This window comes from Pteropus medius, unplaced genomic scaffold (genome assembly GCF_902729225.1).
Source record: "Pteropus medius unplaced genomic scaffold, Ma_sr-lr_union100, whole genome shotgun sequence".
Classification (NCBI taxonomy): Eukaryota; Metazoa; Chordata; class Mammalia; order Chiroptera; family Pteropodidae; genus Pteropus; species Pteropus medius.
Genome location: NW_024340692.1, coordinates 25835886 through 25907974, shown reverse-complemented (window position 1 = coordinate 25907974; position 72089 = coordinate 25835886). Strand labels below are relative to the sequence as shown.

Below are 72089 nucleotides of genomic sequence, written 5' to 3'. Positions count from 1 at the left end.
AAGGCTACCTCTGACTAACACTAATGCCCTCCAATTTAAAAGCCTTTGGTTTCAGTGATTTGGAAGATATTTTGGCAGACAACCTGGTTTTCGTGGAAATTCTGCTATGTTCTTAGACTGGAGGAACAGCATGGAAGTGTTCTCTAATGTTGTATCTATGGCCTCAGATGTAACTCTTGGTGAAGACAACTGTAAGTGAGAGATAACAACCAGGGTTGTTGGAGAGACTTGAGACTTACATGGCCTAATGATGACAGAGACTGATTGAATTAATGTGTATTGAGTATCCACTCTAAACAAATGCATTAGAGAAACATAGCACTCATTACATTGTTTGCACTATGAATAACAAAAAATAACAATCCTAAATATCTTGTTGTGGTTAATGAGAAGATACGACTTAAAATCATTTGAAAAGCAATTGGACTTGACTTTACTCTTTGAAAATGCAATAGACTTGCAAGTTTTTAAAAAATGTAAATACATTGCCATATTAAAATATATTACTATAGTAAATCATTTGTTATTTGAAATATGATATATACTTTTTTTGTCTTGCTAGTTGACTATTATTATTTCTCAGGAAAAAAATGTGTTCTCATCTTCTATTCTATCATACATACTTGTGTTTCCATATGTTTAAGAGGAAGAACGCAGATCACAAAAGGAAAACTATTAGAATCCACCTTTGAGAGGTTTACAGGTGCCCCATTACAATGATCTGTGAATAGTGGAAGTGTTTTCAGCAGATATAATGATTGGGGTAACATCTGGACTTCTGAGTGTTTGAATTAGATGGCTCTTTTTAAAATCTGAATGTTGCCTTCATATTGATGTCTTACTTTTGCCACTATTCCCCAAGATTTTTTGTATTTATTGGTTGTGTTATAGAGTGTCTGTATATTAAGATTTAGGTGCTACACAGGAAGTGGTTATTTAATATAATGAAACACAGAACTTATCAAACAAAAAGACAGAGAAGAGAAATAGAAAGGGCAGCAGTGGGAGAAAGAAGTGCTAGGTAGTTGGAAAGGGAAGAAAACAAGCAGCGAAGTGGTTAAGTACAAGTCCCTGTTACCTCCAAGAGAGACCAGATGGATTCTGAAGGTGCTTAGGACATGCCAACGATCCTTTCAGTTCTTCCAAAAGCTGTGTTCCCTCTTCAACTTTATCATCTCTTAATAGTTATTGAGAAGTGGTGTGTGTGTGTGTGTGTGTGTGTGTGTGTGTGTGTGTGTGTAACTGTTTAATTCTTTAAAGTTTAGTTAAGCACAGAGAGTACTTGAAGTCATAACTAAATTAGTAGGAGTTTTTTCATCCTTTCACAGTTACATATAAATGTGTAAATGAAAAGAGATGCTTTTTCTTTCCCCAATTAACAATCCTTAACCATGGGATTAACACTTGCCAAAGAAGACTCTTACTGAGAATTTGGGAAATATGGTTCAGCCATTTCTTTCTAAAAATCTTCTACATAAGGTGACACATTCTCTTTGTTACAAAACATCATCATCTTTGCGGTGCCTGTGATGCCATTTAACACTGTATTAAATGTGGCACATAATATTCAATAAATATTTTTTGAATAAAAAAATAAATTCTAAAGTAGCCTTGTAGAATTAAAGCAGGCATCTCCCAATATTTTAAGGCCTCATGAAAATAATTCTTAGTTGTATACTCACATATTTGAGAATTTAGCTATGCATATATATGCACATTTATGCATATGTATTCCTATAATTATATGCATGCACACACATATTCTGGACTTCTTTTGAAAGGTTTATGTGTGATGATACACTGTATATAAAGTGTGTCTTTATGTTGCTATCCATTCAAGGCATGTATAGCAACTGTACATATGTTGCACCATATGGCAGAACTTCAATGCCCATCTCTCAGCTTTATTCTTAGAGTCACTAAAAAGATGCTTTTTGTGATAAGACAGCCTTAAAAATAGGTCAGAGACCTCATGAGTTGATTTTTTTTTCAATGGTAAATCACATCATGAGGAAAAAGCTGAAAGCGGGAAATACCCTTGCTAAATAAGCTAACATTCATAAGCAAAATTCAAGCTACTGAGACTTCTCTTTCCTGACATACTACTTACTGCTTTTGCAAATACTTTTTCTAGCTTTCTTTGGTTGATATGACCCAAGGATTGATCAATTTAAATCTACTAGAATCATACAAGATGTAAATTTGATGAGTCCACAGAGCCCTAGTTTCAGTAGCCACATGTTAGGCAAATAGATTCATGATCTTCAGTACAAGCATATTTAAAGAAAAGTATGTTTATGGATATTTTAATATTATTATAGTTCATATTCCAAGAACACCAAGCTTTAAAAAAATTTTATGCTAAGTGGACACTTTATTTCTTAAACTAATCATTTAGCATGATATTTACCACTGATAATTTGCTACAAGTTTTGGGTTTCATTCCATTTCACAACCACCTTACTATGTAGATATTATTATTTTGATTTTATAGGTGAGTAAACTAAAGCCGAGGGACATTAGTAATTTACCTAAGTTTGCTCAGCTTGTAAGAAGTGAAGATGGTATTCCATAAATATTTTTTACTGAATAAATGAGTGAAATAATAAAGTTGCTTGGAAAGCATCTTTCAGTTTATCTGATTCTTAAGCTTAATGTCTGTCTGGCACATTGTACTTATAATAAATGATATAACAGGAGAAGGAATTGCCAATATTAAGGTCCCATTACAAATTTTAAGGACCTGGCTATTGTTAGACCTTCAGCATATGTGATCTCACCAGATATTCAGAACTACCATGCAAGAGAAACTTAATATCCCCAGTTTATAGATGAGAAAAGTTTAGCTCACCAAAGTTTACATTTTTATCGAGGATTTCACAGCTGGGAAATGAATTGTATAAATAATATTAAGACTAATGTCTGTCTTATTCCAGTCAGCTTTTTAGTGCATCATTCAAAAACATTTAAGGAAAGGGTATAAAATGGAAGCAATACTAAAACAAATGAATAAAACAAAGGAACTCAGAAGAAAGAAATTTTAATTAAGAAAAAATTTTTATAGCCATTTCATCTATAAATATCAGGGATGCTTTTCGCTGACATCCTTTTTTGTGCAGTAGGTGCCATCCAAGGCTGTACTCCCCTGTGGAGAGGCCGTGGGAAAAATTCAGGAAGCATACCTCTCTGCATACCCATATTATGTTATTGTCTGCTTTGTGCAAAATGGTTCTGTAAGTTTGTCATCAAAGAACCTTTACATCCTCAACCTGAGATTCTTTGTATATTTTCATCTATTACTTCATCATCTGTTGTAATATCATTTTATTACATGCTGGTTAGAAAACAAAGTTGAAAAACTGTCCTCAAAAATAGAACCAAAATGCTCAGAAAAAGGGAATGAAAAGATAAGATGAATTATGAAGGTCTTGACTGGCAAGAATTTCAAAAAGGAAAACCATATTGGAGATAATCATCAAAAAAATTATTCAAAAAATTCCCTACAAGTTATAAACATATATCTTTATATTGAAAGGACTCATTAACCCTACTACACTGATGAAAACAAAAACAAAAATGACAAGATGCATCATCATAGAATTTTGAACATTGAAAAAAAAGAAAAATCTGAAAGGTTGTCAGCAACAATAAAATAAATTACACAGAAAAGACTAGGATTCAGAATAAGGTCATATGATGACCTTATTCATAATTAGAAACTTAAAGAAAATGAAGATATGGTTCAAAATTCTAAGGGGAAAATAATTTCTAATATAGAATTCTATACCCAGGAAAAGTATAAAAGATGTGTGTGGATAGAATAAAGTCCCTTGAAGAATCTATGCAATACCAAAATATTTATCGTCAATACACTTTTTCTAGGCAAGCTATTGAAAGAATGGTATAAAGCAAGAAAGACATGAAATCAGGAATGAAAGAATTCAACCTAAAAGACAGGTATTGGGAAATGTCAGATGATGGCTGTGTATCAAATATAAGAAGATTCAAGTTCAGATTGAGCCAAGAAGATCAAAATGCCTAGGAGGTATACCTTCAAGAAAACAAAAGGAACTGATAGATCACCTGATATAAGACCAAGAGTCAGTAAACTATGGCCCGGTCCATATCCAGCCCCCTGCTTGTTTTTCTAAATAAAGTTTTATTAGACCATCCCCATGCTCAGTCATTTATGTTGCTACAATGTTATAGCTGAGTAGTTGCAACAGAGACCACATGGCTCACAAATTTTAAACTCTTTACTGTCAGACCTTTTACAGAAAAAAAAAAAAATCCTATCTCTGTATTCGTTATTGAAAGAAATTTTACACTCTTGAGACATATTAATGATAGATATCTAGAAAATCATTATTTAGAAATATGGAGGTAAAAGTCAGGAGAAATTGCTGAAAATAGTTACCTCTAGAAAGCAGGAACCAGGGGGTAAGAATGGGTAGGTCAGGGGACAGCTGTTTTGCAGAATTACTTATTATGTAAATAACACACTTCTACTACTTTGCAAAATATAAAAATTAAATTTAAAATATGGCTAATGATATTAGAGAATTATTTAAATGCACAAACCTCAAGTGGTAAATTATTTAAATCTTAGTATATGTTTTGTTTTAGCAAACACCTATATTTGAAAGGCCCCTCTCACAAAAAGAAAACAAAGTACATAAAGCATTGCTGAGGGCTTAACGTGTGGATGAAATGGCACAGTTAAGCTAAAGAATACCCATGTTCACAGCATTCACTTCAAGGCATGCTCAGCTGTATACATGTTCTAACATATGGTAAATTTTCAGTCTCTTATCTTTCGATATTAGTTTTTATTGTCAGAGTCACCGAGATGCTATTTTGCAGAAGGTGGATCTACTAAAATGGGTCAGGGACTTGGTGGCTAGGAATCGATTCATTTTTTTAACGTGGAGAAAGCATATGATTCAGTATTCTGTAAATAAGCAAAATAAACACAGTTCCCATACTCTGAATATATAAAACAATTATTTAAGTAACTTGTCACTTTTTATATTTTGAGAATATTGCATCTGTATTTTCTTCTGTATCTTCCTATATTTTTGGTTTATGCAGCCAATATTCTTGATCAGAGAACAGAATCATTCATTTTTGTTTATTTGGTTTTAAAAAATAAAAATGGCTATATTAAAGCATAAATACATTAGTTTCATCACGGGTGAAAATCAGTCACCGTCATCTGGCAGGTTTATGATTTTTTACAATGAGCTGGGTCAAAAGGAAATCAGTTGTAAAGAGCTGCGAAGAATGTACATTTGCTAAAGGAAGTAGGGGTAGGGTGAAGTGGGTAAAGGGGATCAAATATATGGTAGCTGAAGGAAACTGGACTCCGGGTGGTAATCACGCAATAGAATATATAGATGTCAAATTATAATGTACACCTGAAAATTATATAATTGTATTAACCAATGTTACCCCAATAAACATAATTAGAAGAAAAAAAGAATGTACATTTGGAAATATGTGTGTATGTGTGTGCACACACACACACACACAAATACACTCCATGTGTGATTATAAGAACAAGAATAAATGGCTACTTTTCTGTAATAAGATACCATCCCTAATTTAATATTTCTATGAGAAAAAAAATATTTAAACAATAAATCAATGGAAAGAAAAAATAACAAGCGAAACTGGCATATCTTTTTTTAAACCCCACATGCAATTGTTCTACTGCTGTGAGCTTACGAAGGAGAAAAGGAGTCTAGATTGGAGTCCCCAGAGGACTTTCAAAAGGTCAGAACAGTACCTGGCTTTTCACAGGCATTGTGCCTGGACGTTGTTACTCTGGTAAAATATCTTTGTAGCACAACAAACTATGATAGTTCATCTTGAAATCCACAGAGTGATCTCAGTGTTGTTCACCAGAGTGAATGCCAGGCTTGCTTCTTATCTTGTTTCACACTTCCAAAGGGCTCATCCAAGCATTGATTTCCAGAGATGATTTGTTCTGGGTTAGTGTTTTTTTTTTCCTTTTTTTCTTTTTTGACAAAGCGAACCCCCGTGTAATATTCTATAGCCACTTCCCCAGCTTGGAGAGGGTCAGCTGTTCATACGGTGGGGCACTGTGTGGGCTGCTTTGAGAAACTGCGGCCGTCTCCTGTGTATGGATGTGGACAGCAAGCTACGAAATGTTCTCTCTCTTTTTACTCACAATCATTTGCAAAGAACCGTTTTTGTTGTCGTTGTGGCAAAAATCCCTGAAGTCCTCCGTGTGCTTTGCTGTCGATATTCAGGTGCTAAATTGAAGTAAATTTGTCACCTAATAACTGCTTGTGTAAAGTTGTGTGCCGGTGTCATGAATTCAGAGACTGGCAATGAACAGTCAGGTGGGATGGCAATGTTGCCTTGTCACAGGGAGACTAGTTCAAAAGTGGGAGGAATGTATTTGCCAATATAGTCTACGCTTTCAAATATCCATTGTTTACTTAAACTTCAGAGGCATATGCTCAATGGAGGGCATAAAAAAGACATTTACAGAGCTCATTGAAAGCTGGATTTAGGCAGCTCTTGCCACGGCGAAAGGAGGATATTAATCACGTTGGTGATCACCATGCTTTCTGCACAGGGACAGTAGGTAGGTTTGACTGAACTCCAGGGTAAATAGCAGAACATATTAAGCTTTCTGGAGACTTAGCTGTATGCCTGTTCCCTGCTCCAGTGTAAATGGAGTTTCAGAATCCTACCTGAAGCTTTGTTTACCTGGGGGACATAATTGAAAATTCCAGTTCAACGACTTGTTGATTCAGTCAAGCAACAGATCTGACATTATGATCGACCAGTTATTTATTGAGCATTCATAACATGTGAGAATGGATGATCATATAGTAGATGGAAACAGATCTCCGTTCTAATTTTTAAGTCTGTTGTACTATATAGCAACTAGGGCATGAAAACAGTTACCAAAATAGAAGTGTTAACCCAGCGCAGGTGTTCCACCTTAACGATATATGTATTTTTTTTTTTTTAATTTGGAAATTTAGGAGAGAAGCTAAAGGCTACATGGAGAATTAGCCCATATTATGAAATGATGTATGTATACTTTACTAACAGGAAACTTTGATGTAAATATTTGCCATAAATTTTACAGTATACAGTGTGATCCATGTCAATTAAGCCTAGGAGCTGGCAAGCTCTAATACCAGGGTGATGAAGCAATGTATTGTTCTGGTGCTCATTTCGGCTTGGTCTAAACCCACCTCTTGAGCCATCCTAATTTTTCAGGACTCTGCTTTAACAATTTTATCTGCTTTGTGTCACACTCTGGACAGTGACGTTGGCAAAGGTAATAAGGTGCCTTACTCCCTCCGTCAGCACTTGCTCAAAGAGCTTTCTGCTTCATTTATAACAGGTTCTACAACTGTATTTCTGTTGTAACCACTACTTTCGTTCCTAACTGGGAATCCACACAAAATATAAAGAATAAAAGAAAAGTGGCTTATGAATACCTTCAAGTGCCAGGAATTCATACTGCTCTTAGAATGAGAATATTACTTATTTTTCATGTTAGTTGGTGATTCTGGTTTATTACATACGCTCATTAAGTCTTTGGTAAATAAGTGAATGAATGAATGTTGCTTAAAAGATAACTCACTTTTCTTTTGACCGTTTTCCACTTTAGATGTCTTCTATGCTCTCTAAGATCGAAACAAAAGACTTCATTCTGGGGTTACCTGCTTCTCTTAGGCCTTTGCTATTTATATATTCTAAAATTACTTCTTTTAATTAAAAGAAGGGATTATGCTGGATAATTTGAGGGCTTTGAGGAAAATGTCTAAACTATGATCTTGTCAGTATTCAGGATATTTAAAATGTGTCAGGAAAGCCCACCTTACTTAACAAAGCAATTGAAAACAGCTGGAGGCATCGTCCATCTTGATTTAAAACTATATTACAAAGGTATGGTAATCAAAACAGCATGTCAGTGGCATTAAAAACAGGCACATAGACCAATGGAATAGAATAGAGTGTCCAGATATAAACTCATGTTTATATAGTCAACTAATCTTCGACAAGGGTACCAGGAACACATAATCGAGAAAGGATAGTTTCTTCAATAAATGGTATTGGAAAAACTGGATATCCACATACAAAATAAAACTGGACCTGTATCTTACACCACTTATAAAAATTAGCTAGAAATGGATTAAAGACTTAAACATAAGGCCTACTACGATTCATCTCTAAGAAGAAAGCATAGGGAAAAGCTCGTTGACATTGGCCTTGGCAATGAGTTTTTGGATTTGAAAACAAAAGCATAGGCAGAAAAAGAAACAAACAAACAAACAAAAGTACAACATAAGAAACAACCAACAAAATGAAAAGGCAACCTATGGAAAGGGAGAAAAATATTTTCAAACCTGTTAAGGGGTTAATATTCAAAATATATAAGGAACTCAATAAAAAAAATAAAACAATTTGATTTAAAAACAAATAATCTGATCAAAAAACAGGCAAAAGACCTAAACAGACATTTTCCAAGGAAGTCATACAACTGGCTAATAGATACATGAAAAAGTGTTCTTCATCACTAATAATTATGGAACTGCAAATTAAAAACACACTGAGCTATTACTTTACACCTGTTAAGATGGCTATTATCAAGATAAGAGATAACAAATACGGGCAAGCACGTAGAGGAAAAGGAACGCTTGTATACTCTTGCTGTAAATTGGTACAGCTGTTATGGAAAACACTATGAAGATTCTTCAAAAAATTAAAAATAGAACTATAATGTGGTCCAGCACTCTGACTTCCTTCTAAAGGAAATGAAACCAGTATCTCAAAGAGTATCTGCACTCTTATGTTCATTGCAGCATTATTTACTATAGCCAAGATATGGAAACAACTTAAGTGTCCATCGATGGATAAAGGAAATATGTTATATATGTGTGTGCGTGTGTGTGTTTTTTTGTGCAATGGAATATTATTCAGCCATGAAAAAGAAAAAAGTCCTTCCATTTTTGACAATTTGGACAAACCTGGAGGGCATTATGTTAAGTGAAATAGGCCAGACAAAGACAAATACTATGTAATATCACTTATACATAAAGTCTTTAAAACTGAAAAGCAGATCTCATAGAAACAGATAGCAGAATAGTGGTTGCCAAGGACTGAGAGGTGTGGACAGGGAAATGGGGAGATGTTAAGTCAAAGGGGACAAACTTTCAGTTATAAGATGAATAAGTTCTGAGGATCTAATGTGTAGCATGATGACTATAGTTAATAATACATTATTGTATAATTGAAATTTGCTGAGAGTAGATCTTCAGTGTTTTTACCACAAAATTTAAAAAAAGAATTAACTATGCGAAATTATAGATGTGCAAATTAACTTGATCGTGGTTATCATTTCACAGTGTATATGTATATCAAATCATCATGTTGTATACTTTAAACATATACAATTTTATTTGTCAATTATTTCTCAAAAAATCTGGGGGAAAATGCTAAGGAGCAAGGCCCTGACAGAAGCTAGAATAAGAATTCAAAGTACAATTGGTGGACCTTGGATAATTCAGGGAAGGCCACATGACATCTAAAAGGAGTACTGATATGTGAGTAGGATTTGGATAAAGAGGCAAGAGATGGAAAAGCTATTCAAGCTGGGAAACAGCATGGAAATGCCTTTCAGAAAAATGGTATTGCTCAGTCACCCTTGTGAAGACTTCTTCTCTGACTTCCTCCTTTTCTAAGCTCCTCGCCCTCCAAGTTGGACAAGATTCCTGGGTATTTTCAAAGCTTTCTGTACATGATTCTATGATAGCATTTACACACCATATGCTCTTTCTTGACTTAAGTTTCTCACATTTGTATACCTAGTATCTGGATCAGTATCTGGCATATGGTAGGTAGTCAATATACTTTATGACCAAATAAAAGAAAGATGGGTTAATGAAGGGGAGATTTAAAAAGGGGGGCTTGTAATGAGATAAAAATATAGAGATTAAACTTCACGAATTGAAACTTACAGTAACTTCTCCCCCATACAGAGTAAAACAGAAAGGCCTTTCTATTGACTGCAAGGATATGTCAGATATAGGCTCCCTTTCTAAACTCATTTTCTACCATTCTAGCTGCACTCCATTCCAGCCACAATGGCCTCCTGGATGTTTCTCATTCAGCTGCATCCTCCCCACCCAGGGCTTTTCTGATTTCTCTGCCTAGAATGCTCTTCTCTCAGTTATCTTCATGGTTTGTACCTTCATTTCAATCAATACTGCTCACATATCCTCTTATCAGAGAGCTCTTCTCTGACCCTTCTATCTGAAAGAGCCACCCTGTTCTCTTGCCATGCTTTATGTTTTTTTCTGATTTGTCTGTTTATAGTCTGTCTCCTCTCCCTCAAATATAATTCCTATGACAGCAGAGAATTAATGCCTAGTACATGCACTCAATAAATATTTCTTGAATGAATAAATGATAGGATAATAAAGAAACAGGGCTAGATCTGATAGGTGAATTCTTAAGTATGAGAGTATCTTAATGAAAAGTGGTAGTTTATAAAGATATATCTTACAGTGGCCTCCAGAGTGGACGAAATGGGAAAGCTTCAAAAAGAAGGACAGCTAATTAGGTGGGTGAGTTGAGTGGGCCTGGCTTGGAAGGGGGTTTTAACGCAGTGAGGGAATGCTTGGTCCAATCAGGCAGGTCACCTCTAGTAGCTCTGATTCTCTCGGCATTTTGTAGACATTCTCGATTATCCTTTTCCACTAAAGAGATTGTCGACTTTTCAACAGTCCCAGGTTGTCAGAAGGTAGTCCCCTCTCCTCCAGTGTTTTTATGCAGCATAAAGCTACAGAATTGTTCCATTAAATGCCTAACTCTAATCATGAAATTTGCATGCAGAAAGCACTTAGCTCATCTGGAAGGAACCCGGAGGGCTAGAGCGAGCACTTAGCAGGTTAGGCAATCACGAGCTTAAAGAATTATGTTCAGTTGCACTAGGCAGATTTGAGTGCACTTCTGGAAAATAATTTAAATCTTTATCCCTCCCCTACACCCTCCCTCTAGACTGAGATGCACCCTCTCAAAACTCGTGCCTCGCAAGCAGTCTCAAATCTGAGGTTCCCTGGATAATAATAAGCTAAAGCACCTGACAGGTAGTCAGAGGATGTGGAAGGAGGTACTGAAAATGTTCTCTTTCTATTTCAGGGACCTTGAGGTAACTCAATATGCAGCCCTTTTGACCATTGGGCCTAAAGAGGGATTTTGAATCTGTCATAGTCTAATTCATTTGGCCTTATAAAATGCTTTGTTTTAAGCCTGCTTGAAAGCAGTGAAGTGCAAGCAGATTATTTGCTACCTCGACCTCACTGAATTTTATTTTAAAAACAGTCCTGGTTTGGATTTCTGTGGGGTGTTTTTTTTTTTCCATAAATAAAAGGCATAAGGAAAGAAATGTGACTACCTGACAATGTGAAAAGCACCCCAAGTGGATTCTGCAGATGAGCTAGAAATGACAGGTGAACACTGTGTCTTAAAGTCACCCCAGGGGATTCTCTCTCTGATGCGAGGGAAACAGCAGGGTCCATCCTTTCTGATTTAGTCTTTGACAGACTGCTTTTCTGACAGTGGCTGCAGTGTACTAAGTGCTGGATTGGGAAAAGCATAACGGCTGAAGGGCACCATTTGCCAACGGCAGGAGAAAGAAAGGCATCTGAGGAGCTTCCAAGATGAAATATGAGAGGTTGAAATTAGAAAACACTCTCAAAAAGCAAACTTATATTTAACTTACAAACATCAGAAACTTTCCTTGATTATCGTGTTTTGGGAATGAATGAAGAGACTGAATTATAATGAATCTCTTTGTAGATGTAGTTTAGTAAAGGACTAACACACTCTCACAGATAGGAACTTGGGGAATTTAACAGTGGGTACTAACATACCTTTAGTCGGTCAGCAGACAGATAACAGTATTTATTTACCACTAGCTTTTCAAAAACTATTTAATTCTGCCCTTAGAGAAATAAGGAAATAAGAATCAAGATTTTTCTCCAACTTCTCAAGGAAAATCATGGCTTATACCAAGAAAGTATAGAAATGGAATTTTACAGAGTTGTTAGAAACACATAGACATGGACTAAGTATCTCAACAAAAATTCTCAGAACAGAAATATAGACATTAGAGTAGCCTTGGAAAGATAATTATAATTGTAATTTGTACCTAATTTCTCTTCAAGGGCAATCTAGAGATAGCAAATGAATAGATTTGCCCCTTCGATTGACAGATCAAGATTTTAAGACACAGCTTCTGTTCCATTAATAGTCTATAGACATAAAAGCATGTTTTCCTTTAAACTCAAAGTTACTTTGATACCTTGAATGAATTTATTCAAGGTATCAAGTGCACAGTTTATTCTTGGAAAGCAGTGTACTTAGGTTTTTTCAACATAGCTATTAGTTAACTATTTCATTAGCTATGTCATTTTTTTATTCCATAGTTTTCCTTCAAATGGGAATCAGTGAACTAGATGATATATTTAAGTACACAGCCTGCAGATGGTCAGGATGAGATGAGAACATATGGTTGAATATATTGTTTGGTTCAGTCTTCCACTGGCATAGAAGGCATATTCATCTTCATATTCCCCTTTAGCACCTGGGTAAAGAGGGTAAAAGATTTCCCTTGATTCTAGGAATTATCTATGGCCATCATTGGAAGAAATTTACTATTCCACATCTGAAAAAAGATTTGAGTTTGGCATTTAAAAAATAACCACAAAAGTCTAGCATAAAGACTCTTTTCCTTCTTTTAAAAATCAATTGTATTAAGTTATGCTTTATACACAATAAAATTTATTAATTTTAGCTATTTCAATTACTATGAATTTTAACAAATGTGTAATCATGTAACCACCACTAAAATTAAGATATGGATGGAACAGTTCTATTATCTTAAGAAGTTTTTTTTATTCCTCTTTTTGGTGAGTCCCCTCCCATCACCTTAACCTCTATCAACCAATTAAGTACTTTCTGTCACTATAGTTTTGCCTTTTCTAGAATTTTATATAAATAGAACCATACCATATATAGTCTTTTGAATCTGGATTCATTCACAAAATAACATGTTTTTGAGATCCATCCATGTTTTTGTCTCTTTTTTATTGCTGAATAATTTTCCATTGTATGGGTATACAACAATTTGTTTATCTATTCACTAGTTGATGGACATTTTGGTTGCTTCCAGTTTAGGGGTATAATGAATAAAGCAGCTGTGAACAAACATTCACATGCAAATATTTGTGACTATATTATATATAGACACATGCACACATATATATGGGTACACACACAAGCATGTATTTTTTAATTCTCTTGGGTAAATACCTGGGAGTGGACTTTGCTAGGTTGGATCAAATGTCTTTTTTTTTTCTTTTCAGTCTTAAAGATTTTTAAAAATTGAAATGAAATTCCCATAACAAAATTAAGCATTCTAAAGTAAACAATTCAATAGCATTTAGTGTATTTATAATACCATGCAACTAGCAGCTCCAACCAGTTCCAAAATATTTTTATTACTGCCAAATAAATCCCCAGACCATTAATCAGTTACTTCCTGTTAACCACTACCCCTAACTCCTGGCAACTACCAATATGATTTCTGTCTCTATGGATTTACCTATTCTGCCATTTTGTATAAATGCAATTATTAAATATGTGACCTTTTGGATCTGGCTTCTTAGTATAACTTTGAAATTTATCAGTGTCATGGATTTATCAGTATATCATTACTTTTTATTTCTGAATAATATTCCTCTATGTGTATATTCCACAATTTATTCATCTAGTCATCTATTGATGAACGTTTGGGTTATTTCCAGTCATGCTGCCACAAACATTTACTTACAAATGTTTGAGTATCTTTTTTCTATTCTTTTGGGTATATACCTAAAAGTAGAAATGCTGGGTCATATGGGAATTCTTGAAGATCCACCAATCTTTCAACAGAAGCTGAACTACTTTACATTCCCATTAGCAATATAACAGGGTTTCAGTTACTCCACATCTTCAAGGATATCGTTTTCCACTTTTAAAAAATCATAACCTTCTTAATAAGTGTGGTATGGTATTTCATTGTGGTTTTGATTTGCATTCTGTCAAAGTTTGCCTCACATGTTTTGCGTCATTTGGTGCATACATGTTCATAATTATTATACCTTCTTTGTGTATTGACCCTTTTATCAACATCTAATGACTTACTAAGTCTCATTTTTGTCTTAAAGGCTGTTTTGCCAGATATTAGTATAGCCTCCACCAGCTTTCTTTTGGTTACCATTTGTATGAGATATCTTTCCATCCATCCAAATTCAACCTATTTTTGTCTTAGGACCTAAACTGAGTCTCTTGTAGACAACATATGGCTGGATCATGTTTTTGTATTCATTCTTTCAGCCTCTATCTTTTAATTGGTGAACTTAATCCATTTACGTTTAAAGTGATTACAGCTAAGGAAGGACTGACTTCTGCCATTTTACTGTTTTTATACGTGATGTAGTTATTTGTTCTTTAATTACTCTAATACTGCCTTCTTTTGTGTTTCGTTAATTTTATCTAGTCTGCCATTCTCCTCGTTTCTTTTTCTGTATGTTTGTTAGTTATTTTCTTAGTGATTACTAAGTAGTTAAAACCATGGATATTAAAATCAACATCCCAAATATATAAAGTCTTCTTTGAATTAAAACTTTGCTTCAATAGCATACAAAAACTCTGCTCCTATGTACCCCCATTTCTCAACCTTTTATGTTGTTATTGTCACAAATTATATCTTTATACTTGTGTGCCTAATATATATTTCTAATTATTGTTTTATGCATTTGTCTTTAAAATCATATAAGAAACTAAAAGAGGAATTACAAGGCAAAAAAATATAATATTACTAGTTTTCATTTTTGCCTATGAATCTACCTTTACTAGAGTTCTTTATGTCTTCATATAGCTTCAAGTTACTGTCTAATATCCTTACATTTCAACCTTAAGACTCCCATTAGAATTTTTTGTAGGATAGATTTACTAGCAGCAACTCCCTTAGCCTCATATATTCAACAAGAAATAGATGTTTATTATACTAAACCACTAAGTTTTAGGAATATTTGTTAAGCAGTGTTATTAAAGCCAAATCTTATGTAAAAAATTTTAGTAAGGATGGGATGAAGCCATGATGACAATCTAAAATATGTGGCATTGGCTCTGGAATGAGGAAACTATTGTAAGTAGCCTGGAAATGGCCACCTATGTTATTGGGGTATGAAGCATTTACTAAATCTGCCCCCTAATGAACTTATGGTATTAGGCATAGAAATTTTGAGACAGATTGTTGATAGGATGAGCTGATTGTTACTAGTTTTATTTGATATAGTGGCTCCAGAAAGAGAGAAGCACAGAAAAAAAATAATAGAATAGGAATGCAGAATGCTCAGAAAATCTAGGTTTAAGGTTGAAAATTAAACCCTTTCACATCTCTACCAGCTTAAGGTAAAATTAAGAAGTATTTTGATTTTAAAAGTCCTTCTAAGGCTCAGCCTCATGACAAAAACCAAATGGGGGTTTGGTTTTAAAAACAGCCTCAGAGCAAAGACAAAATATCGATGTGACGCTTTTGGCTAAGAACTCTGAATAACTTAAGATAGGGCTCAGTAGATCATTACAGTTAGACGAAATAATTTCTATAAAGGAGACTAAGAGTATAATCTCACTGAAAGAAGGAATGGTCAAAGGATCTGCATATGGTCAAAGGATCTGCAATTCATTGAGAGAAGCAGGCATACTACCCAAAGGAATTATGTATATGACTTAGTATATCTGGCTGACTGAGCAAATTCATAGATTTTTAAAGAAATGTTTTTCAGAGGACTGTGTTTACAAAAGCACATCAGCCTGGACTTAAGAATAAGTAATTAAAGAGAACATTAGGATTCCAACTATATAGGCAAGAAACAGGCTAAGAAATCTGTTCAGATTATAAGAAGGTATATTCTCTGATGGTCTCAGATGTGGCCAAGAATGATGAAAAAGAAGATATCATAGAGAGTGGAGCCAAAAACCATGGACCAAGCTCAGATGATCCTAATGAAACTCAGCAGAGACCCATCCCACTTGCAGAAAGACCCATGAGAGACAAAAGAATGTTATTGTAAGCCACCGTGTAGTATAATAAAAAAATAAATATTTGATCTTTGTCCCCAGTTTCTGGCACAGAACTACTAAAACTTTTGGAATTTTCTGTCTTTTGTATGCTAATATGATTCATACTGAGGTTAGATAACTTCCTAATGGGGACTGGTTACCATAAAAACCAACCATGAGGTTAGAGGGTTAGAACTTTCATCCTTACCCCACAACCTCTGGGGAGGGTTGGGGAGGGGAGGGAAGCTGGAAAATAAATTCAATCACCAATAACCAGTGATGTAATCAGTTATGCCTATATTAACAACACCTTCATAAAAATCTCTTGAACAATGAGATTTGGGGAGCTTTCAGATCGGTGAACACATTGATATGCCAGAAGAGTGATACACGCAGAAAGGTGTATCACTTGGAAGCTTTGCACTCCCCTATAAATGTCTTCCATTGGCTGTTCCAGAGTTGTATCCTTTATAATAAACTGGTAATCATAAGTAAAGCATTTTCCTGATTTCTGTGAGTTGTTTTAGTAAATTATCAAACCTGAGAAAGGGGGTTGTAGGAACCCCCACATTTATAGACTTTTGAATAAAAGTGTGGGTAGACTGGGCATCCCAATTGTGATTGGTATCTGAAAATAAGGGCAATCTTGTGGGACAGCCTTTTGACCTTATCTTCCTTCAGTGGGATTACATTCTTAGTCTCTTTTATAGGAATTATTTTGTCTGACTGTAATGATCTACTGAGCCCTATCTTGTTAGAATTTTTAACCAAAGGCGTCACAGTCACATCAATTGTGTTTGAATTAAATTAAATCGTTGGACACCCAGTTGATGTCAGAGAATTGATTAGGAAAAACAGAATGTATTTGGTGGTAGCAGAAAAAGAACACACAATTTGGGGGATGTTTGTTACACAGTATTATTGCAACATAAACCTGACAAATACAAAAACTATTTCCACATAAAAATTCAAATTCAAAAGAAAAGTACATATTGAAATAAAACATTTGGCTAATTAACAATAAATGTAGGCATACATTTCCAGTGTTTTATAGTGTGATCTCAAAGTACGTAGATTTATGCAGTTCTAGCTTAATGCTTAATCAAAAAATGCAAAATTACAGGAACTCCTAAGAAGCTTTATTTCATTAACACAGCTAAGATTCAGTGACATGAATGCTGTGTGGGGATAATGAAGTAATATTTAAAACTATTTTTGTCATTTACATCTTAGAGTGACTAAACTTAGGATAGTTTTGTTAAAGCTCTTGTTTTTTAAAGGAGAACAAAGGGACTATGAGAGCACTAGATATTAGACTGGGCAAAGCTTGTGAATAGGGAAAGAATTTGATAGACAAAAGACAAATTTTATTTCAAATTTATACATAAAGCATAAGCCATGGTGTTTTATATGGAACTTCATTATATTTGGTAGAAAATCACCCTCTTAATTTTCTTAACTTTTACATTTTTTAATTGTCCCCCCTGACCCCAAGATAAATTTTTCTGAGATGTTATAAGTTTTCATGGACTCTTAGAGACATTCTCATGAGTAACTGCTTTCTATTCAAATTTTTTGGAAACTTTTTTGCTCCATTCCATCTCAGTCTTTTGTTTTCACAGACTGCCAATGGTTTTCCTAATCTTTATTCTACTTTTTGAAATAGTTTTCTTAATCTCATATGTGTTTCTTTGGTTTGGACCCAGCACTGTGGGTTTCTTTGGAAAATGAATCCCAGTCCCCAGTGCAGGGGCTTCTCACTGTCAAAAGAGTCAGGCCCTGGTTTGGCAGCCTGAGTTTTTCCTGAAAAGTATTGCTAAGTGGCATCTGCTGTGGAGCTGCTCCCTAACTGCCGCTCTTGTGAGACCTAGGAATTCACTATCTATTCTCAAGAGGTCTGTGAGAACCAAAACTGAAATTGAAATCAGTTAAACTTATTTTCTTCTTCAGAAATCCAGAGATCTCTGCAGACCAAACCTACCACACCATGGTTCTCACTTCCTTGACACAGTCAGTCAGCTCTGTTGCCCTTGGTTCAGCCTGAGCCAACCATTTGCTCCACTGCAGTCTTAGAGTCCTGCCTCTAGCACCCCTTCTAGCTTCCATGCGGGGCACCAACAATAAGACTTCTACTCCACTGAAAGGAGGGAGATTATTTGCTTTGTTTCCAGGTATGAGTTTCTATCTCAAAGACCCTAAGGGCGAAGGCTAAAAAGAGCCCCTTCTCCTTCCTGAATCTCAGTGGCTCTGCTGCTTCTACCAACCTGTGAGCAAAAGGGAGTCATGGGATCTTCATCTTGTATCTATATCAGCAGCGGTTTTCTCCAGGATATCAGAAGTGAAGCAAAAACCAGCCAGTGTTGCCAATTTTTAAGCAGGTAAGAGGTGACTTTTTACCTTAAAAAAGTTTTAATTTTATAGTTTAAAACTGGCATTCGGTCTCCATGGCTGGAGGTGACTTCATGCTTCTGACATAGCTGACTGAGAAGCCTTGGAACATAAATATATGCAATAAGCCAATAATTCTGCTGCCTTTCTGCTGCTCCTACAGGGTATCTCAGTGCTGGCAAACAGAAGGGTAATGGGAATTAGAAGGAGGGGAAAAACAGCAATAAAAATATAAATCAAAGAAAGAAGGAAATCCATTTGCTCCTTGGCAGCAGAGACAGTGCTCTGCTAATCCATGCTGAGTGCAATCCAATACTCCTTTATATAATCCTGTGCCAGTGGAAGAAAATTAAAGTTTAATGCAATAACGGCTGACACAAATCACTTTTGTTGCCTAGAAGCAGATTAAAGAATAGTTAAAATCATACAAATCTAATTTTTTTGGTTGTTGTTGCTTTATTCTGTAACATTTTGATGCTTTAATCCCTAGCATCAGGTTTTGATTATTAAACATATATTACCAACATAAGAGAGATTGTGGAAAAAACAGTGACAGCCAGGAACTGATTTGTGCTCAAATGGTACATGTTAAAGCTCTTTCAAAATCCATAAATTTTTCATAAGTTCATAAAGGTCTGTGCCTTTAATCAATCTGTGTCGAGGGAATTTTAAAATAAGCATAAAGGTAATGGAATGCTATCAAGCATAATTGGGGCTGAAAAGAACCATCACAGTCCATCAGCTATCACTCTTGCACTCTGTGTGTGTGTGTGTGTGTGTGTGTGTGTGTGTGTGTGTGTGTGTTGTATGCGCACATGTTTGTCAGCATGGTGTATTTCCATTCTCTATTTTTGATTACTGCCATCAGTGGGACAATTTGGAGATCCTGTATAAATATAGACATGAATTTAAAAAAAACCTTGTGTTTACAATTTCTCCCTTTCCCTGCTCCCTCTTCAGACATTTCTATCTTTGCAGAGAAAGTGACTTGCTTCATCTATGAAGTATACTTGCTTTGTCAAAACAGAGGCATTTAAAAAAATAAAGCCAGCCTACCTATTAACCTATATAAAATGTCCCTTTCTGGATACAAATGCTGCAAAGGGTTTAGAATTTCCCCACCGTACCCAAAGATCTAGGACAAATACAGTGAAAGGAAAACTCATGCGTTTCTTCATAACAACATTTTGATAATGCAGAGAAGTTTTTGCAGAAACTCTTGCTGGAATTAAGTAAAACTTTTACTTTGATGCCATGGCTTTCCAGTAATGCTCTCTAAGTGTTTTCTATAGATGGTTCTGAAATCGTCTCTGTCCCATTTCATGGGACCTTTGTAGTTAATAGGCATTATCTCATAGTGTCAGGTATTTCCAAGGAAAGAGCATTTTAGATCCATGCTTTACTTGTTCTATCAGTAGATTTTTTTCTCCCCTGAAGCTGGATCTTAGTGTGTATATGCATGTGTGTGTTTTAATTTTATAATGGAGAATTTCAAACACAAAAGCAGAAAGTATAATATTACCCAACTTGAGTAATTATACATTAATGTCTAATTTTATTTCATCTATACTTTTACCCTTTATTCCCCACCCTGATTATTTTTAAGCAAATCCCTGATATCATATTATTTAATCCATAAATATTTCAGCATCCATCACTACAAATAAGGGTTTTTTTTTTCAAAGTATAGCCAAAAAGCACTAGACCCACTTAAAAATTAACAGTAACAAATATCCATTGTTCAAATTTCCATAATTATCTCATTAATGTTAATTTTTTTAAACTTTGTTCAAATAAGGATTGAAATAATGTTTCTAATTGTAATTGGTTAATATGTCTTAAATACTTTAGATACTTCTCCTTTCTCATATCTCAATCTTTCTCTGTCTCTTTTCTTTTTAATTGTTGTGCAAACTTCTGTATAGTTTCACATTACCTGATTTTCACTAACTGAATCCCCCTGGCATCATTTAACATGTACCTTTCCTTAGTATTTCTCATAACTTGGTAGTTAGGTCCATAGGTTTGATCTGTCCCAGAGCATGTCATCTTGGTTTAGTACTCTTACTTGTTCAAACGTTGACAGGGTTTGATGGAAGGTGCTCAAGGTTGGATTCAGACACAGTCATTCAGTGGTCATACCATAGGGCTAATCTACCATTCAAGGTGACTAGCAATTTAATAATTATTCTCCTATGGGAATATTGTTGACGTAACAAAATTCAACATTATCCCCTAGTAAGTTTGGTTAAACCAATTGGATTTATTATCAAAGTTGAAAAACAAAATTCTATAAGCAGATATGTATAGCCAAAAGATTTGTTAAAGACTCCTTCAGTATCAGAAAGGCTTTAGAAATCAGTGGTATCACTGAATCATGTAGATACTAATTTGGCCTTGTGATCTACTGTTTTAGAACTAAAATAGGATTTTATGTCTTTACCGCCATTTCTAGATGTCTTGAGTTTAGAGCTTTGAGCGTGGGCCATTTCTGGTTGTAATACTGATGATTTGTGCTCAGCCAGTTCATAAATACTAATGAAATATGACTTCAATAAGTGTAAAAAAGAACTTCCATTGATTAAATGCTTATTATATGCCATGTACTATACCAAATTCTTTACACATTTGGTTTAAATTAACACATATAATGACTCTAAGAAGTACGTTTGTTGTTGTTATTTTATGCGTGAAGAATTGAGCCTTACAGAGTTTAGGCAAAGTTTCCCAAGCTTACACAGCTAATAAATAAAGAATTTGAGATTTAACCAGAGTTCTCTGGATCCAAATCACATGGTATTTCTGCCATGATATGTTACCTCTGTGATGGCAGGACTTGGAGTCAAAAAATTGCAGCTCTGCCTCTAATCATCTATGATAAAACTCAGCAAAGCACTTGGTCTTTGAACCTCAGGTTTATCATTTCCAAAAATGGATTATAAAAATAAGTTAAATTTGTCATTAGAGTCAAAGTGCTGATGCATGTGAATATCACTTTATGAATGGTAATATGTTGTACAAATGCCCGTCATTCTAATTTACCTTCTTAGCTCATACCCATGACAGTCATTTTGCCTGCGTGGGCCACTAGAGAATTAGAGAAAAATGAAAATCTCTGTTTCAAAATCTAGATTGATTTCCTAGGTCATTAACCCTTGAGAGTACTCTGTGAATCTGGTGCAGAAGAGTTGTATGGTTTTGCAGTGATGTGTGGTGGACATGGAGAAACACCCTCCAGATTCCCATTTAAGGAATGACTTGTTGGCCAGCTTATGGGAATGCTGTTAATAGTCAGCCTCTAGCTCTCAACCCCTTTGAGGTTTCCCCAGCTTCAGAAAGCTGCATCACCCAAGAGTAAATCCTTTTCAGAGTGACCCAAATGCAATGACTGATTGCAACAAAGATCTTAAGTCCCAGCCATTTAGTCCATAGTGGGACACTTTCATGCCATGTACACTCCAGAGCTTCCCATGGAATGGATAAGGTTTTGTGGGCCTGCATGACAATTGACTTCTCTCTTTTCTGAATCCTGCTTTCTTCTCCTTCCTTCCACAGGTATGGATCCTTAACCATACCTAATCAGTATCTAGCATGCCATACTCCATTTCATTGTCTGCTTCTACAGAACCTAACCTGTGACAGATGTATCTTCAAAGATATTTTCTTTTCATATTTTGTTCTAGGGAAACAAACTATAATATGCCTGCCTATTACAAATTTAAAGTCAGTTTAAAATAGAATTCCTTCAGACTTCTAGTAAAGTGCGATGTGTTTGAAAAATGGCAGATACTTTCTGATTCAGGTAGGGCATTTTGGGCCTCCTTTGTTTTGATAACTTGAATATGAATTTTAAAAAGCTTTCTTATTGTCTGCTGCAAAGTCTGAATATATCAACTTGATATCATCAGGAACAATATCCACGACAAAGAGCATGTCATCATTTGATTCTTCCTTCCTTGAAAAGAGAGAAAAGCATCTTTGTTGTTAGATTTGATATTTTATTTGCAGTGGATTAGATTTGACTCTAAGAGTACAGTATTTTGACTGAGAAATGAATAGTGAAGGGTGATGATTTCAAAATACAGTGGAGGAAATGGAACATAGGAAACCAATAGAATTAGAACCAAGCTAGAACATGGCCAGTGCTTCAAAAGGTTCCTAAAATCAGGTGAATGAAATTAAAGAGAAAGAACTCATTGTACAAAATAAGGAAAAGAGATTGTGCTGAGAAAGTGTGGTGAGAAAGTATGTATTATCTTTTTTTCTTTCAGTCCTACAGGCTAATTTCAATATTCATAAAATTTGTTAGTTTTTCAAATGTAGAAATAATATAAGAAAGAAATGACCTTTCATTTCACCACCCAGATAGTCCTTCTATCAAAACAAAAAGAAAAAAAGAAAAAGAAAAAAGAAAAATTTATAAAAGAGTAATTATAAAAAAATTGGAAAAAAAGCAAAGTTAAAAAATTCAGAGTAAAGATATATTATGAAAAGGAAAAGCGTTCCTTTCCTTTAAGCATCTATCCCTTAAAAAAGCCACTAATAACAGTTTTTTATTAATCTTTTCAAAAAAGAAAATTAGGCATGTATCACTGTGTGTTTGTTTACATTTATATATTTAGCTATCTATGTCTATGCATGCATGTATATAAATATATGTATATATAATTCTCTTCTGATTATATCACTCAGATTACCCCAAAACTTAGTGACTTAAAACAACAATCATTTTATTATCTCTTATGATTTTGTGAATTGGGAATTTGAGCAGGGCTAAGGTAAGTGATTCTTCTGCTCTGTGTGGCATTGATTGGGTCTCTGGGAAATATTCATTTGGCGGCCGGTCTGGTTTATAGTACCCTCTTACATGGTAGCTCAAGGATCCCAGGGAGCAAGACAGAAGCCAGAATAGCTATAAAGTCACTATATGTTTTCTATTAGTCAATGCAGTCAAGAGAAGGGAAATAAGACTGGACTTCTTGATGGCTGGAATGTCAGAGCTGCCATGTGAAGTTATTTTAACTGAGTATTACATATATATAATGTACATATTATATACATTTGTATATGTAGTATGCATATTCATTGATGCATTTACATATATCTATAAGAAATGCACACAAAAAGATCTGTTAGATATTCAGTATTCTTAAAACCAAAGAATATATGTGGTGTAAGATAAACTATCAGAAGTAAAATTTCTCTCTTAAATTTGTAAGATATTATAGAACTATAATTTCATATTTTAGAGGACAAACCTCAACTATTCTTCCCAATATTAAATGAATATAGATTTCAGTACTTGAGATTAGACTTTGCTTAAATGTAGCAGCATTTTCTGCCTACAACTGTAGAAGACACCTATTAAACTACGTATCTTATTATTCTAGATATATTGATCATTAATCCAAATCAGATGACATAATAAAGAAAAGTCTCATGATTTATTTTAACGATTTTTTCCTATTCCATTTGCTCTTAATTTAGTTGGTATATTGTTGCACAATATTCCTACAGTTTGGCTCTTAAGAAGCTGTGATAAATCACAAACAGTAAATCCTGAGTTGGTATTTACTGATTTTGGCAGTAAGTTGGCATCTCTTAACCAGCTGTAAGGGAATTATCTGGGGTGAGAATATAAGAGAGTAAACTTTGTATAAAAGTAAATTGAGTTTTTCTTTTGTCTCCTGTCAACCTTAAGTACTGCCCCTCCTGTCCACTCACTTGGCCCATTCTCAATGGCAACCAAACTCTACGGGACGGATGGAACCACCTGATGGCAGATTAAGGAACTGTCTCGACTTTATTGTGATCTTTCTTTTCCATCATCTCCTTTATTTCTTCAGAGAGGAATATATACGTTTGTATCCTTGAAACTTCTCTATTTGTCTGTCACCTCAATAGCTCGTCTTTAATCTCACACAAGCAGTACTATGAATATAGTTTTATCTATCCTTTTACTCTTTCATTTCTTTTCATTATCTTAGTTCCATTTGTTCATAATCACAGCAAATATAGAGATTTTTCAATATTTAAAGAAAATTAAATGCATACATTTTAAAGAAGAGTTATATATACATATATGTTCAAAGAAAGCACTATTTTTAAACTCTGAAGAGCTATATAGAAATACAGCATTCCCAAACTATATTTCATACACTTCATGATTTTATCAAATTACCTTAGTGTTATAGTGATTTAATCAGAAAACTGTATTACTGCCAATATACTTGAAAAGTAATAAGATTACCCTCATTTGTTCATTTATCCATTAGTAAACATTTATTGAATGCCTCGTCTATTCTGGACACTATTTTAGGAAATTGGGTACATAGCAGTGAATAAGACAGACACAATTTTCACCAAAAGTATATTCTATTGTTTATGTGTGTTTAGTTGGATAGTTGAGAAGGGTACTAAAATTCTTTCTTGATTCCTGTTCAGGGCATTTAGATTCAAATCACTGTACCAAGCCAGCATTCAAAAAGCCTCAGATGTCATCATTTGGTTTGACCATGTCTTGGGAAGCTACCTGAAGTACGACACACATGCCTCTGTGTTATATTTTGCATCCAAAAACTTTCTGGATTTTATATTTTCTAAATGACTTTTGAAAGACAACTCTTCATGGGTCCCCTGTGTTTCTGCACATCTTGTGAGCAAGGCATTTCCTGCCTTTGTTTCACACTGTCTTTTCAAGGATTTTTATACAGAGAAGAACCTTAGTAGATAGGAATAGTGTCTCCTTTAGGAGCAAAGGGCAGGCATGCTTACTGTCCAATATAATAAAGATGATATCTCCTTCTGGAGTAAAGGGAAGGCATGGTTAGTGCTCATCATTAAAGATTTGAGTTTCCTAAGCTCAGGACTCCTTTCTTGTAATGCAGCCCTCTTCATGAGTAGGTTTCATCGGCCTTCTTTATGTTACCCTATAAGAATTGGGGTTCATAGAACTGCTGCAAAAATGTTGATGCTTTGGCTGCTGCTATTGCTGTAAATTGTAAACTATATTTCATCTATGACTGAGTCATGTTTTCTGCTATCGTCCACAAAACTGTGGCAGGATTACCTATTTGTGGCATGCAGATAGGTAAAATCTCAGACCCTTCACAGTTCTCGAGGGCAACTTAGCCAAGGAAACCATATTGCAATGAGTCTATTCCAAAGGCATTACTGGTGAATGATTATTCACTAGTCCAGAGTTTAATAAAGAATGAGGCAGGGATAAGAACAAGTGATGTTTCCTACATTCCAATTCTTGAGAAACATGGCCATATGCCCCACACTCAGAGAGGAGAGTGGAGTCAGAGCCATGAGGCCAAATGTGAAGTGTTGATATGTCTCCTTCAGCACTAATCTTTTTTTTTTGGAGTGACTATTTTCATGTGCATTTTAATAAAATATGTTCTCTAATTCGATGCCTTCTTAAACACAAATTATTAAACATGATTCTAGCTTTCTTTAGGATGTGAGGTCCTCATTAAAAACATAATTTACTATAGTCGTGTGCCACATAATGACATTTTGGTCAACAACAGACAGCATGTACAATGGCGGTCCCATAAGATTACAATACAGCTGAAAAATCACCTAGTGAAGTCATAGCTGTCATAGCAGTGCAGTGCATTACTTGTGTTTGTGGTGGTGCTGGTGTAAAAAAACCTACTGCACTGTCAGTCGGGTAAAAGTATAACATATACAATTATGTACAGTACATAATACTTGATAATGATAATTAACTATTGTTACTGGTTTATGTGTTTATTATGCTATACTTTTTATCATTATTTTAAACTATACTCTTTCTACTTATAAAAAAATTTTTCTGTAAAACAGTACACCATGTTATACCAGCAGCAGCCTCATAAATGGGAGGGATAGCTCAGCTATGTCTCTTGATTGCATCATTTTATCTTGTGCTCGGTTTAATTCTTGTGTTACTTTGTTTATCATGGAACTAAAACATACAAAACCCATTGCTAATAAGAAGCCACATCAAGTGATTGACCTGGAAATGATACTAAAAGTGATTAAGAACTATGAAGGTGGAAATTAATGATGGTTACTACTTGCCAGTCAGGCATGTCCCGTTCCACCATAGCTGTGCTCTAGAAGAGCAGGAACAAAGCGACAGAAACTGTTAAAGGATCTGCTTCATTGAAGGCAGTGAGACTAACAAAAATTCAAGAAGGGCTTGTATCTGACATGGAGAAACTTAAAATGACCTGGATTGAAGACCAGACACAGAAGTGTATCCTTCTCAGCACCGTGATGATCACAGCCAAAGCAAAATGTTTGTTTGCATTGTTAAAAGAAAAGGCTTGACCTGACTATGATGTAGAACTTACTGCTGGTTCTGGGTGGTTTAAATGATTCAAGAATCATTCATTACATAATGTAAAAGTGAGTGGTGAGTCTGCAAGTGATGATGTAAAGGCAACTGAAGAATTTTTTGAAACCCTAGATAAGCTGATTATAGAGGAAAATTACTTGCCAGCTCAAATATTAAATATGGATGAAACCTCCTTATTTTGGAAACAGGTGCCTGAAAGGACTTTCATTTATAAGGAGGCCAAGTCAATGTCTGGTTTCAAGACTTTTAAAGACATGATAACAGTCTTGCTTGAGGGCAGTGTTGTAGGCTACAAATTGAAACCCTTTGTGATCTGGCACAATGAGAACCTCAGGGACTTCAGGCATATCAATAAGCACACACTGTCATTGTACTACAGGAGCAATAAGAAGCCATGAATGATTCTCTTCCAACATGACTTCCCGAATTACCATGCCAACAAAATAGAGAAGCATCATTTAGAGAATAATACTTTTTAAGATTTTGCTTGTGGTTGATAATGCTCCTGGACATCCTCTTTTTGTTGGTGACATCCCAATGTCAAAGTGTTTCTTCCTCCAAACACCACCTCTTTCCTCTAACCAATGGACCAAGGAGTTATAATAGCTTTTAAGGCCTACTACCTGCAAGTACCTTTGCCCAGGCTATTGCTACAACTGAGGAAGACACTGAGAAGACACTGATATAATTTGGAAGGATTAAAAGACCTATGACTCCATCAAGAATGTTGCTTGGGCTTGGGGTGAAGTCATCAAGGAATGTATAAATGACATCTGAAAGAAGACACTCAAGAGATTCATCCATGATTGCAAAATATTTGCCAAGGATGAGGAGAGGAGGTTGAAAAAATCAACAAGGCTGTGGTTGAGATGGAAAACACCTTTAACCTGGGTGTAGAGGAGGATGACATTGAGGAGCTCCTGGAGTTGGTTCTTGAGGGATTGACTCAATATGAGAAGTTGCTGGAACTGGAACAGGAACACATAGCTGAAGAAGTGGCAAGAGAAAGTGAAACTATAGGAGTAGAAAAAGAAGAAGAACCCCCAAGAAAATTCATAGTGAAGAGTTTAGCAAAAGCCTTTTCAGACCTCAACAAGCTCTTCCAAAAGTCTGAAAACATGGAGGAGATAGTGTGAAGATGGTGGAGTCGATAAACCCTGAACTCACCTTTTCTCATGAAAACATCAAAATTTCAACTAAATTATAGAACAACTACCATTGAGAACCATCTGAAGAGTAGCTGAACAGAATTCCTATAACTAAGGATATAAAGAAGGCCATATTGAGAAGGGTGGAGGCTCAGTCCGAGAAGGTCCCACACCCATGGTGCAGCGATTAATAAATGGGAGGGAGAGCTCAGCTATGGAGGTTCCCCCTGTGGAGTGAGTGGTTTGAGTCCCACACTAGGCTCCCCATAATATCTGGCTTTGAAAACCAGAGAGGATTATGTCTGAGAAATATGCAGACATAATGGCTGTGGGAGACCAGGACACATCTCTTAAAGGGTTCACACACATCTCTTAAAGCATTCACTAACTTCAAGCTCCAGTGCAGAGGCAGCAGCTCAAGAAGTACTTGGTCATATGGAGAGGAATTAAATTGAATGATTTAGGGCAAGGGATGGAGGGGCAGATACTGGGGGGACTCTCTAAGGGAATGGAAGTGCTGGCAGGCATCGTTGTTCCTTTGTTGAGCTCTCCTCCCAACTAGCTGCCCAGGTGCAGGTGGTACAAGGTCTTTCCCTCTCCATTAACCCAGCCAAAAACTTTCACCCTGCCCAAGAGTCTCCCTGAGACCCCACCTTACCAACCTCTTGTTGGCCAGAGCCTCTTCCAGTGGCTCCAGAGCACGTGAGTGACAGTTTGCCTTGGCTTGCACTATGGATTTGTCCAAAGATCTGCAGGTGCCAGAAGAACAACGGCTAGCCTCTGGCAAAGGTCTCAAAGGTCCACAGGCCTCACACAAACAGTGGCCAGCTTGCATTGTAGCTTTCACCAAGTGGCCCCAACCCTGACACAAAAGTAGTGGCTGGCCTCGGCTCACATCTTTGCCTCTCCCAAATACCTCCAAACCCAGCACAAGTGGTGACCAACTACAGATCACATCGTATCTCCTACTAAGTGGCCCCAAGCTTGGCAAAAGCAACGGCCAGCTTGGGGCCACTTAGTAGGTGACTACGGGGACTGTACTACTGGATCTCACAGGAAATCTTCTACATAAAACCAGTCAAAGTGATGAGATGAAGAATATGTCCCAAATGAAAGAATAGGACAACTCCAGAAAAAGAACTAAACAAAATGAAGACAAGCAATTTGCCAGATAAAAAGTTCAAAACATTGACAGTTCTATAAAAAAAATTATAAAGATGTTTAATAAATTCAACAAAAAGAGAATTTAAAAGAACTAATCAGAAACAAAGAATATAATAACTAAAATGAAGACTACACTAGAAGAAAACATCAGATTAGGTGAAGCACAGGATCAAATCAGTGATCTGGAAGACAAGGTAGAGGAAAACCCCTAGTTTGAACAGCAAAAAGAAAGAAAAATTTAATGAAGATAGTTTAAGAGAACTTTGGGACAACATCAAGGTTACCGATATTCACATCATAAGGATACCAGAAGGACAAGAGAGAGAGAAACAGATAAAAAACTTATTTTAAGAAATAATGCTAGAAAACTTCCTGGTGAAAGGAACAGACATACAAGCCCGGGAAGCACAAAGAGTCCCACACCAAGACAAGTCATAGTTAAAATGCCAAAAGTTAAAGACAAAGAGAGAAAAGCAGTTAATTGTGTACAAGGGCGCTCCCATGATTGTCAGCTGAGTTTTCAACAGAAACTTTGCAGACCACAGTAGAATGGTATGGCATAGTCAAAGTGATGAAAAAGAAAAGCCTACGAGCAAGAATACTCTGCCCAGCAATGTTATCATTGAGAAGTAAAGGAAAGATAAAGAATTTTGCAGACAAGCAAAACTAAAGGAGTTCATCACCACTAAATTGCATCATAAGAAACGTTAAAGGGACTTTTTTAAGTAGAAAAGAAAATTCCAAATTTAAAATTAGAAAAGTTAGGAAAGGAAAAAGCTCACTGACAAAAACAACTAGTAAAAGTAGTGGATCATTCAATCAAAAAGCTATTATGAAGGTTAAAAGACAAAGTAACAAGATCATGTAAAAATAATAAATTAAGGGATACATACATGAACACACAAAAGATGTAAAAAATTATGACAAAAACATAAATGTGAAGAATTGAGTAAAAAATGTAGTGATTTTAGAATGTGTTTGAACTTAGGCAACCATCATCTTAAAAGAAACTGTTATAAACGTATCTTGGTATATGTGAATCACATGGTAACCACAAAGCAAAAATGTATAATAGACATCAAAAAAATACAAAGAAAGGAATTCAAACATAACATAGAAAGTCATCAATGTACAAGAAAGCAAGAGAAGAAAGAAACAGAAAAACCACAAAACAACAGAAAAAAATAAAATGACAATAATTGCATATATATCAATAATTACTTTAAATGGAAATGGACTAACTGCTCCAAATATAGCTCTTCAATAATAGCTAAATACAACTCTGCCTTATCTGTTTTCAAGAGATGAGGACGAAGAAGTCCTAAAGAACATTGTTAGATATGAAGTCATTTACATTACATTTTTGTGTAAAGAAAAAAGCTATTTCTTGATTGTACCACACTGATTTCAGTTTATGTAATAAACTTACTATATGAATGCAATGCATTATATATATATAAAATTTAGGTATGTTCATGAAAAGCATATTGAAGATTATATATTTGGTGAGCATACCTAAATAAACCATCAGTTAGGTCCTCCAGGAAACGTGAAATGATGTTCAAAAAGATCAAGTGAGAGTTTACTTGATGTGGGCAGGGCTAAGGGATACCCAACTGACCAGAGATGATGAAGCACCAGAGCTGGCAACAATGGGGAGCCCTTAGCACCCCTAGGCCTGCCGGGGAAAGGGGTGGGAAGGGTTGCCCAAGCCCAGAGAGGGATGGAGCTGACCTTCTCTCTGACCTGCTGGTGCCTTGGACATCAGCAGGCAAGGAAGTCCAGCTGGTGCTCGGCACAGAGCAAGGTAGAGACAGCTGAAAAATTCACTGGAATTGGCAAATGGCAAATATTCCTACATCTATTTTAGTTTCTAAATTTTGCCAAATATACTTGATATATAGAATACTCAGATTACTTAAACCTAGTGATAAATTGAATTTTCCCATTGAGTCTCTTGGCAAAAATGGAATTCTATTCCTTGAGAAGGAAAATTAACCTCAGGCCAATGAAATCAGCCTTAAGAGTATAGAAAATATATTCAAACACAAATGTTATTTACCTAAAACGAATATAGATAATGATATGTTAAAAATTAATCACCAACACAAATCTGGAAATAAAAATGTTGAAAATGAAAGCTGAAGAAACAGTGATCCTATGTCAGATCACAAATAGAGCCACAAGCCTCAGGCCCACTTCACCCACACTGGTCTGTCTGCATAGACCATTAAAGTACCATCTCTTTTAACGTTTTTGCTAAGACAGGTCTTCAGTGGTATATTTTCTGACATCTGCAGTCATGATAAAATCATCTATGCTCTTAGGAAAACAGAAAGCTTTGTCCTTCTTACCTTTTCAAAGGATCATTTCCCCCTTTGCATCATTTTTCCATTACTTTCTGTATTATCTTTGTGAATTTAATTGGGCACCTAAACTTTTCGTATCTTTGTCATTTCTCACTGATAAAATAGGGAAGCGAGATTTGTTCAACTAGTTCTTTCCTCAGCCTACCCCTCCAGTTGGTTCCCACATTTACATCTAAAACAGGTATACTTTCTCACTGCTAAAATTCAACTAAGCGCTTCCGGTGTTCTTGTGTTCTCCCCCATTATAACACCCTGCCTATCACACACACACACACACACACACACACACACACACCACACACACACACCCTCCCTCTCCCTTCACTGTCCAAGGAAGTCCTTCAAGGTTCAGTTTAAATGTCATCTCTTCTCTCAATCCCTCATTAATCCTGCCCCATTCCATCCTCATATTGTATCCCACACAGTCTGGCTAACGTAATTAAATATCCCCTCTCCTCTACTCATCTGGGACTTAGTCCCCAAATTTTAGAATGGTCCTTAACACCTGTGTTACAGTTAGTTCTTTTAGTGACCATCTTCTCCATTAGACTGTTAGCTTTTGTAGGCACAAACCATGCCATTTATCTTTATATTCCCAGGGGCAGAGGGAGAATGTTAATAATTATGCTGAAATAAAGAAGAAAATACTTGAACAGTTTTTTAAGATAGTATTAAGGTTTTGTAAGCAATAGAAGTAACCCCTGTGCCTTCCCCTCTGCTCCACCGGTACATCAAGGCCAAGGTTACAAGTGGATAGATAGTGGACATCTGGGCTTCCCACTTGGACATCGGCTTCCCACTTGACCCAGAAATTGGGTCAAGGCCATCTAAAAAGTCCCTTGCAAACAAATACAAGAACAACATGTAATAAATTAAAACCTTCTTTTGCCATTTAATTCTTAGCAAAGTTCTATATGTCAATTTGCTTAAAAATGAGAGGTGGCTGTTTATTAATGAGCAATGAGGTAGCTGTGTTTATGAAATGGGTTGTGGCTACAGCACATTTACACAGTTATAAATAGAGGAAATTGCAAAGAGTTTAGCAGTGGAAGATTTGAGATTTTGTTTTCATGAGGAATCTCTCGGTCACTTCACTCTTATAGCAGTCTTGAAAGGTCTATTTAGCGTACAGTAAGTGGCTGTCACCAGCACAATTAATGCCACAGCAAGCTCAGGGGAGTTGCTTACAGATAAGGAGGTAGAGGATGTCACTTTGCTTCTAATAGATGAAGTTCTGAAGTCTTTGAGTTTCCTTTGCAGTCACTAAAGACAGACCCCAAGTGCAAGAGAAGTTTCTGACTGTGAACTTTCAAGAGCTCCCTTCAAGCCACTCCTTCCTTGAGTCATGTTTGCTATGTACGTTAGATGGTTCCGTATGTAGCATACAGTAAGTTCCTATTATTTGCAACCCGTTGTTCTCAAAAACTGCTTGGTAAACTATAAACAGGGCTTTAAAAATTCACTTATTTTCCTGCCTGAGGAGTGGATACTCCTCCTCCACCTGCAACGAACAACGCACATACATCATAACTACCTACCAGTGAGGATGGACTTTCCCTGTTTCTAAAGCAACATATCAAAGTGGTAAGAATGCTTTATTTAGGGAACTAAGGGCTTTGATCCCCATTCTGGCTACATTACCAGGGCTGGGACTAGAGTGAGGTGAGCGAGGGGCCTAAGGAGCAAAATTTAAGGCAGCACTCAATCTCACGTTCCCCCTGGTCCTGCCCCATTCAGTACAACCTCTGTGAGTTTTAAGTTGAAGGCAAATTTACAAACAAAATTAACCATTTTGAAGTGTACAATTCAGTGGCATTTAGTCCAGTCATACATAGTGTTGTGCAACCACCACCTTTGGCATCAAACGTTTTCATCACCCCAAAACGAAACCTGGCACCCACTCAGCAGTCACTCCCCTTTCCCCCTCCCTCGCCCCTGCACCACCACTGCCTTTCCATCTCCTTGGGTACAGCATGAGCAATTTAATAACTAGCTCACCTTGTGCTGAGGCACTATGTGAAGAGTTATATGTGCATTAATTCAGTTAATCCTCACAAAAAGCCAAAGAGGTAAGCACGAATATGTCCATGTGAATAGTTTATTATTTAATTCTCTAAATAGTTCTTCAACTGTAAAATGAAGAAAATGGCAACATGTGGTAACAATTCACTAAGCACATTTGTGTGAGAGGTATGGTTCTAGGCCAGGAATCGCAAATAGGATTCATCTCTGACCAGTTGCAGGGGTCTGACTTCCTGAAGAACAGGGAGAGAGGGATCACTGAGATGGCTCACTGGAACAGAGCTTAGTTATCAACTCATAATATCTGTCGTGGACAGAGGAATAGGTAAAGTGCTCTAAAGAATGGAGATTTGCCTTCCTTCTTAGGCAAGTGAGAAAAAAAGGAAATTATAAAAGAGGACAAGTGAAATACCGACTCTGCCTCAGTCAAGAATAGGAGGGCAGCATGACCATAGAAGTGCAACGAGGCAGTGAAGGCAGTTGGTAGAGTGTTAAGAGCAGAGGTGTTGGAATTCAAAACAAACAAAATGGAATGTGTTCAAATCTCAACTCTGCAACTGATAGATAATGTCTTGAAAAGTTATTTGACCTTTCCTTTTCTCATTTCTTCTTTTGTAAAATGGATAATAAATCTAACTCATAAAGTTCTGGTGCGAATGGCAAGAGATAATGTGAGGGAACTGGTAAGCATGGTATCTAACACACAATAAGAGCTTAGTAAGTGGTAAGGAAATAAAAAAAATAATATACATTATGTAATATATATTGTAATACCAATATACTTTAAGTGTATAATATAAAGAATATATTCATATACATCAAGATATGTATGAAGAAACATACATTCTCTCCTCTTTATAGGCCATAAAATAGTCAGAAAAGAGGAATCAAGACTGCGTGCAAGAGGGAGAGGAGGTCAGATAAACCTTCATACAAGAGGAGTCCCTTAATATGATACTTGAAAGAATATACCCAAGTGCCTGCCTCACCCTGTTGTTCTGAGTATTTACCAACATCATTTATTTAAAGCATTCAGTGCAATGCCTGTCGTGCACAAATGTGAGCTGAACATAAATGTTTTCGTTGCTTTATAATCTATTATGAATTAGTCATGGTTCTTGACGGCGAACCACAGAAACTGCCTCTGGCTGATGCAAGCAGAAGAGAAATGTCTTGGATGGGTCTCAGATGAATCAATGGGAAGCAGACTCAGAGCAGAGTCAGGAACCAGAAAGGCCAGGCAGCTGAGGACACAGCCAGCGTCAGTGCCCACCACCAGATACTCAGAACTGCTGCCATCACCAAGAGTGAATCTCAGTGTCTCTGGGATTTTATACCACTCCCTCATGGTGTAACATCCTTGGTGAGAGAACCCATTGGCTGATTCTAGGTCAACTGTCCAGATCTCAGCTGCCAGTGATCATTGAGAGAAGGGTCTCTTCAACTTCCATAGTAGAAAGCAGGGCTATTTTTCCTACCAAGAATCAGTAGGGTCTATTTTAGAAACAGAAAAGGAATTTGGATATAGGATGTCAAAAAAAGTTTCAGTTGTATCTTAAAACTGTTTTGACATAGGAAAGAACATTGCGCCTAAAATGTAGAAAATCATCACAAACCCCAGAAATTTATTTTTAGAACGTAAAATACTTAAAATCAAGACTTTCAGGTCATCTTTAGATGTTTCGTGCCAAAGACCTGCTATGTAATAGGCAGTAGAGAAAAAACTGTGAAGTAAATAGTAACTAAATGTGTGATTAATATAATCATAAGTAATGATTTCTTCAAATCTTTAGAAGTTGGTCTAAAATGTTGATTTCTCAATTTGAACTCATATACAGGCCAGTCTGAAATGTAGGAAGATTAATTTTGCTCTCTTTACCCCCATTAACAAAGTTCAAAGGTATTATTATCTAATGTGAGTATGAGCATCAGGAAAATAGAGAGGAATGTGGGCTTATGAGTTAACAAAAGCTGGTTTTTAAGTTAGTTAAAAATGGATTAACAAGAGATAATTCTGATCTCCTAAAAGATCTGCTGTGAGATTTCCAGGAAGGACATACAACCTTTAGACAGAAGGCAAGAACTCAAGGAGAAAAATTACTTCAGTAGAAAATCTGGCCTCTTACCATCAGCACTAAATATGCCCAACCCTCTCCTATATCAAATAAAACTCTCCTTCCATGTCTTCCCCCTGCAGGTACTGCCCTACTTCTCCACTCTGCCTGGCTGTCCCAAGCATTTTGATAGTTGCTTATGTTCCTTTTTCCTACCTCCTCACCTCCCACTCATTTCTCAGCCCACTACAGGCTGGCCTCTAGCCCCACCACTCTACTGAAGCATCACTTGTCAAAGTCACCAACTTCTTCATTATGGCTAATCCTAATAGGCACCTTTTTATCTTTTTCTTATTTGGCCTTACAGTTATCTAGATGATAACTTCTTCTTGGAAATACTATCTTTACTAAACTTCCATAACTCAGTAGTTTCATGGTTTTTCTCCTGTGTGTATTCAATTGTAATACGTTGTCTTGGGTTTTACAAAACCATGCAAAACACAACACTCTCCAACTGAACTTGTAATCTTTCCCTGAACATACACTTTTCCTCCCATGTCCTCCTTCTAAATGAATGCCTCCCATATGTGTGGACGCTAAAGCCAAAGACTCAAGCATCATCTTTGAATCTTCCCTCTCCCCCAGTACCCAGTCTGACAGCCCACCACCACCTGTCAGTCAGTGCTGGTATTACATACAGTGCCTGGGATAGTGCCTGAGTAGTGCTCAAATACTTCTACTTTTCTGCACCCTTTCTGAAACTGTCCTTGTCCAAGTAACTAATTAAATAACTGGATGATCTTAATGACCTCATGCCTCTGAGCTTCAATTTCCTCGTTTGTAACATGAGACAGAATGAACGTGAAGTTTCTTCCTTCTCTATATTCTAAGATTGTAAGAAATTAAAACCAAGGAGAGGCTCAGGGCAAAATCAGTTTGGGTACATAGGGAAACCTCTCACTTTCTTCATTTAAATTAAATACTGGGGTGACCAAATTTATGCTGCATATCTTCTCATAGTGCTGCCCTTAAGGACAATCTTGGAGTCTTCAAGACAAGGTATAATATGACCCTTTCTGCTAAATAGGGCCTTATGCCACATTTTGAGTTGTAGAAAATATTTTAGAATGAGATTCTAATGTTGGTAACAAATTTATCTATCTTGTTTGTCTGAAAACTCATATTCTTTAAAATGTCCCGTGTGGAAAAACCAGTTCCATGTAAAGATTTAGTTCATCTTTATTGAATATTCATCAATCTTATTGAAAGATTCATCAATCTTTTCCTGTTATTCTATATATATATATAGATAGATAGATAGATAGATAGATAGATAGATAGATATAGATATAGATATAGATATAGATATAGATATAGATATAGATAGAATAACAGGAAAAGATTGATGAATATTAGGGGATAGGGAAAATGAAAGAATTTGGTTAATTTTCTACAGTAGTAAGATCAAAATAAAAACCTTATAAAAAAGAATAAAGAATTTATTTCAGGTTATTCTATGGAAAATACTGTGAACCATAAGCAGATGGAAAAAGTTAAGTGACACAGCATGAGTCTCTAATGAGTTTAATAGGCAGCAATTTTAATGGGAGATAGTAATTTGCAAAGCTAGAAGTTGGGAAACTTAAAGAGGCAAGAGCCAGAAAAGTAAGGAGTCCCTTCCTGCCCTGAGGACTTGGTTCTGCAATGTGTTAGTCTAGCTGAGTAAAGACCTGATGAGGATATCATATATCATACATCATATATCATCCATCAACTGGAGAAAGATGGGCCATCTCTCTCCAAAGCTCATTAGCAGATTGAAAGTATGACACTGCATTACTCTGATTAAGGATTAATTTTCTAATTCCAGGGATGGAACTCTCCTCTAAATGAGTAGGAGCACAGACTCACATGGTATGGATAAAACACAAATCGCCTTTAATGCTGCCATCCATCTTCTCAAGACCCAATGGGAAAGAAAGGGAGGTTCTCTAGCACAGAGGGGAGTTAAGGGTTAGAGTTTTCCAGCTCCCTAAGCCCCAAGGGAGGAAAAGTCCCAATAATGGGGGGAAAGCGTGATGTCATTTTTCTGGCAGACTGAAACCTTGCAAAAACTGTGTCTTTGTAATCTGATTAGAGAAAACACAGTACTACCAACAGCCAGCCACAGCAGGACAATAGCAGGTGTGAAGTGACATCTCATTGTGGTTTTGATTTGAATTTTCCTGATGATTAGCGATGTTGATGATCTTTTCATATGTCTGTTAGTCATCTACGTGTCTGGGATATTTAATCTTAATGAGAATATTTTAATTTTGACTCAGATAATATAAACATATATTACCTTATATAATTAAAAATTAATTTCAAAAAATACATCTCATTATCTAAAGGATCTTACAATCTATATGGGGAGAATGTAGTGCACTGTGAGAAATCTAGAATTTCTCTGCCCAGCATATTCATCTCATCGTAGAGTAGTTGACTACATATGGAGAAAATGAAGAGGGAGGAGTATAGAATGGCTTTTGTGTTTCTTACTTGGATGTCCAGGTGCTACTAATTGACACTGGAAATATAGGAAGAGAATATTGGGGGAAGAGGATAATAGGTTAAGTTTGGGAGATTGTACCTTGGAGATGTTTAGCAAGTAGTTGGTTTCATTGGCTTGAAACTCAAGACTAGCACTTAAATAGCTAACTACATCAGTGGATAATTCATCTAAGGAGGATGGACAAGGAGAAAAGCATTCAGCCCAGGACAGAATCCTGGATTAAGCAGACATCTAGGAAAAGTTTTATGGTGTTAGGAATAGGACAGTTTATAAGCAATGTAATCATGAGCAAACATGGTAAGCAAAATATTAAAATTTCAAAAAATTAGAAAGACCCAAATGTCAACAAAAGTAGAATTTAATATTCTACCACTTAATAGGATGTTATTAAAAATGCCGTTTATAAAGTTTTTAATAAAAATTAAAACTTTTTATTAAAAACTTTATAAATAATTTATTAATAACTTTATTTTATTAATTTATTAATAACTTTAATTTATAAAGTTTTTAACAAAAATGTTTGTGATAGTGTTTTTCTTTTAAAATACCTTTTATTTAAGCAATGTAAAAATAGAAAAGGGATGCATCAAAAGTTAACAGTAATCGTCTTGATGGTTCTTCTTTCTAATTTTCCATGTTTCGAATTCACTAAGTAATATTTCCTAATAAGGGAAACAGTCATAAAAAATTCTCTTCTACCTCTTCCTAAGATAAACATGATGACTATTTCCAATTAACAAAGAATATGAACACATAGCAGGCCTTCAATAAATGCATAAATCTATCAATACCTACAATGAAGGCAGTTACTGAGATTTTTTTATCTATAAAAAGCCTACAGTCCTGTTAGCTGAAGAGCCTCATGTCCTGCTGCCCTGGATCTTGCAGGGCATGACAAAGGGTTCTGCCTCTACCCTCTTTGTCCAATGTCACTAATGCCTTGATAGGTCTTTACCTGGGTTCCCGGGAACCATTCCTATTAGATTCACTGATGGGGCCCAGGCGAGTTAAAGCTCTTATTGGTACCTCTGAAGACAACAACCAAAGGGCTATGAGCATCCTTCTGGTCACCAGTCCTGCAGAGAATTAGAGATGATGACTTATTTAGTGTGTGGACTTGTGGCACCTTGACTCTCATTGTCCTTCTGACCTGTGCAGGCACTTTCAAGGCACTGGGCTTGAAACATGGTCAGCAAGGCCCACGTGCTGACTGCACCAGGGTCCCCAGCGCATTCTTTAACATCCGCCCTTAACACTGTTTAATACTCTTTGTTTATTCCAATTCTTAGGGCAAACTCTATTAGTCCATATTAGTATCTCTGCACATAATAGATGAGATCTGAGATTTAGCTTATTTGTGCAAGGCCAGACAGCCAGTATAAGGTGAAGCCTTCACACTCGTCAATATTGTTACTATATTTATTACTATGATCTCCTCGGTGGGGTTCCTTTGAGTGCCTGCTGAGAAGGGGTCCGTGGCCATCAGGCACAGCCCCGCCCCCAAGGCTTGCGAGCGTCTTCTGGGCAGCACGGATTCGCATGGGGGTGGAAAGCTGAGAGAGCACGAGGCCAGGCAGGTGGAGATGAAAATGGCAGTTGGAGGAAAGGATCCTTCAGGCAGAGTAGGGGGGTAATGTTACTTGGGAGTCCAGAAACCTTTATCAGAACCTATCTTTGAGTTAAGTCTCAACTCTTATCTTTCAGAAACAAGGGAAGTAGGACCTAGAAGCCAGAGGTTAGACATCTGGCCATCTGATCCAGTCTTTAAGAAGCCAAACACGTTAGCCTCTCAGGCCCCACCCCTGGATTTGGCCCCACCCCTGAATGTCATTGGGCTACTCGTGCACGTTGGGCGGAGCACACTGGGCCGAGCCTCCCCATAGAAATCCTTCTCCGTCGCTTGTACATGCCTGCAGAGTTTTCAGAGCTCCACCAGGTGCACCCAACTATGATGAGGTAAACACAGTATTGGTCCTCCGGGAAGGTAGATAATTAAGCCAAATATTCCACACAGTGTAAAAAGTGTTGTGAGTTCGAAAGCAAGGAGAGATCCCAGGTTGGGAGGATCAAGGAAAGCGTCCAAGGGAAACCTTTCAGTGAAACAGGAAGGAGAGGAAAGAAAAGATGGGGATTTACATATTGTTTGTTCATGGCTTCTCATTCCTCTGTGTTGGTCCAGCTCATATGACCAAGGAGTGAGGGGTGTGGAGAATTTGTAGGAAGGTGAGATAGTTCTGAGTGCTTAGGCAAGAGAATTGGCTAAGAAACAATTATACAAGGTCCCAAGACAGGGAGCTTTGTTTCCTTCACTGGAGTGTCCCAAGTGCTTAGAAGAGTGTCTAGTACATATTAAACACTGAAGGAATGAATGGATTCCTTTCAGGCAGTGTTGGGGCTGACAATAAGTTGGAGGACATAAATTTATGGTGGCACAAACTTAATTGTGTGATTTTGTCCAAAAAGAATCAACCCCTTATTAGAAGGCAGGTCTAAAAAAGGCAGAGTTGAATTTTGCTAGACAGGACAGATGAAAGGAGAATAGGGTAGGCCATTAAGAGTAGAGCTATTTAGGTTTGGGGTTAAGTGATGGACCATGAAGTTTTCCTTGGAGAAGAAATGAAGACAAAATTTTGTCAAATGAATAGGGAGAAAGTGTAAAGTGGCTTGTAGTTCTTGAAGAGGTTGAAGGATTGGCATAGAGAGGGCATAAACTGAAAGAATAAAGCATAAAGGGTGGAATGTCAGACTATTTTTTTAGAAGGTAGAAGTGCTCCTGGTGATAAGTTCTAGGATATGGCCATAACTGAACTGGAATGGAGGTAAAGGGCTCTAAGACAAGAAGAGCCAGACAGTGAGAAGTCAGATTATTGGGTGATCTATCCACAAGGATGTTCGTGCCTCTGACTGATTGCTCCCACTTTAAGATTTTTGTCCTGGGCCCTAGCCCGTCTCTTTCCTGTCCCAGGGTCTCCACAGAATCAGCATTTCCTACAACTCTAAGCTTCAGTCAGTGGCATGACTCTGGCCAAGGAAACAAAAATGGGGTAGTGAGAAAGAGGGCTGTAGTAGTCATCTTTTTTTGTTTTTGTTTTGGCATCCAACATTTACTCACTTTCTGGAAACAGTCACTCTGTTGCCCCCTGGGGAACTAACCTCATACCACCTTTACCTCAATGCCACCTTTCCTGTCTTCTTTGGATGCTCCGATCTCTTTGATGATTTTCTTACCACGCACCACTCCTTAGCTGTTAAACAGCTTTGACCTTGATGACATAGAGATGGGTGAGAGCAAGGATCCACTTAGCACCTTTGACCATGTTTGCTTCAGTGAACTGAGTGGGGATTCCAAGAAGTAATCCTTATGTTAGGAAGATTTGTGATAAAGTTCCAGTGTTCCCCACACCTTCTGATATTTACACCCATGTGTAATTACTCTTCTCCTTTAGTGTAAGTTGGACTTAGTGATTTGCTTCTGACTCATAATATAAGGGGAGGTGATAGGATGTCGTTTTCATTATTAGTTTACAAAAGACTGTAACTTCTGTCTTGCTAGCAAACTCTCTTGTGACTTTGATGAAGCAAGCTGCTAGCCTTTATGACAAGGAACTGCCAACAGCCAGCAAGGAATTTAAGATCTCACTCAAGTCAATAGGCCTTGAGGAAATGCCTCATGTCAACAGCTTTTAAGTGAGTACAGAAGTATGTACTTCCCTAATCAAGCCCTTAGATGAAACCCCAGCCCAGGCTGACGCCATAAGTGCAGCTTCATAAGAGACCCTGAAACAGAGAACCCAGGTAGGCCTTGCCTGAATTCCTAACCCAAAATGACTGTGAGACAATAAATATGTGTTTTTTAAGGCACTCAATTTTGTGGTACCAGTTACACAGCAAGGAACCGAGATAACTAAAACACCCCTAAAAACCACTGTAACTTTGGTGTAAGATGTAGCTGGCTGGGAGAGCAGGCACTAAATAGGAGGGTAACCTCCCTGACAACATCGCTAGAGATACTGTCTTCATGCTTAATGATTATCCCACATACTCTTATGTGGAAATGGTATTTTGTCCTCTACCAAGCCCTGACTAGTCTCCAGGAAGTGAGGCTGAGGCAAGGTTGAGTGAAATGGATGGCCAGAATGGGATCATGAGTAATAATGTTGAAGTCCTTCTTGTCACTTTTTTCTTTCTTTTCCACTTATTCAGCCATTACTTTTTCTTACTCTCTGTTTCCTTTCCCCCCAATTTCTGGGTGGCTTCCTGGTAACCACTCCTACAGGTGGTCTCTTGGTCTTGCAATAATGCTATCAAGCTAGGAGATAGTCCTGAGGAGCAGCTCTTCCTATTCTGTGAGATGCTTTCACAAGCATGAAAACCCCGTGGCCAAAATTGAAATGTGCCTTCTGGACAGATTAACATCCCACTTACAACAGATTCATCAGCTAGACCCACCCAGTTCCTAGACCCTGCCTTGGCCAACTCAGTGTGCACAATTACAAAACACAGTCACATACACTCCACTTAATGACTACTCACCTGTGAGATTCTCTGGAATCAGCAACATTTTCTAAGTGAAAGTAAGCCACCGTTTTCAGGAAAATATTCATATCCTTGATCTTTTTTCAGAGCTGCAAGTTCTGTCTTCCCCCTTACTCTAGTAAGGGTCCAGGGAAGGGAAAGGGTAAATTGCTACCAGTTTTCATTAGAGTAAGGTAAGGAGTGGGGAACATGGCCTATCACACCAAACTTCATGAGGAAAAGAAAAGCTCTTAGGAACAGATGACAGTTATTCCTCACCAAGAGATCCGAGTGGAAGTTTTTCTCCCTATCGCTAACCTCAGGGTCTAAACACCCGCTTCTTTACTTTCCGTTTCAAAAGTTTCTGAAGGCAACAAGAGGGGAATTCTGGCTGTATTCTGCCAGGGTAACTCATCTCACCCTACACCTGTATATACTTTAGAGTAATGAGGGAGCAGATAAAGAGATAATTGAGCCAAATCCTGGGATTTAAGGGTTTTGTTTTGTTTTTCATACTTTAATAAGAACTTGAAGTTTTTAAAGTGAAATTTTTGTACTTTTTTTTAAGAAATAAAGTATTTAAACTTCGGGAGGTCTGAGCAGGGTCAAATAAGGGACCCCAAGATTAAATGAGAATATCTCTATCAGGCTCCTACCTGGGAATGATCATCCCTTAGAAACCTAAAGAGGAAATCAGTAACAGCTAAAATAATTTCTTCTCTTCCATAAGCACAAATCCAGAGATACAGAACCAGCCCCACCACTATCCCCAAACACCAATTCAGTACATAGAGAACAACATTCTCCATTAGAAGAAAACATTTATTGATAAGGATCAATATCTTTAGTTGTGCTAAAAAAAAAGAAAAAAAGAAAAAAATGATGATTTTCATCAGAGAATGTGTTATGAAAACTGTGAGGCTTTCTCAAAAGGTACTGAATGATTTTTGTGGTGGGGAAGGGTAGAAGGGAGTGGCAAACTTTTTCTCCCTGGAACTGCTGGAGAAATGTTTTCTGTTTGAATGGAAGAGTCAACTCTCTAAACACAGCGCCTTCATTGTGGGCGAGGGTGGCTGGATGGACCTGGCATATATTATATCTGCAGGTGGGGTGTGGATCAGACATGGGCTCCCTGGAGGATTGACTCTAGCATAATAGATGGACCCTGAAGGCCGCATTTCTGGGAATGTCTAATTCTGACTCTGTTTCTTATAAGCGCTTGTAAGACAACTCTGGTCAGCAGAGATAGCTTCTTGGTAGCAGCACTTGGTACCTGCCCATTCCTCCTGCCATGGGTCAGAGAGAGCCCTGTAGTTGGAGGGATGTCCCTTGTCAGGGTCGATATGGGCCTGTAGTTCCTCCTTCTGCTGACTTAAGTCCGAGGCCTCAGGCTTGTACTTACATGCCAGTTTCTCCTCTAGGATCTTCCCCATGGCTGTCAAGAGCTCATGAATTTCAGGAGGCCCACAATTCACCAAGATAGCTGGACTTTCAGCTGGGTCTTAGTGCTGTGCAAAGTTGACTGGGGGTTTTCCTGGTCTTTTTCTCTTAAAAGTGATCCACTGAAAACATTGCCTCATCTATTTTCTGAAGTAGCTATCAAGAGGAAACTGCTCATTCTGTGGCAGAGATAGGAAAGTGTCCTCTAATTCTCTGTCCTCAGCAGGGTGGCTCTTCTTTCTGGCTTTAGCTTTCTCTACTGCTGAATCCTCGCTTCCACATTCTCCTGCTTTGGAGCCCAGAGGTCTCACTTTCTTTGCATCTGGTGGGAAATCATTATCCTGGCACTTCCGTAAGACATGCTTAGAGACCCAGGGCTCCTGCCTCAACTCCGTTCTAATCCTGCTGTCCTCCAAGTGGGCATGCAGCACTTGGAAAGCTCCCATGTTGCCACTGGAGGTGCTCTGGGACTGAGTCAGTGAGGATGTTGAAAGCAAACTATTTGAAGCAAGCATATCAGTGGGAGAGCCTCAGCCTGGCTTTGCTCTCAGCTCTCCAATTTAAACTTTAACTCACTAAGAAACTTTTTTCACATCTGATAGTTTAGAATCTGGGAGAAACAATATGTTTGGTGAGGGGCATTCAGTGGTCAGGATAGATTCTACTTTATTCGTATTGACATTTATCCTTTGGGGGCTTCCCAACTCCCTGGATGTCAAGATGTTGCAAGATTGTTATTTACAGCATGCGGCTCCTCGGCCTTGACTATCTCCCTGGACATATTGGACATGCAAAAATGTTCTAAATTCTTCTCCACTGTTCTTTGGCCCCAAATCATTTCTGCTCTATCATTGGAACTCACATGCTAATCCTTTGGTTCACGTCTAGACCCAGCTTGTTTCGTAGGCACCTCTGTGCAGCTGCTGTTGTCTACTACAGTCTCATTGTGACTCACTTTTTCTATGGTGCTGTGAGTGACAGGCTGAAATGATTGTCTGCCGTGCTCAATTATCTGGACGTCCTCTACAGGCATATAGTCCATATCAGCATGTGATGGTTTCAGGTCCCCTTATCCTTCACTGTCCAGAGATGAGGAAGCCAGGAGAGGATGATCCAGAATTTTGTTGTTCTCACCTGTTTCCCTGAAAAGCTTCCCTCAAGAGACTTGGGAACCTCAGCTTTGGAATCTACCGCAGTAATATGGGTGGATGAGGAGGGAAAGCCACATTGAGGAAGAGGCCATGTTTTGGCTTGTCTCGATGTATAGAATTTTATGGATTCAACAACTTTGAGGGGTAGGCCTCACCTCTTACTCACACAAAATCTTATAATGTGGGCTTCTAATACTTCTCGGGTGTTGGGATCAAGAAAATAGAGCTCTAGAGTAGGAATCTGGCAGTACACACCACATACCATTGTGTGTATGGAATTTCTGTTTTCTACATTGGTCTGGGAACTCTCAGGAGGTGATGTATTGTCCTCAGCCAGCCAGGAACGACACACACCTATAGGGATCCTCCCCACAGTGATCTGTCAAAATTTCTTGCTCAGATATAATCTAAGAATCGTTTTCATTTGATTCTGGTCAAGGTCATTCTTTGAGACATTTACTAATCCATTTCTTAAGTGATTACTTAAGTGACACAGTTACATTCTGCGTCTGAGACAGTCCTCAGACTTCAGAAGGTAGTGTTCTAAGACCCTCTGTGGGATGTTTTCTGGACTCTTTTCTAGAATATACCCAAGATTTCTCCTCATGTCCTTCCATTGCTAAAACTTTTGTGGAAACTTCTCATAGAAACTTCCTGGGAGACTCAGTTCAGGTTTGGCTAGATCCTTGCTACTCTGGCTGAGAAGCTCAGATAGTTGTCAGTGAGCATGTCTGCCTTGCTGCTGAGATATTTCTGTTAATTTACACTGAAGCATCATCAGTGCTAGGGACTCTACATAGATGTGGAGGTACCAGCATGGGATTATCCTCCTTGTAATGTGGAGCTGCAGTTTCTCCTCAGGTTCACTGGTGATATGAAAATGACCAGGAAGGATGCAAACTTGTACATAAATATGGGATGAACAGCCGACCAATGGATGGGATCTCAAGGACCAAAGGTCTCCTGAGATTTTTGGAGAACAGGAACTAACCCTCAAACCTTCCTGTTGCTTCTGCAACATGTGACATTCCAGGTGTTGATTTTAAGTCAAGAAATAAGAGTCTGACACATTCTGGGATCTATGGAAAGATGCTCCAGAGTCCCTAATTTGGGATAGAGAAGAAGATGGTAGGATTGGGAGTTGGGATTGAAGGTGGGCCTGGAGCTGGACCTGAATGAAAGATAGGGCTGGGATTTTTGCTTGGATTGAGGCAAGATTTAAGGATCTACATTGAGGAGAGGAAAGTAATGGGAGTGAAGGAGTGTTAGAGTTTCTTGATTCTGCATTCAGACTGCAGAAGCATTACTGCTGCTATTGAATAACACAATGCAAGACTCTCATAGGGAACTGCCTCTAGTAACCAGAAGAGTAGCCCCTGTGCAAAGAGGGAAGAAACCAGAAGAGCTGTATATTTCTGCTGCAATGTTTTTCCCAAAAGTCTTGATATAAAAGAGCTGCTACAAATGTGCCACTGTTCTGGTTTGTCTTCAATGTTCCAGCCAGTTTTGGGGGTTGTGGTGTCCTGTACAGCAAGTGTCTACAATGAATTCCCTCAAGATGTCCATTGGTATTCTGACCACATTTGCTTTGAAAATGGTCCTGCCTCTTCTTTGTTAAAATCTCAAAAGCAAATGTCTTTTTTATCTGTCTCTCCAAGAGCACCTGGATGTTAAGGCCAGGGAAAGAATGGCTGCTAGCCTTGATGTGCTTGGTAGCAGAGTGTCTGAAAATCAAGTGTGTGATAATATGGAGAGGAACATGTTCTTGACATATGCCTGCCAATAGGACAAGTCTAAAATTGACAGGTTTGAGTGCTCACTGCCTATGATTGCTGGGACATAACTAAATGATACTGGAGATGAGTTCTCTGGAACAGGCATGATTAAGATGAAAATCAATTTAGATTGAGTTACAGTTAAAGTACAGTCTGGAGGTGGTGAGACAGACAGTGATGACAAGCAAATGAATCAGTGGGATTCTAGGGGATAAATCTGGTAAGGGGTTACTATCCAGGAAAGAATGGGGTCAAATGAGGAGTTGGAATTGAGGGTTCACTTTGACTTGGAATTGAGGGTTCAACCACCTCTGGGAACCTCTGATCACATTGAGGGTTCAACCACCTCTGGGAACCTCTGATCACTGACTTCTAAATAATGATTAAGCCACTGGTTCTTCTTCACTGATAATATCTGAAAAATAGACCTGACCTTGACCCTCTTCAGATGTAGGCATCCTGTCTGCCCTACTGCGCTAAATGACATAAAGCATTCCATGAGGGAGAAGGTGTGGGCTGCTATACATGTTCATTAAGGCTAAGCTTCAGAGACATAGCCCATATCCACAAACTTCATCAGAGAGGAATGGGCTTTTGGGGGCATGTGATATCTATTTCTCTACAAGAGCTCCAGGAGACTAGTCACCAAAGGAAGCAATACCTAAGAGCTGGACTAACTCCTTCTTTACCCCTAAGTACAAGCCCTGAGTTACCAACATCCATACCCCCAGCATAAGACACAGAGGGCATCATTATTATTAGAGAAACATTTATTAGGGAGAATCAATATTCTACACAAGGAAGAAATTATTTTGGGGTGTGAAATTTTTTTCCCTGGAAATGCTGGAGAAGTGCTTCCTGTCTAAACAGTAGAGACAGATCTCTGAACACTGTGCCTTCAGCAGTGGTGAGAGCAGCTGGAAGCCGCTGGCCAGCTTGAAGCCCACAGGTGGGGTATGGGCGGTGCACGGTCTCCCTGCGGGGCTCAGACCGAGGGTGCTTCTGACACAGTAGGTGCTCCTTAAATGCTACAACTGTCTGGGGGAGCCTGTTCTTGTCTCTGATTTGTCTGATACCTGTAGGAGAGCTCTGTCCAGCCAAGACTGCTTCTTGTTGGTGAGAATGGGTATATGTCACTTGGGAAGAGGGAATCCTGCAGCTGTAAGGATGGCCCTGGACAGGCCATGCCTGGGCCCACACTTCCACCTTCTGCTGAGTCTTTCGAAACTTCCCTTGGAAGAAGGGATAGGACTCTTGAGGGCAGGTTGCATGATGAGGTCCTAGTTTCGCCTCTAGGAACTTCTTACTGTCTGTCATGACTGTCTGAGCTCTGGTTGTCCCAGTAAAGGCAACTCTACTTTTATCCGAGCCTCTGGTCTGGGCAGATGATACATGGCTTTTTTTCTGGGAATTTTCTTGCTTTTTGCATTTTATCCCAGAATGAAGCCATTGAAAAAAGTGCTTCATTTGTTTTCTGAAAAGGCTTTCAGGAGGAGACTTGTTCCCAGACCCTATCACAGAAGGGATAGACTCCTCCTGTAATGCCATGTCCTGAAAACAGATACTCTTTCTTCTGGGTTGGGATGTTCCCAGCCCTGCATCCCCTCCACCAAACTCTTCTGATTTGGGGCCTGGAGGGCTCACTCTCTTTCCACCTGATGGGAAATTCTTTTCCTGGCACCACCTTAAGTCATGCTTAGGGGACCAAGTATCCTGCCGCTTCCCCATACCGTCCTCCACGTGGACATGCAGCACCTGGGAAGCTCCCACGTCTACACTGGAGACACCCTGAGCATGAGTCAGGGAAGGTTTGTAGGTCAAGCTATCTGAGGCAAGGGACATGTCACTGGCTTGGCCTTGGGTCTGCCCATGTACCCTGTTCTCCAGTGTAGACTTTAACTCACTGAGGATTTGTTTCTTAAGGTCCGATGATTTAGGCTCTTGGAGAACTGATATATTTGCTGGGGGGCTTTCAGTGCTAATAGTAGTTTTTCCTTTACTGTCATTCACATTTGTCCTTTGGGAGCTAACTGGCTCGCTGCTTGTCAGGATGTCAAAAGTTTTTGATTGAAGATCATCTATGCTCTCAGCCGTGAATAGCTCCCTGGACATGTAGGGCATGGGAACAGGTTCTGATTTGTTCATCTTCTTGCCCTGTTGCATTTCTACTCTATCACTGGAACTCACACTCTTAACCTTTGGCTCATGTCTGGCTCCAGCTTGCCCTGCAGGCAGCTTTGGTGGACATCTGTTGACCAGTGGATCCTGTGTCTGACTTGTTTTCCCTGTGATGCTGTGTGTGACAAGCAGTAGAGTCTGTCTAGCATCATTAATTCTCTGACCATCCACTGCAAGCTCCTGGTGGATACTAGAGAGTGACTGTCTCAGGGCCCCCTTTTCTTCCTTGCTCATATGCAAGGTGACAGGGAGAGGATGATCCAGGACAGAGGCTGACTGTGCTGTTCCCATGTTGTCTCCGTGGAGAGATTTAGAGCTTCCTCTAAGAGGCGTGAAGCCCCCAGATTTGGAATCCACCTCAGAAATCAGGTTGGTTGATGAGGAAAGCTTGGAATGGAACAAGGGCTGGAATGAGATATCTTCCAATGCCTTCATATAAAACTTTTTAACATGGGCTTCTAGCATCTGCTGTGTCCTAGGCCCAATGAAGGAAAGCTCCTGGGAGGTATTCAGAGTGTAGTCCCTGCCCACTGGTGGTTGCAGACTTCTCTGTTTCATTTCAGTGTGGGATTTGACATGGGAAGTCAATGTCTGATTGATAGCATGCCATGAATTTTGCACAGTCCCAGGGAGCTGACCCTCACTGATTTCCTCAACTTTCTTGCTCAAATGTGCTTTCAAGACATTTTCTAGTTGTGTCTGACATAGACTTGGCCCTGACACCATTGAATTTTCTCCTGACAGATTTACCATGTGACTGTCTAGGTCTTTCTCAGAGTCAGACCCCAGATCCTTACCCGAAGAGCTCTCCGAGTCACGCAACAGATGATCTTTTGGGTCATTCTCTAGACCGTTTCCCTTATCCTTCCCTTCATCCTTCTCTAGCTGAAGCATTTCTGATTCCCTCTCATAGAAGCTTTCCGGTTGGCTCAATCCAACATTTAGGTTTTTGCTACTCTGGCCCTTATACACAGAGAGACATGAGAGTCCATGATCGCTCTTCCTCTCAGATTCCTTTGAACAATCTCTCGGAGGCCTCATCAGCGACACAGACTGATGGATCCTGCGGAGTAGGCCCCAACGGTGTTGGATGAGCCTCTTTCGAAGGTGGTGCTCTAGTTTTTTGTGAAGCTCATTGCTGAGCGGGAAATCTCCTGTTTGGATAGAGACTGAAACATGAGCCTGGGAAGGCTGGTAGTAAGGAATGTTGGGTGCTGAAGAATAAAAGTCTTCATAAGATCTTTGGACCACAGAGGGTGAACCACACAAACTTTCCTGTTGCTTCTGCAACACATTCCATTCCAAATTTTGAATTTCAGATGAGGTGAGAGGGTCTGATTCATTCTGGGGTCTATGGCAATACATATTACCATTCCTCGTTTGAGGTGTAGGATTAGACGGTAAGATTGGGGGTGGGGATTGAAGGTGGGCCTGGGGTTGGATCTCAGTGAGAGGTAGAGGCTGGGACTGGGGCAGGGTTTGTGGTAAGGGTTGAGGCTGGACCTCAGGTAAAAATGGAGATAGGGGATGAAAAAGTACTGGGAATTCTTGGCCTATGGAGGCATTTGAGATTCTGTTGGAAATAAAAATTGAAGAATAGTCACCCAACACATGGTCAGCAGGGGACAAGAACTCACTATGCAAAGTTGGGAGCCCCCAGAAAAGCTGGATATGATTTTGCTCTAAATGGTCCTCCCTGGTCTGCGGATATGAAGCCTGCTGCTGGCCATGCGGTTCCATTGGTTTGCCTTTGCTGCTCCAGTAACGAGGGGCAGCTTCTGAGTCATGCTTATCAGCAGTTGAATCTAACAGTTTTCCTGAGGAACTTAGGTGGCTGTCTGAACTAACTTGTTTTGGTAAAGAGCCTCTTTTCTTTTCCTTTTCCTTCCACATCATTAAATATATTTTCTTTTGGACTTGTCTCTCCAGGAGTGTTTGGACGTCAGGCCTGAGAGCGAAAAGGTGACCACACTCTACACATTGGGCTGCAGCGTCTGCCTGGAAAGAGGCCTCTAAAGAATGGTGGGACTCTTGGTCAAAATCATATTGTGCCGAGGTGGAAGGGAACAAGTCTTCGGCACAAGCTTGCCACCAGTAAAAGTCTGAATTTGTCGGGCTAGAATGGTCAATGCCTGTGACTGTTGGGACGTAATTGGATAAATTACCAGGGCTATCTGGAGATGAGTTCTCTGGAACAGGCTTGGAAATTGATTTGGATTGAGGCACAGTTGGAATGCACTCTGGTGGTGGTGGTGAAGTAGACAGCATTGGTGGTACATGACGACAAGCAGATGAATCAGTGGGATTCATCGTCTGGGACAAATCTGGTAAGGGGCTGATATCTCGGGAAAGGGTGGGGTCAAGAAAGATGGTATTCAGAGTCAAAGTGGCCTCTGCTTGGAGAAGAGGATCCACTCTCAGAGTGTCATGTGGTGGGAGAGGGAAAAATGCAAGAAGTGGGGGTGGGGAATGGGCCGCTGGGAATTCGGATTCCAAGGGAAGAAAAGGCTCTGTTGGCAGAGAGTGACCCAGTGGTGAAGGTGACAGAAAGTCAGCTAAGGGTGTCATTGGGTTAGGTGAGAGAATTCGGGGCGGCGGTGGGAAAGGCTCAGGCAGAGGAGCTGGTGTTAGGTCTCCTGGAGATACTGCTGAGAAGGCAGAGGACAAAGTGGATGATGACTTAGTCACAGAATCTCCGGAAGCCAAAGGGGATGCAGAAGGAGTAGCATCTTCCAGGCCATCTGGGAACAGCAGCTGATTGACCTCAGCGGTTACATTATTACAGACCTCACAAGAGAGGTCAGGGCATAACAGCTGACGAAAGCGCCTGGTATCATGATACTGGCCCAGGGGGCTGCAAGAGACAGAAGGTACAAAGCTGCAGCCAGAACTAGAAAAAGGGAAGGAGGACCTACTAACCCGGTGGGGCGGAGCCACCCAGCACCTGCTGCCCCTTCACATTGTTCCACGTTGATGACTTCACAATACACCAATAGAACTCAGCCCAAGGCCTCATTCCTCCAGTTTCTATGGCTACACCCCAACCCCCATGACTATGGCAGGCTGCAGTGAGTCCCTGGAATTGCATAGAACATGCTATAGGGGGATCAGGAAAGAAGGGGAAAGACTAGTTACCTTTTCATGATAGAAATCAGCCTCTTTTTCTCCTCTTCTTCCCTCTGGCAATATCTCCAACCTGGGAAATCACAGGAGGTGGTTATATATAATGGAGTTAGAAGCATAGGTATCACACAGGAGTCCCTTTATGGGACACTGTTGAGGTATTAGACTCTAAAAGCCCCAGAGTCAGTAGTAGTCAAATGGTCTATGATAATATTAACAAGGTTCTCCTGTGTGTTGCTTCATTTATAAAGTACTTTCACATATATTATCTCATTTGATGCTCAGAACTACCCTGTGAAGCAGAGAGATCAGTGATTACATCCAAGAGGAATCTGATCATCCAGGAAATCAAAGTACTTTCACGAAGTCAAGAGACAGAAGTTCTACCTCTCGACATCCATTGGGAAACACCCATTGCCCAGGGACGGCACAGCAGAGAACCTGAGAAATGTCTCAGATCTGACTGCCTTCCCACTGGCCTCTCCTCTGAGCACTCTGCTTTCTGAGAGGGACTGTATCTGGCCACTAATATCCTCAGAGATCAGGGACCTGGGACCTAATGGAAAGGAAAAGGTCGCCCTTGGCGATTTCAGGTGGAATAGGCAAAATCTTACCTTTCTGTCTTCTACCTTTCCTTCTCCTCTTGGTTCTGCCTTGACACTGAAAAAAAGAAGGGAATCATTTCTCTCACTTCTCTCCCTAAAAAACCCAGCCATTCATGATCCAAGTACAATGTGAACCTATTTGAATTACTAGAACTTTGTGTTCCTTTTTTTTTTTAGTCAACTTTTATAGGTTTCAAATGTCTTCTTTGGAAAGCTCAAAGAAATCTATTGTCTATGAGGTTCACACTTGCTATTCTCAGTCAGACATCTGCTCTAGGAAGGCATGGAGTCTGAGGCCAACAGTCGCATCTCTGCTCCCTCAGACAGGACCCTGTAACCTGAGACAGAGCCCACGCTCCAGCCTCTGCTCAGAGGCTCAGTACTGCTCTCTACCACATCCAGAAGGTCCGTGAGCTTCCCTGGGAAACATCCCAGCTAAACCCCTAGCCCTGCCCATCCTGTTCTCCTAGAAGGATGATGTTCTATCCTCCACCCAGACTTCCCATCCCAGATGTTACTCTGAGCCAACCAAACTCATTTAAATGAACAAGACACACACAAAAAAAACCCCACAGACACAGACAATAGTTTAGTGGTTACCAGAGAGGAAAGAGGGAGGGGAGGAGGCAGATTAGGTCATAGGGGATCAAATGTATTGACAGAAGGAAATTGTAACTTTAGGTGGTGAATACACAATGCAGTATACGTATGACGTGTTATTGAATTGTATACTTGAAATTTATATAATTTAATTAACCAGTGACACCCCTGAAAATTTTTTTAAAAAAGTGGTACTAGAAATGGAAAGAACAATTAAGAATGTTGGAGAATGTTGGGTCTTGCTCAGGCTTCCTTACCTTTTTGATGTTTTCACTTTCCCAGAAAGTTGGTAAAGCTGGAATCCCCACCAGGTAGCACAGGAACAGAAGGAGCCCCCACAACCCACACAGGCAGGTGAGGGTGGGGTCAGGACTAAGGGAGGTTAAGGAAAAGCTCGGACAAGGTCTAATAGGGACATTAGGAAAGGAAAAAACGTTCCAGGGTCTGAAGTCCATAATTGGAATCTCAGCGCTGCCTGAGGCAACTGAGCTCTGAGAGTGGAGACTCCAGGCTTTATTGCCAGGCCTGCATCACAGAGCACTGTTGAGTCACAAAGGGTTTCTGAAGGTGTGGGGAGGGCACAGCTCCCCTCTCCCCACCAGCCCAGCAGATCCCTCCACCCCTCTGGGCCTCTAGGTCCTTCTGCCCTGTCCTGCATCCCATTTTACAGTCCACCTTTCATCATAACATATATTTACCTTAATGAAATATTCTGCTTGTTCCATCTGGAACCCAGATATTACCTGGGTCTCTCATTACAGTGTGAAGACCCTGACTTGGGGCTCACCACGTCCACTACCTTGAAAGTCTGAAATGCTGCCTGGGATTTTTAAGTAGCCAAACCTTTACACTCAGGATCATATATGTGCTCAAATTCATCTCTCATAGAGAATATTTTCATCTTACACGAACACAGATATAGAACTTTAAGTTCTTTTACACTAACTTAGTTTTGTGAATGTTGAATTGCGAATTTTAGCTGTTTCAGTAAGTTATACATGTATAATAAAAGTTTAAAATGTCATTCTTGGCAGGAATAAGTCTCATATATCTTACATATATCTAACCCCTGAGCTTTGTAATAAAGCTCTCCCCATAGCATTTCAGGTAGGCATCCAGAAATGGCATTTGGTAAAGTGAGATCTCCTTATAACCCCATGATATCTTCCTAACTAAGGAACATCACCACGTAGAAGTCTGGTCCCAGATTTCAGACTGCACTTTGTTATATTGTTTCCAAGGAGGAGTATCTTCCAAAAGCTCTACTAGAATAACATGCTCCATTTTGAGGAGACTCATTGGAGATAAATCATTAGTTCACAATTCTCATACGGTCTCAATTTTCTGGAGACAGTCCTCAGTGCTTTCTCAGTCCCATCCTGATTACTGTTCCTGTGATGAGCCACAGGGGCACAGCTGTTCCCAGGATACCAAAAAGGCTAAGAAGAACACAATCTAGAGCAAAATCCTTTAAAACTGCATTTAAAACAGTAGTTATAAGACGTCCTTCATCATTCACACAACAAACATTTACTGTACTATGTAGTATTTTTAGTAGAAATATTAACTAAATAAGGCGGTGCCTCTGACCTCAAGTAGATCATAGTGCACTAACTGATACCTGCAAACAACTCTAATAAAGTGCTATGAACTGTAAAAGAAGTGGGAATAGAACACAAAACACAGCTAAGAAGCAATTAATTGTTTTGCCAGGAGGGAGAGGAGGACAGGGTCAGGGAAATCTTCAGAGTTGGTCCCTCTGAGATAGGCATTGTGAGGCTGTCTTCGCCTTTCCCTTCCGCTACCTCCTTGTCCTCACCGTGCTCCTTTTCTTCTTCTTCCTTCTTTAGACTTCATTTTTTAGAGCTGTTTTAGGTTCACAGCAAACTTAGCAGAAAGTACACCCTCCCCACAACACACTACCTCCCACACTGTCAACATCCAGAGTGGGACATTGGTTCCAAGTGATGAACCTACATGGGCATATCCAAGTCCACAGATTACATTAGGGCCCACTCTTGGTGTCGTACATTCTTTGGGTTTGAAGAAGTGTTTGATGACCTGTATCCACCATTATAGAATCGCACAGAGTAGTTTCACTGCCCTAAAATCCTTTGTGCTCTGCCTATGCATCCCATTCTACCTCCGAATGCCTGGCAGCCTCTGTTCCACAGTCTTGCCTTTTCCATAACTTCATCAGTTTGAATCTAGTGTGTAGACTTTTCAGATTGGCTTTTTTCACTTAATAGTATTCATTTAAGTTTCCTTCATATCTTTTTGTGGCTTAATAGCTCATTTCTTTTTAACGCTGAGTAATAGTTCATCGTCTGGTTGTATCACACTTCATTTATCCATTCATTCACCTTGGTCATCTTGGTTGCTTCCCAGTTTTGGCAACTGTGAATAAAGCTCCTGTAATCTTTCTTTTTTTAGACCACTTCGATGAGACATAATTCACATGCCATACAATTCACATACTAAAAGTATACAATTTAATGGCTTATAGTATATTCACAGTGTTGTGCATCTAGCACCACAATCAATTTTTGAACATTTTCGTCACTAAAAGGAAACTCTGTTCATTTTAGCCTTCACCTTTCAATCTTCTTATGCTTCCCTGCCTCCCCAGCCCTAGGTTACCACTAATCTACTTTCTCTGCAGATTTGTCAATTCCAAACACTTCATACAAATGGAGTCATACAATATGTGGCCTTTTGTATCTGGCTCTTTTACTTAGCACGTTTCAAGGTTCATTTCTGTTGTCATATATATCAGTACTTCACTTCTTTTTATGGCAAATAATATTCCATTGTATGGAGATATCTATTTTGTTTATACATTAATCAGTTGATGAACATTTGGGTGTTTATGCATTTTGGCTATTATGAATAAAACTGCTGTGAACATTTGTGTACATGTTTTGGTACAAACATACATTTTTTACTTCTTGCTTATTCATTTTTCCAATAATTTGAAGTTGTACTTTGTCGAAGCTTGTTGATTCCTGAAATTTTGGTAGTATAGTCATATTAGACTCTCTATGAAATGAGATCTCTGGGGCTACAATGCAGTTTTTATCAAATATCTGGGTGTATGAATTTGCCCTCCTGTCAACACTATCAAAATTAGCCCTTGAAAAAGCAGGAATGATGTTGATAAATGATCCTTAACATTTAAAAATAATGAACACCTTATGTTCTCAAGATTCTATTATTAGAAAGTCAGAAAAGGGTGTTGTGGGTAGAGGAAATGCAATGCAGCCAGAGGAAACATGAGCAAACCTTTACATACATAAAAGTACATGTCTGATCACACTAAAGCATAAGATATGTGCCTAAGGATGAGAGCAGTAAAAAACTAGGCTGAAAAAATAGAAGAGGACTTAATTGTGAAAGATGTTGAATGACAGGTTAAGGATCTTGCACTTTGTACTGAGAGTAGTGGGAAGCTAAGGTTTTCATAATAAGAAAGGCACACCCAGAGGTCTGTTTGAGAAACATGAATGGCAAAAGAGAAGATGGTTGAGCACTAAAAGAGGGCATTAAACAAAGTTCCACTGTAATTGTGGGACCTAATTTGGAGAGGACACTCTCAGACTTACTTTAACTCCCCTTTCTTTCTCCTGCTTTCTTCCATGTTGACCTGCCCTCCTAATTCAGAGTCCGTGGTAAGGATTTACTCTGCTTCAGCTTTGGATATGGCCATTTTAATAGGCTAAACATTACATGGCATTCACCTATCCTCCCCATTAGATATTCATTGCTAGAATCAAAGCATTTGAATGGCTCTCCTAAGCCATTAAGGAAAAAACAATATTGAGCTAGACTAATACAAGGCACTGATATGAATTATTTTGCCATCCATGCTCTTGGCACTGAGGTATGGAGACCCCAGAGCCCTGTAATAGGTCTAAAGGAAAAAAAATGTTTAAGACAGATTACAGGGATCTAAATTTCTCATTAAAAATAAATTTTAGAAAATTGTTTTATGTCAATTGGAAGGGCAGTTGTCTGGCAAGGAAATGTGTGCAGCAATTTGTCAAATTGCAGCTTTCAGTTCTCTTTTCGAATAAAATACAAACAAAAACACACTAAAATTAAGCTTAAAAAAGTTATCTAAAAGAGCATTTTGATTCTTTTTTTATTTAAAACTCTGAAATTAAAGGTTTCCTGGAGAGCGACCTGTGTTTTTCATCTCACTGCCCACAAAGGGTTAATACAGACACAGGATCTGAGATGTCTGCTACACTCAGAGCTGGAAGTGACCTCGGAGAACTTCTAGTCTGGCTTTCTTATTTTATGTATTAGAAACTGAGGCCAGGGCAGGATTCTTTTCTCCTTAATCCTTTCTTTTGTCTGTGTGTGTGTACGTGTGTGTGTGTGTGTGTGTGTGTGTGTGTGTCTGTGTATGTGTGTGTGTGTGTGTGTTCTCAGAAGGATTGGAAATTTGGTTCCTACATAGTTTTAACATAATTTAGACCCTTAATGTGGGACGACTTCTTTCTTTCCAGCGCCCTAAATCAACATCCAGTATTAAGATAAGTATTCAAAAATCTCCAAAAGTTACCCAGTGCTGCCTCAAGTTGGGCAATTTTTGCCTAAGTGAATTTTACAAACAATTGAGATAGTAATGCTTTTTGGGTGGGTGAAATCTAATAGAAATATAGTATATGCTTGCGTGCCTTCTGCAATAAAATATGCTAAATGTAACTTCAACAATCCTGGATGTTCCACTCCAGAGGAGCAGATGGATATGGTCTGAGATTTAGACAGAAATGTGCACTGATGTCAGCAGTGGCCTCCAAGCCTACCATCATTAAAAAAAAAAATCCATTACTTGTATTTTAACAATTTACCTCTTTTCATATAAACCCTCTGACTGTTTATCCAGTACACAGAAACAGTAAAAAAACAGACCTATGATGGAACTGCCTTTAGTAGATCACAGGATCACCCTTAAGAGGATCAAAGTTTAGGTCACTTTGATCCTCTGAGGGGGTGAGGAAACCATTGGGAGGAACAGAAGTAATGTTTGGTGAACACTTAATATGTGACCCCAGTGTTCAGTCATTTCCTTAGATAAATATCCTCTGAGAAAAGAAATTTTTTTTCTCATTTTAAAGATAACAACACTGAGCCCCCAGAAATGTTACATAGCTTGCCCAAGGCCACAGAGCTCAAAAACAGCAAAGTGAAGATTTGAACTAAGATTGTGGTCCCAGGCCTGCATCTTCACTCTACACGATGCTGTTCCAAGAGTAGAGTCACTGGGTCTTGATACTTGACTCTTCTACTCCATTATTATACCAGCAGCTATCTGGTATAATAATGGAGTAGAAGAGTCAAGTATCAACAACTGTGTAAAAAACCACCCCAAAACCTGCTGGCTTAAAGCAGTGAACATATTTTTCCTCATAGTTCTACAGTCTGTGCTGAGCTTAGCAGGGTGATTCTTCTGTTGATCTTGACAATAGTCACTCATGTGGATTCATCCAGCTGGTCAGTCAACACGGCTTGTGCTTAGCTGGGACACTGGGGTGGTTGGGCTTTTCTCTCAGGGCCTCTCCCTCTGATGCGGCTTCCCCTATGGCCTCTCCATGTAGCTCCAGCAGGGTAACAAGCTCCTTAGAAGGCAGATCAGGGCTCCTATGAGCATACACGCAGAACTTCTTAAGGCTTAGACCAAGAACTGATATAGCATCACTCTGCCATTTCCAGTTAGGTAAAATAAGTCACAGTGTTACTTCATGTTCAAAGGGAAAGGTCTGCGAAAGGACAAATACTGGGAGATTTGGATCATTGGGGGCCAACAATGTAATAGCAGTCACCATAATCTTCAACATTGGCACCACCGATACTAAAGGTTCCTGTTTCTTCTGTTCCTTACACTTTTACACTTTTCCAATACCCAGCTTTTCTCTCATCTCTTGTTTATTCCTCCACTTTCTCCTACCTAGCTTTTCTGCATTGTAACTGGACATCCTTTCCTTCAAATCAGTCAGGCGAGCAATCCACCATGTCAACTCTGCTCTTCAGATTGTCAGATGTCAGTCTTTGAAGCTTGAGTCTTTAATTGACAGATATTCCTTTGTTTTGGATGTTCTTTTGTCTTGCTTTTACATCTGTGTATAAAGCCTGAAGCCTAGTTTAAAGGGAAATAAGACATCACTGCATCAGTTAGCAACTTCTGTGAATACACTTAAATGATTTGCCCTTATAAACAAAATCTAAAATCTGTGAGACCCCTCTTCAGTTTTACCTTCAAGAAGGCAACATATCCAGTTCAATGGCCAAGTCAACAAATCAACATTTACCATGTTTCACATGGTTTAAATTCTTTTATCAGTCATTTACCATGACAAAAAAAGGAAGAGAGGCCTGTAGGAGTCAGATAGTACTTATAACAATTTTAGTTCACAGCAGGTTGCTTCTTACAGCTTGCAAGTATGAGATTAGATTAAATTTTCCACTGAATCATTTAATGTATCTGATCACTGCTTTCTGCTGTCAAGGGAGATTCAAGAGTACCAAGAATTAGCCAGGGCCAGGAGAACCAGCTGGAGGGCAAAGGAACTGAGAAAAAAAAAAAATTATAAACACCAAAGGTGAAGATCTTTGCAGAAATAGATCATGAGTTTCCACTTAAAATACTAAAATTATAAGCTAAAAAAAAAAAATGCAAATTCTCTTCAAGAATTTCTAAATCTATTCACTGACAATGTCTATAATTGTTTCCTTTATTCTACTCCCTGATGTAGTCATTGGATCCTTGATTGTTGGAAAACATCTTGACCAGAGATTTAAATGAAAGAATAAAAAGGAAATAAATTCAATTTGGCTATTTATTCACTAAACTGCTCAAGTGAAGGAGGCAACTGAAATAAAACGCATACACCATGAACATTATTTTAGACTAATTCATTCACTCTAATCTTAACTGTGCTGTATCATCACAGACATCAAAAGTTGATTGAAAACATGCATAAATTCATACATAAATGAATTATACAAAAGTTATTACAACCCTCATAAGGATTTACGCAATCTCTAACTAACATTCTATGAAAATTTTGGAAAATCCGACTAGAGTCTGTTGTTCTCAGTAAGAAAAAAAATAAGTTCATCAAAGAAAATTTTGAATGAAGAATCTAAGATGGGGCTAGCCACACCGGATATGTTAATGTATTATAAAGTTATGATAATTAAAATACGATACTACTGAAAGAAGAGAAATATATAGATATAGAACCAGGACTAGATAGTCCAGAAATTGATTTTGTTCCATATGAGAATTTGCTAGAAAATAAAAATGACATCACCAGAAAGGAAGAAGTATCCATTAAGTTGTGCAGGAATAACTGGGTAGGAAGTTCAGAGACATAAAATTAATTTAGACCTGACCTTCATAGTGTATAACAAATTAAATCCCAGATACGTTTAAGAAGTTAAATATTTTTAAAACATCATTTTCCAAATGCCTATTCAAACAAGGCATTAGATCTGTAAATTAAAACCAAGAATGACCTCCTAAGCTTAAAAGCCTTTTAAGAAATCATAAAGCAGAAGACCAACTGCTCCAATTACATAAAATTTAAAACTTCTACATATATATATATACATATATATATATGTGTATATATATGTGTATATATATATATATATATATATATATATATATATATATATATATATATATAAAGTAGCATAGCAATTTTAAAAAACAGCAGATTGGGAAAATTACATTCATAAAATATTGCAAAAGTAAGCCTCCTTAGAAAATGCACTATTTTATTACTATATCAAGCGACAACATTTTCACATTTATTATTTGTTGATGAATTTTTTTCTGTCCATGGCCTATGCTCAGGGCAATAGAATTAATCTTCCTAAAACCCTATTTCTTTATGACAATTCCTCATCAAGAGTAGAGCCATTCTGTCACTTACCATTCTCTAATCTTGGTCATTTCATACATGAACTGTACAGAAAGTTGTTTCATATACTCACCACATCCATATTCCATCTGTACCTAATATTTATTTAATAATTTTCTTTAAATAACTCTTTTACTTAAATTAACATTTTTCCTAACTGATAATTTCTGAGAAACCAGAAGTTTTCTTTAAATGAAATTTAAATATATAATACAAATTTTAAAACATGAATCTATCTTCCACTGAAAATTACCTATGCTTACTGTGACAGTTAATTTTAATGTGTCTACTTGGCTAGGCAATGGTGCCCATTGTTTGGTCAAATACCAATGATGCAGTTAGTTTTTATAGATGTTACCACTTAAACCAGTAGATTTTGAGTAAAGCACTTGACTCTCCATGATGTGTGTGGGCCTTGTTCTATCAACTGAAGGACTTGAGAGAAAAGACTGAGATTCTGTGAAGATGAAAGAATTTTACCTTCAAGATGCCTTTAGATTCAAGACCGCAACATCAGCTCCTAGCAGAGTTTCCAGCCTGTTGGCCTGCACTGCAGATTTTGAGCTTGCCAGTTTTTACAATCAAATGAGCCAACTCCTTAAAATAAATGTCCACTCTCACCCCTCTCTCTCTCTCTCTCTCTCTCCTCTCTCTCTCTCCATGTATGTTCACATACTAGCATATTGCCTGTTTCTCTGGGGAACCCTGACTAATACTCTTAATAGCCTTAGGGAACACTGAGTTTCCCAATCACATTTAAATATCCTAGCTTAGATGCCAATGTCCACCTTCATCTGGCTCCTCTCTCCTATTCCAAGTTTATTTCCTGTGCTTTTCCAACATGCATGCTTCTTTACTGGTTGCCACACACCTCTGTTTGTGCTCTGAACTATGCTGAGGATGCCCTGGTTGCCAGGCCTCCCCTGTTCCTGCCTTCAAGGCCTGGATCAATTACTTCATGAGGAGCTAAGGAGAAAATGGAAAAATGGAATAAGATTCTCATATTGAGAAATATGTAAAACCAGCTTTGGAAAGTAACATGCCAATTCAGACTAATTAGTGGCGGCTACTTGGATCACTTTAAGAAGGATTCTGATGCTCTGTCTGAGAGAACGCAGTGATCCATTACTGATGTCTGACAGTAGAGGAGTGAGAAGGAGTCAGAGTGGTCATAAACTTCCTATATATTTGCCATCTCTGGCTTAGTTATTGAGGAAACCAGCCAATGTATTTCCCTGAGCCCTTTCCAATGCTGACTCAAACAAGATATCAGATCTGGGAACTTTTTAAAAAACTCGTTTATATTCCAGTCATTTCCCAGATTTACATATGTAGGGAATGTCAACCAAGAGCTTTCAAATGAGGTAGAAAGAATACAGAGAACAGGCTCCATTTGCTTCCCCTAAGCCTCCTTTCTCATGTAATACCAAATGTACTTTGATACATTTTTCCTGCTGGGATATCTGAGTGGGTAATACAAACATCCCCAGCATGTCCACTTAGCTACTTTTTGTCCAAGCTTCCCAGCAACTGAAACTGGGACATCCTTATAAATACATTTGGAAAATCATTAGGTATTAAAATTCTCTGGAGGCAGAAAAGCCCATTAGTCCTTCCTCACACCTTTGTTTTCCCGTTCCTAGATTGCTGGGATGAGAACACATCAAGATCAGAGTTAGTCCTATTGATACAGATTTTCCTGAAAATCAACCCAAAAGTGTCCTGATAAAAAATCACCTATACCTGACTTTCAATGGTTCTTTACCATATTCTCTAAAGTTTGGGATGGGAGGAGCATGATTATTTATAGAGATGAATTAGGTTCCTTTCATTTATTCGGAAAATTTTCAATAAGACACTGTGATAAGCACTGAATATACAAAAAGAAATCATATCTGGCATGTGCTTTCAAGGACATCCTCGCTTGAATGATAATCACAGAATATATAGAATCATATCTTAGACCAGGATCTGCAAATTTTTTCTATAATATGCCAGCTAGTAAATGTTTTCAGCTCTGCAGGCCACATAGTCTCTGCTGAAACTACTAAACTCTGATGTTGTAGAACAAAAGCAGCATAGACATGTGAAACAAACTCAAGAAGAGTCTGGAGTCTTGGCTAGATATAAATGATAAAGATTTATTCAAGGGTCTTAGGGTTTGCAAATTGGAAACACAACTAGGCACTACCCAGTGTGTTCCAAAGAAGAAAGAAAGTGTAGAGTTCTTATAGCAAAAAAGTACGTTCTTGAGAAGAATTGGTCCTACATTCTCAGCCTCTGGATTGGTCCAAGATGGTAATCTTCTAGATGACCAGTCATCTGGAGAATGGATGTCAGTTGGTCTGGATACATGAACATTCTTTCCTTAGTCCTTCAGGAGTAACCAAGGGTTATCTGTAGCTTTGATGCATATCCAGGCATTGAATCAGAACTGAAAAGTTCAAAAGTTTAAGTTCTCAGTCTACTTAAAATAATAATAGAATCATTTCCTCATACCTCGACATACTTGATTTTAGGAACTTAGCAGCTTGACTATAGTGACTTCATTTTATTTCTTCACTCAATTCCTCAGACAGTACTTAAATAAAAAGTTGTATCTATGTTCCAATAAAAATTTATTTACAGGAAAAGACTACTGGCCAGATTTGGCCAGTAGTTTGCTGATCCCTGAGTTAGACTATATTAGACAAATTAGGACCTGAGATGAACATCTCCCAGAGAAGAGGTTAAAAAATAAATAGAACAGACTTTTGTTAGTGTGGTCATTTGAATAATCAGAACCTACTTCTTGGTGGTGATTCTTAATTTATTAAAACAAATAAGATCTATGGCATCTCTTATGAATATGTGAGGAAATAAAGTAGTTACATTTAGTAACAGAATGGCTTTATCTGTTTAAAAAAATTTTTATTAAAGGTTTACCATAGTCACAATTCATTCACTGAGGAACAATTACCAAATATGAAAATAATGTGGGTGAAATCCACAGGGCAAATTGAAGAAAGCCCTAAAAAAAATCAGAAAAGTCTCATACAGTATGCATAGTGAGCAAGAATGTGCCCCTGTCAGGCATAGAAGTCTTAATTGCTCATGCCATCACGGAATATCCTGGAAAAATGATCTTCGCCCCAAAACCTCAACAAAGACTCTCTCATTCATGTCCCCTCCAGCAACCAAAAATTTATTGAGCAGTGGGGCAAATAAAGAAGTCCAGAAAATGATGAAAGATCCGAAAGCACAATTTTAAGATTACATACATGGATGTTCTAATGAAATCCTGGCCTTACAAAAAATAACTTGTTTTCTGAAAAGTTGATTTGAGAAGTTTATTGAAACACAATGGCTTTGGGTAGGTAATGCCTTCTACTCAGCTCTTATGACAGAGCAACTTATCTCCCAAAGTTCATTGTAATGTCCCTCACAATATCATCAAATTTCAGTCTTACAGGTTAGGGAGAAAAGCACTGCACGTTTTATTGTTAAACCAAAGTCCAGACAGATTTAGCTACAGTCAGTAGCACAATCATTGCCGTCATTCGCAAAACGACTTTCATGTCTAGAGACAACAATAGAAGCAAAACTGAGGAACTGGCCACCTGGCAAACTTCACTTCACTTCACCGATGCCCCTGCTCTATTCCTAATACATATATTTCCATTATACTTGAATGGCCATCAAAACATACCAAAGGCAGAATAATATCTCTTACCCCCAATTAGATATTTACATTTTCGAAGAAGACAAAGACCAAAGGATCTTTAATGCCATAGCAATCATTCTGTAACAGTAAGATTTCAAGCATCATGAATGATAAAATAACTTTACTGGACAAGGAAAGCAGATACTTCTAATACTAACCCTGACTCAGCTTCCCAAACACTTAAGAAACCGTCTTTGTCCAGTAAAATAGCAGTGGATAACCAGTTATCCACTCACCATGTCAAAACATTTCTCATAATTTTAACACAAATTGTCATGTCATTATAAGGTATCCAATGGATTTGGTTAACTAAGTTTCTCTCTAAGTGTGTTTACGTAAAGCCTTACTCTCAAGAATCTGAAATCAAACAAGAAGCACAATCTCTTAGTCGCCTACTTTATTTATTGTGTAGTGCTAGCTGCTAGGAACACTAAGAAATATAAGACGTGGTTCCTATCCTGAAGAAGTTTGCAAGGTCAAAACAAAAATAAATAGTCAAGCAAATCATCAGTTGACCAATATAAATCCCCGCAAAAATACAAAGACACATTTAACAAAATCACTCAGGTTTTCACTGGATTCCCACTGCATTTAGAATAAAGATAAAACCTCTTAATAGAGCCTATAAAAACTCATGCTCTACAGGCGACAGCCTTTTCTTTGGCTATAAGTCCACTTGCTCTCTCTGCTCCAGACATACTATCCATTTGTCAGTCCCTTGTGCTTACCACACTTCCTCCTACCCCAGGGCCTTTGAATAGACTTTTTCCTGAGCCTGAAAGGCTCTCATTCCCCTTTCTCCTTAAATAATTCCTTTTTATTATCAACACTCAGATCAGGTATGAACCCCAACCCTCAATATATGCTTTCATTGCCCCCCATACACTTATCCTTTTTGATATTTTCCACTGTAGCAAATCTCTTATTCATGAAATATATAAACTATTTGATTTATTTATTGTTCTCTCTGGCTTATTATACCCTCTGGACTAAAACAAACAAACAAACAATAAGAAAAAAACTTTCTTTTTGTGACCAGCTGGGTCACCACTTGACTATCCTTGACTGCAGATATAAATGGATACTTGGGTGTTGTGAGCTTGAACCATTTCTAACGGAAAACTTTTCCCCTTTTTCAAAATCCAGCTGCGTAACTGCTCCAACCTTGGAACTCACTGAAAAGCATTGCAGTGGAATCTCAGATTGTTTATACAATTTCCTTCATGATTTTGGTTAAATACTTTCATATCTCTGTGCCTCAGTTTCCTCGCCTGTGATTCATCACAGATACCATTTTCAAATCTATATTATATAATAATACTATAAAAATAAAAGGTATTTTTAAGAGTTTGCTTGACAGGACATCAAAATTACTGGCTGGTATCAAACCATATTTAAACAGAAGCCTTTTTTTCCAGTGTGAAAATATATATAATCTATCAGTTTTTTTATTTTTAAATCAAATTGAATGAAGCTAAATTTAGAATAGGTATCCTATTTAGGCAATAGCATATTACTAGGAGGGGTAAAGTTTGTCCAAAAGCAGAACACCTGAGAAATAAATACTGCTATATCTATATTTTACTTCCTTTCTCAATGACATTTGAATGTAAGATAAGATGCTCTTAATAAAAGATGACTTGTTTTCCCAAATGCTGTACTGCTGATTGGAGAAAGAGCACTATGGAAATGGAGAAAGAAAGAGTAATTTCTAGGTGTTGCTGAATTGTAGACAGATTTCTAAAAATACCAGAAATTGTACTGGATAGGCCAGTACAAGTAGATGTATTTAAATGAGGATCCCAAGAGATGCTGGGCATTGCTTTGTAAATGGCTACCTCTAAATTTTATGAATATGGTATCTAGTCACAAAATGATCCATGGGGTTTTCCAAGGTTTCTTGCCCTTTGGTCCAAGTGGATTTTCTCAAAGAGTGTTTACAATAGATGTCAATAAGAATTATATATATATATATTTTTTAAAGGGTCATATTCAGAACCCAAGTACTATGGACACTTGACTTGATGTATGACAAAAATAAAACTACAAGACGTCGGGGGGAAATGGTCATTAGAATAAATAGTGCTAGAATTGGATATCCACAAGCAGGAAAATGATGTCAAATCAAAGTCATTAGATAAAAAATAATTCACAGTGTGTATTTGGCATCTCGTTGTATAGAGCAGTGCTTCTCGAAGTGTGGCCCATGCACCACTTGTATCCAAGTTACCTGGGTGATACTTAAAAATATAGATTCCTAAGACTACCTTAGACTTGTTGGTTCTCTAGAAAGAAGACTGTATTTTTATCAAACTCCCCTAGATGCTTTTTAGTACACTACAGCTTGAGAATAACCTGCAGAGTGTTTCGTAGTTAAGAAAACAACTATCTAAATCCCAGCTCTGCCAGTTATGATCAAATTAATCAATCTGTCTGCATTTCAGTTTTCTCATCAGTAAAGTGGTGATAATAATAACCTCATGTGATGATTAAATGAGATATTGCATATACTGCATGCCCCCCTTATCCATGGTCAACTGTGTCCAGAAAATATTAAATAGAAAATTCCAGAAATGTAACAATTCATAAGTTTTAAATTGTATGTTGTTCTGAGTAGCATAATGAGATCTCATGCCTCCCTGCTACAGCCCTCCCTAACACGAATCATCCCTTTGTCAAAGGTCTCCATGCTATAGACACTCCCTGCCTATTAGTTACTTAGTAGCCGTCTTGGTTATCAGATTGACTCTGGTGTTATCACAGTGCTAGCATTCAAGTTACACTTCTTTTACTTAACAATGGCCCCAAAGCACTAAAGTAGGGATGCTGGCAATTCGGATATGCCAAAGAGAAGCTGCAAAGTGTATGTATACACACGAAAAAATAGTATAAATAGGGTTCAGTACTATCCATGGTTTCAGACATCCACTAGAGGTCTTGAAATATACCCCCAATAAAAAAGGGGGGACTATTATACAGTGCTTAGCATAGTCCTAGATCACAGTTAACACTTAGTAACTGTTAAATTACTCTCCATATCCAATAAACCTACTAAAAATGAAGTTTTCAATCATTTACAAAAATTTATAATTATAAAATTATAATTTGTACTGTATTCCTGTATATAAAAGACAGTACTTTATCAAGCGTATTGACATATAAGTGGAGAGTATTTGATCTTGAGAACTTATTTGGAGGTACTACCTAAAGAACATAGCTACTTACTCATATACCTTCACCAAAGAAATCATGATCCCATGATGCAGCCTTAGGATCTGTGCACGTGAGGCAGTAAGGGACATCTGCCCAGTGACCCTGATAAGCTAAATCACCTTGGTAGTCAACACAACAGCTGGTTAATTTATCCAGCAAACATTCACTGGAAGATTTCCATGTTTCAGGCACTGTATCAGATGCTGAGCACTAGGAGGAAAAAAATATGGTCCTTCCCCTCCAGTAGCACATAGTTTATGAGAATTTACAGTATATCTTCCTCACCTTTCCATGTATTACATGGTATTTCTCAACCAGTATTTTTGTTGTTTTTTGTTTGGTTTGGTTTGGTTTGGTTTTGTTGTTGTTAAATGGCTAGAAAGCTAGAAAAGCCTTTTTTTTTGGATGGTTTTTTTTTTTATGGCTATTCTTTCTGAATCATGCATAAAAGAATGATATTAAACTATAAATGCACTTAGCTCCCTTTCTTCCTCCTATCCCAAAAGCAAACACTTTTCTTTGGAACTTTGAAGACATCGCTCCATTTTCTTCAAGCATCCAGCACCACTGATAATAAGTGTGATGCAGTAAATGAATGAAAGAAACTATACCGGTGAGATAAAAGCTACTTTAGCAAGTTCTCTGGCCTATATATTCCTCTGCTTGCTCTTCAGTACTGAAGGACTATCAGTGCTAGGAAGTGGACAGCCACTTTAGAAAATAATGGGCAAAGAACTTATGAGTCTGGGCCCAACTGTGCCCAGATAGTCCTAACCAGGGACACCTGAGATTCAGAGAAGACATTTTGCAAAGACAGACTATTTTTCTAGCACTGCTGTAACAAGGTCTTACATACTGGGTGGCTTAAACAACAAAAATTTATTCTTTTGCAGTTCTGAAGGCTAGAAATATGACATCAGGTTGTAAACAGGGCCATACTCCCTCTAAAGGCTCTAGGGAAGAATTTGTTACATGCCTCTCTCCTAGCTTCTGACAGATGATGGCAGTTCTTAGCATTCCTCCGCTTGTAGCTGCATCACTCCAATCTTTACCTCCATCATCACATGGTCTTCTTCTTTCTATGCCATCTCTTCTTATAAGGATACTAGTCCTTGGATTAAGAGCTCATCTGAATCCAAGATATTCATCTGAATTTGACTAATTACATCTGCAAAGACTCTATTTTGAAATAATCACGTTCTGAGGTTCTGAATAAATATGAATTTGAGGGAGACACTACTCAACTCAGTCCAGTCTCAGGAGAGCATGGTCTTAGGAAGAGAAGGTGATAAAGGTTAGCTCAAATATAGGCAGGCAGGGGATAGGACCAAAGGCAAGGAGACAGAAACAGCACCACACTTAGTATTCAGCAGAGCTGAACTACTCAGAGTTGCCTTCCTATATTTCCTACTTTCCCTAACAGGGGCCACATATCCATTAAGCACAAGGGGCACAGGGCCAAGGTACTTTTAGGGGCCCATGAAATGATTCAAACTCTTTTAAAACCTAAAAAATACATACATATGTATAATACATATATTTATATATAAGAATATATATTATATATATACTCCAACCTGAATTATATTCATATTCATGTCTATGCAGTCATAAAATACAATTTTTAACACTTTTTAATGGAGGAGGGCCCCAGGAGAAGCAAAAGTGCCTAGGGCACACCAAAGTCATAATGCAGCGCATTATCCAATGTTCATGCTCATGCTCTCTCCCTACAATTCCTTCCTCTTCCATTACCTCTCTCACCCTTCGAGACTCAATTTATGAGTCACCACCTTGGGGAAATTTTCCTTGACAACCTCTCACCTCTACTCCATCCCCACAACATTCTCATACCTAGCTTGGTTTCTATGTTCCTCATGTACAAGGCACTATCACACCACTTGTATACAGTTCTATAATGACCTATTTCTAGAGAGTCATTTAGAAACTAAATATCAGGTATCATTGTACAGCAGATTCTCTTGATGATCTACCTAGATCCCCTTTGTCATTGTGGTGTACTCATTCCCCAGATGTCATGTGTGTTGCTGCTAATGGCTTACACCTCAAGTCTCCCAGAGGACATGTCGTGCCCTGGAGATACTTGGAAGTTTTCATTAGCCTCCACCCATACCTGACCCCAGAGTGGTTCATAACCAATCAGTGACTGAGAGCATGGGTGTAACAGCCCAGCCCCATTACCAATGGGGAGAATAACCTATATGATATAATTTACTCTCCAGACTGTCCCATGAAATCACATTATTGCTTAGCTTCTTCCCCACTACACCCTGTTTCTCTCCTACCTTTACAATATTACCTCAGTTTACCACTTGCACAAGAATTCCCATCTCAATCTCTGCTTCTAGGGGACATGACCTAAGACACTTTGAATTTCCATGACTAGCATTAACACCTGACAACATCCTTTAATAAACAAATATTGATTGAATGAATAAATGAACAAATAAAGGAGTAAATGTTAGAGAGACATGAAAACAAGTATCGAACTAACCCAGGCCTTTACAAAGGGCTAAACTGCTAATAAAAGAACCTCTGTCTTTGATAAACTAAAGACTTGAACATAAGGAGAACAGAAAAGGATGTAGGTTCTAGTACAGTGCAACAAGACAGGTTTGCTCACAAAAATTAAACATAATCTAACCATTAGACCTGAAGAACCATGCCTACTGTGTACCCAGTAAGTCACCTTCACATATACCAATAAACTAAAATGATATTAAGGCATCAAAACCAATAGAGGTTTCCTTACATTCTCAAAGACTTGATTGGCCCCAGACCTGCGGATGAGTTTGCAAACATGGACTACGAGGTCAGTTCAGAAGAACTTTTGTGAACAATGATCTGTTGATGAAAAGACTGATTTTAAAGACCTGACACCTTGTAGTAATACCCTGGTGATCCTAAAAGTGTTTTCCTCTAGAACTAGTTGTCAACAAGCAGGAAAAAGAAAGAAGATTTTATTGCATGGAATTTCTGTTATAGATATGGTTCTTTGTAATGTAAGCAGCTCCCCTCAAACTTTGCAATAGTTTTAGAGCTAAGCAGATGACAGAGAATGGCTTGACTGAGTGTTAAGGTTTCAACATGAATTCAGAGCCCTGAAGAATGCCTGGCTCAGAGTATGAAATGATGACTAATTTTGATGGGAGAATGAATGAATGAATGAATGAATGAATGCAACAAATATGCATCATAGAATCTCCACAGATTGTTCCAGAGTGCAAGGATAACTGTAAGGCAAAATCTAATGATCTAGTTCTTCTCTGCCATTAACATCTTAGTAAGAAATGGCATTAGGTATAAAAAAAACCACTTTTATGGAGAAGTGATTTAACCTGATCATTATAAAGTGAGCCTTTGAACAAGAAAAAAAATTCATAGGAAATGATTTCTAGGTGAATAAGAACATCTTGTGTGCATGAGCTGGCATGAGTAACAGAGGAGAGTGTGAATTCATCTCAGAGGCGTAAAAGCCAATTTCACTGGCTACACCACCCATAAGAATCAAGTTCCCACTGGTATGAAACTCTAGGAAAGTATAGGCTCAACTAGTTTGTATAAATATTATCAATAATCTACAGCCCATAGGGCTCTAGCCAACCAGAGAGATAT

At 38.2% G+C, this 72089-nt stretch overlaps 1 protein-coding gene across 1 annotated transcript; it reads right to left on the bottom strand.

Annotated features, from left to right (window-relative positions):
- Positions 1-47904: 47904 nt before the first annotated feature.
- Positions 47905-57240, bottom strand: LOC120605163 (spermatogenesis-associated protein 31D3-like). The gene is made up of 3 exons (XM_039866041.1): positions 57206-57240; positions 51253-52129; positions 47905-51159 (listed from the first exon to the last, which is right to left on the bottom strand). The coding sequence occupies exons 1-3, from the start codon at positions 57238-57240 to the stop codon at positions 47905-47907; spliced, it is 4167 nt and encodes a 1388-aa protein (XP_039721975.1).
- Positions 57241-72089: the final 14849 nt, after the last annotated feature.

Coding starts and splice junctions, on each gene's coding strand:
- LOC120605163 (XM_039866041.1), bottom strand. CDS start 57,240: ATGGAAGAAAGCAGGAGAAAGAAAGGGGAGTTAAA. Junction 52,130..57,205: donor AGAAAGAAAGGGGAGTTAAA/GTAAGTCTGAGA, acceptor TGTCTCTTGCAG/CCCCCTGGGCCAGTATCATG. Junction 51,160..51,252: donor CAGACGCTGCAGCCCAATGT/GTAGAGTGTGGT, acceptor ATGATGTGGAAG/GAAAAGGAAAAGAAAAGAGG.